Raw genomic sequence first — 71,732 nt, 5'->3', positions numbered from 1 at the left:
CTGAATTATACAGCAGCGCCATTGCCCACTACACATGATCCCTAAACATTTTAACACGTTTCCTAAAAAAAGCCCTGCCAGTAAGTGGATAGCCAGACTAGCCAATGTTATTTTCCTGATAGCAATTCTCCTGGAAAACCTTGCCTTACTTCCACTGGTAACACAACCTGCCAGTACTCTCCTTGCCCCAACACAAACCTTGACAGGTTTCGCATCCAGGCGGATTTTTCCCCATGACACTGCCTCATCAGGCCGAGCTCCTGAGTCTGAACCATCAAACTCCTGGGCCGTGTTGATATATACAGAAAAATCAGCGCCGTTTCTCTAAGGAATTGGAAAAATTGGTGACATCAGAGATAGGAACTGAAATCAGCTTACTGACAACTGAAGGTCTGCTCGGGACAGTATTCTCAGACATATGTATTTAAAACAGTGGTTCCCAAACTCCTACGGAGGAGTTTGTGAGGTAAGTGGATAAGTGGTTGCGTGGATGGGGACAGTGCTTCAGAAACCACAGCGCTGCTGCTGTTGCTGAGGGTTTTTTTTTTTACTTATCTCAGGGGCAGCACTGGCCTCCTGCAGGGTCCTGGAGGCTCATAGCCCTGTGATCTCTGCTGTAAAAATCCCTTATTTCTGATCTAAAGCTACTTCCTGTTTTTCCCGAAAACTGGACATAGCTATAGATAGGTGATAAAGGCTTTGCAAACAAGCTGCGGAGGAGATCACAGGGAGCTGTGAGCCTCCAGGATCTGCAGAAGCCAGGACTGTCCACCAGGTAAGTAATAAAGCCCCTTGACAGTGCCACAATCTCTGTAGCACTGTTGCTGTCATTGGAGCAGAGTCATACCTCTTCAGGGGGAATGCCCTGCTTCTGGCTCTCCTGGTGGGTTTGGGAATCACCGATTTAAAACATACAAAAGTTGACAGTGGAGAATCTCCTCCATTAAGAATCTCCCTCTTAGAATTTGACACCTCTCAAGTCCACCTAGCTCTCTATTGTGGCAGAAGATCTCCAGTACATCATTCCCAGTCCCAAAACTTAAGTTTGTTTTAATTGGAAACACCAGAGACTGAAGCTGTGATCTACTGTGTGCAAAGAGTATTATGGAACTATTAGCACTCCTCTAAAATATCAGGAACTGCTGAGAGTCAAACTGGAAACATCTTTGTTTGCACACTGGTATCCTTTGCACTGAGCCACTTCAGGCTAAAGATTCAGCCACCCTGTGCTTTTACAGACCAGAAAGCCACCCTAAGCAAACACAAAGACAAAGAACCGGCCAAATGGTGGTGTCATTCCTACACATACACTTTTCCAGTACAAATGTACATTTTCATCCCTATGGAAGTTCTGCTTTCTACCCTATGTACCCATATCTATTATGCAGCAACCTCTCTCACCATTAGGTTGGCATTGGCAATGTGGTGCTTGACAAGTCCTCCTCCCAAGATGATCATTCCTGTCTTCTGTGCAAAGATGGCCTGAGTATTGATGAGCCTCAGATCTACAAGGAGAATTGTGACAAAAGATGCTTAAGGCACAGCCTAGATTTCACATCTGGAGTGAACACTTTCATATGATATGCCTAGGGTTTGAGGCTTCTGCAGTACATTTTTCAATTAAAACTCAATTGCTATTAAATCAATCAATCAAACCTTTATTAGGCATAAAAATTAACACATAATATCTCTAAACAATCCAATATATAAATATATGTTAAAAAGCGAATACAGATAAAGGTTAAAACACAACAATTTACTTGCGCAGTAACTCCAGGTTGCTTAGGACCAACAGATTAGCCCTCTTCAAGTTACTCAGGTGTAAAAATTTCGCAACTGGAAGGGTCATGAGTTCAGAATCTCCCGCCAACAGAAATTGTAGACAAACTTAGAAAGACCTTTTTTAGTTCTTAATAATGGGAGAAGGTACTGGTCTCTGGGCACTTGATTGCTAACACAGTGCAAAACAATGTGTAAAAGAGAGTCTACCTCTCTAAGGCCACAGTTACAGACTCGTTCTTCCTTCGGGGCATTTCAAAACCTGCCAAGTAGGTCTTTAGAAGGCAACACATTGCAGCGAGCTAATGTAAAAGCCTTCCTTGCGAAGGGGCACTCCAAAGAAGGTCAGATACTTTGATTGTTGACCAAATGTATTATTTAGGTGGAAATTCAGGGGCGAACATTTTTTTTGTGCTGCACCCAAAATCTCTTGCCTTTCTATATCAGTTACTCTTGTTATCAGGAGCCTAACAGAAACCTCAGGTGTAGCAGCTCCTTGTAGATCTGCCTCGAGGCCCATTTGTCTGATTTTCTTATAGACTCAATTGCTATTATTGGCACCAAAAGAACAGTCTTTTTTTTTTTTTGAAAAAAAAGAACTGTGACAAGGTAACCGACAAACCACTGAAGTGTTTGCTGACTTAAAAACTATTTTGCAGAACTCAACTCACCTTCCACAATGTCCAGCACAAGACCGGGCTTCTTATAAGAGTGGAAGAAGATCATGTCACCCAGGGAGCCATCAGTCAGCGCTGGGCTCAGGACAGGAATGTTGTTCTGCAGAGGAACAGGAAAAACACGACTACTGAAATGCTAAAATTCAGTTAACACATACAAAAAGGAAGCAGTGTGGGGAAGGGCAAGGTAAGGTATATATTTCAAGCCTATTTTGTTCGGAAAACAAAATTTCTGTTTCTTCAGCCTACCTTTTGTGCCCAGTAATAGACTGATTCAGGATTGTTGATTTCCTTGCCAAGCCGAGCAATGAGCTTTGATGGAGTCCACTTCACACCCTGAAAAGCAGGAAAGCCAGTAGCATTGTTAGATTATGCCATGCCCTCCTCCAACTTGTACTGCAGCTAGAGCCTCAGGATAGCCTGCGTAAACTTTTAAAGCCATAACTATTCACCTTTAAGCAAATAAATTATGCACTATATGCTGGGAAGAGACAAATACAAACAATGAAATGGACTTGTTTTAGCTCTTCCACTCAGAGCTAGATCTTATATGACTTGGCTCAAATTCTCCCTCTGTCATTCTTACATGCCATATCGCTATCTGTTCCAAATCCAAAGGCTCACAGGTCTTAGATGTTTTGCAGTTGCCGTGCAGAAAATTATTAGCACCCTAATACCCCCCTGAAAATATTTCTAGTTCATTTCCTTCCCTAACATTCCAGTTCTCACCTCTGTGTCCTGCTCTGTCACCATCTGATCCAGGATTGGCATCAGCCAGTCCTCAAACTTGCAGTAATTGTCATTGGGCACGAGCAGATTCCCAATCCTGGAGGAGAGGAGGACATGGCTGAGGAACACCACCAGGCTAGAGACTTTATCCTACTGCCCTCTGCTGACCCCCCGCAGTGTGAGACATACATCTAATTACCCTCTCATAGCATAGTGCAAGACATGGTGAAACATGAACAGTAGATAATTTGTGGAAAATACCTCTCTCAGACCACACAAGACCTTCAATTCTCAGCTTGGGCCAACTACTACCCATCCCCTCAATTTATACCTGTTTATTCCATTTTGCCGTAGCTTCTTCCCACACAAACTGAAGTCTCCAATATAGGTGGGTGCCAAGCATTTTATCAGATCCTCCTCCACACCACCAGCAGTAGTAACCAACACGTCCACCTGCGCAAGTCAAAGGAATGCAGACCATGGAGCAATGTAGGACTAATTACAATTAGCATTATTAGGCTGGAATTCTGTAAAATGTTGACCTAAGCAGTTCCTAACTCCTGTGAGGCTGTGATGATAACCAATAGCTCTTTCCTACAGTTGATCCAACAGAAAAAAACAGGTTCTTTTAAAATTCTTTCCAACTCTTTAAAGCAAAACAGCACAACGGTCACCCAAACTAGCATACCAGAGGGAAACAAAACAGTGTCGTAATGTACCGAGTAACCTTCTTTCCTACAAAATACCTTTCTTTCCCACATACTTCCTTGATGTTAAAGAAGGAATGGGGTAAAGCGGGCCAGAACGTACCATGTTGTGCTGCACCAAATAGCGGATGGTCTCACGGACACCTGAGCTGATGAGATTGGATGTGAAGCCTAAAAAGATTGTACAGCCTGTTAGGTGACGAGAACAGGGATTCAGGTCAGCATGATTATCTTCTTCCTCATTCAGTGGTGTCAATTTTGCTTCTATCTGCAGTGGAAAGAACAACTGGGATCAGCCTTCAGCTTGGGGCTTCAACCCCACGATGAACTTCAACCCGTATGGTTCCGTTTCGTTCCCCCCCCCCCACCAGGAATGGCTCCGAAGTGAGGGGCCGCTCACCCACCCCCTGCCAGACTGACTGCTCTGAAAGGTTGGAGGTTCGAATTCCTCTGAGACCACAAAAGAAAAATTTCAAGGGAGGGCACCAGGAGGCAGGTCTCTTGTTATCTGGTGTGCTCCCTGGGGCATTTGGTGGGCCGCTATGAGATACAGGAAGCTGGACTAGATGGGCCTATAGCCTGATCTGGTGGGCTATTCTTATGTTCTTGTTTATTTATTTTTCACATTTTTATACCGCCCTTCCTCCAAAGAGCTCAGGGCGGTTTACACAGCTGCTCCTCCCCTTTCTTGTCCTCACAACAACCCTGTGAGGTAGGTGAGGCTGAGAGAAAGTGACTGGCCCAAGGTCACCCAGGAAGCTTTGTGGCTGAGGGGGGATTTGAACCTGGATCATCCAGGTCTAAGTCCACCTCCCAAACCACTACACCACCCTGGCTCTGGATCATCCAGGTCTAAGTCCACCTCCCAAACCACTACACTACTCTGGCTTATGAACGTCAACCTGTACGGCTCTGTTTTGCCGGCCGCCAGGAATGGCTCCGAAGGGAGGGGCCACTCACCCCCCCCGCCAGACTGACTGCTCCACCCCCTCCAGCTACACCCCCACCAACACAAGAACATCTGTCTCAGCATGCGCCTGACAGCATCTCATGTATGGGGGTGGTGGCAAGCGCTGACCATACACATGCATGGAGCCCAGGGCCACTGTGGATACCGTTTTCAAGGCTGCCCCTCCAAGAGAGGAGGCGGCTGCCCCCAAGAGTCTCCCTACTCCCCCCAGGCTCCCCAACCCCCCCACCATCACCCCCAGAAACACGCAGAGCAGTCACCATGCGGTTGACTTCGTTGACAGCCTGGCCGAAGCTGGTGGCCTGGAAGCCGGTGGTGAGGCAGGCCTGCAGCAGGGCCCGGTAGTCCAGCCCGCGGTCGAAGTCGTAGCCCCGCACGGTCAGACTCCCTTCGGGGACGCCCTCGCTGGGCTTCAGGACGGCGGCTAGAGCCTCCGCGGGCAGGGCGCTCGCCGGCTGCTCCATCGGGGGGCGCGGCCTGCGGGGGAGGGAGAGAGTCAGCGGCCTCTAGAGCTCGCCGCCCAGGCAGGAAGGCACTGCACAGCCGCCTCCACCCAAGCGAGCCCCCGCCGTAACCAGCGGCACCCGAGACACCCCCTTACCTAGCCGGCTGCGACAACAAGCACGCCCTTCCCAACGCTTCCGGCGACAAGCCCCACCTCCCCCACAGATCGCGTTCCTTCCGGCTCCTCTGCGTGCGAAAGCAAAGGGGCGGAGTTCGAGCGACAAGCGGGCCCGCGCGCTCCCGAAGGCCGTAGTCTCGCGAGGCTGGCCGCAGCTTTTAAGCGCGCTGGGTGCTGGCGGCTGTTATTGGGCAGAGAGCTGGGGGTTTTGTGGCCACGTGCATTCTAGGCTGATAGATATGCGAGGGACTATACTATGTGCTGAGTTGAGAGCCCAACCCGATGCATGTCCATTCAGAAGTAATTCCCATTATAGGCAATGGGGCTTACTCCCAGGAAAGTGTGGATGGGCTTGGACTCTGAGCCACTGTCATCGCTTTTTGATAGGAAGCTCAAGAACTGGGGTGTGTAGCAAAAGAACGGAAACATGGGTGGGCTTAGGCTGCTTGAGGGCCACGCAGAAGTCCCTTCTGGTTTGTTAGGTCAGTGGTTCCACGCCTGGGGTGCGTGTACCCCCCCCCAGGGGTAATTGCCAGGACCTTTAGGAGTACTTGAAAAAGAACTGAACAGTGGCACAGAAAGACAGATCTGTATTAGATGACCTTGCAGGGCTGGCAAGGTGTGAAGGAAGGTGGCTTGCTGGCTGTAGAAGCCACAGCAACTGCTAGTTTCTGGTCATCAGTTTCTGTATGATCAGATACAGATCAGTAGTTGAAAGTGTATAAGTTTGAAATAATAGTGGCTACGTTAATTGCACACACTTTGCTAGCATGAGGAGTACAATTTATGGAAATGGGCTGCCAAGGGGGTACGCAAGTGAAAGATTCATATATATCTCCAAATGAGCTAGATAGCTGGTCAGATAGAAACAGACTAAACTCTCCCATAGAAGCTGGTCAGATAGAAACAGACTAATCTCTCTCTCTCTCTCTCTCTCTCTCTCTCTCTCTCTCCAGTGTTGGTCTGTTGCTGCAAAAGTCATCATGATGTTTGTAGTTCCTTAATGATTAGCTTAAAATTATTTCAGCATAAGCTTTTGTGACCTGCAATCCAATTCATCAAACGCCTGCAATGAAATCTTATTATTAACAGTATTTAAATCTTAGGTAGACAGGCTTGGTGAATTCTGAATGTGCTCATCTTTTAGTATTCACATTTTAAAAGATAGTATGTATTGAGAAGGAGCCCACCAATATTTTCTAGTATTTGTGCTGAATATGTGAATGGGACATTCTGTATTATAGCTCTGCAACCAGCTTAGTTATGCTGATTTAGCAGTAATCTGTATCCAATAATTGTTCAGTGGGGGGGGGCGAGAGCAAAAGGAACCTTTGAACCCTCCCACCTGCTACATTTCTCCAGCATGTCATATTTTGGATTTTGGAGTTCTTTTTTACACTGAAGTCAGGGTAGTTGAAGTCCATTGTTTGGGTGTGGCTGTGATCTAGAGAGCATATAGTACTTGATGTGAGTTAGCTCCTCATCCTGCCCACAGCATGGCATTAGCTTCACCAATGTTTTGCCTTTGTGTTGACTGACGGTGCTGTCCTATGCATGTCTACTCTGGAGGAAGCCCTGCTGAGTTTAATGGAACTTACAAGCAAAAGCTATAAAAAAATTGTGGCCTGAGTTAGACCAGAGTAACTTGACTCCAGTGTAATTCTCCCTGCAGTCTCCTTGCAGGGAAAAAATGTGGGAAGAAAGGATTACATCTTACCTCTGTGCTGGGGCACTCTGCCAGCTAAGTCCCTCTCAAGTACACAGCTGCAGGAACATGGGGGGCGGGGTCCTACAGTTGTCTGACTGGCTCCTGCAACCCCAATCCTCCCTCGGGTGGCAGTTAGGGGCACAGAATGGCATGCGTGTGCTTCCAAGGCAGCCAGAATGGCCACTGCTGCCTGGAGCTGAAGGAGACTTCAGGAGCAAAAAAAGGCAGCCAAAATGGCAGCCGCAGCCTGCTGCCTAGAGCTGAAGGAGACTTCAGGAGCAAAAAAGGCAGCTGAAATGGGTGCTGCAACTTGCTGCCTGGCACTGGAGGAGACCTCCATGAGCAAAAAACAAGGCTGTGCAGGAAGGAGTGCAGCAGTCCCTGCTAGGGACTAGGCTATCCCTTGGGGAGGTTGGGTGCCCCCTTCAAGGAAAAAGAGATGCTGGCCTGCAGAGCATGCCAGCAAAGAGGAAACCCGACCTGCTTCTCTAGAGATAGAGGTCAGTCTGGGAAGCAAGGGGGAGCCCCTCCACTCAGGAAGCTTTGCCTGACCTGCCTATCCTGAGAGGAGAAGCTACCCACCTTTGGAAGACTTACCCCGCTATGTAGAACCCACCAGAGAAACTCCAATTATCACAAGTTGTTTCAATGTTATGGGAATTACCCCAAATCTTTTATTGCTCTAGACCAGGGGTGCTCACACTTTTTTGACTTGAGAGCTACTTTGAAACCTAGCAAGGTCTGGAGATCTACCAGAGTTTTTTTACACTGTTCACGCCATCATAACATTTAACATTTATGTGTACAATGTATGTTGGTGTACCTTGCGTAACCACATGAGCCAATATTGCACAACACAACATAATTAACTATAAACATTTTTTGTAATTACTTGAGTTTACTTTGATGACTTGCACTGAAGTGAATCAGCCAAGGATGCATAGTCCGGACAGTAGCTGCTGACAGCCAGCCTCAAGCACACTTCCAAATGTTCATCAGTCATGGTGGAACGGTACTTGGACTTAATGATCTTCATGTAGGAAAAGGCTGACTCACATAAATAAGTGGAGCCCTTCCTGCCTCAGGTGCTCTTATATCCCTGAGGGCCCTATTGCCTTCAAGTGGCTGCAGCTGTGCAGCACGCTCTGCTGGATGCCCAGGCCCTACCCTTAAAGGGGCCACTGTTGACACCAAATCTACATCCTCACCAGATCTTCCTCGATTCCAATGCAAGTGGGGGGGGGGAGCAGATCTCTATACAGACCAGTGCAAAAACAGGGGAAAGGTGTGGGGGAGGGAAGATCTCTATATAGACATCATAGCAAGACCAGTGCAAAACCCCTTGCACACAGAACCAACAGATGGAAGTTGGGGGGGGGGCAGATCTCCATACATACCAGTGCAAAAAGAGGGGAAAGGTAAGTCAGCCCCAGTAGAGTTAACGGGGCTCACTCACAGGGATGCGTGGACAGGCGCTCACTCCCAGGGAGCATCACTCCCAGGGCGGGGCTAACTCCCAGGGATGTGTGGACAGGAGCTCACTCCCAGGGATGCGTCACTCCCAGGGCGGGGCTCACTCCCAGGGATGCATGGACGGGAGAGAAGCCTGTGATCGGCTCATTTTGCCGCGTGATCGACCGGTGGATCTCGATCGATGTATTGAGCACCCCTGCTCTAGACTTTTAAAACATGAGAGAGAGGATTCAGCCCTATGTGTTGTGTGCTGTACTTTACTTTTTTATTCTTATTCATTTAGAAGATTTTTATATTGCAGTTCTCTAGGCTAAAAGACTGGTGCTCGAGGCTGTTAATAACAAGGTTAAACATTCATAAAAACAATACTTAAAATCCCAGTGGCAAAAAATAGCAGATTGGTGTACAAGACCATCAGGCAAATAGCAGATAAAAAGTCCAGCAGGACTGAAACCCTGAAACAGCTCTTAAGGCAGCAGCTCATATGTGCGGGGAAACTGCTGGCACCCATCATTAGGCAAAGCAGCGGGGTGGGTTAGGAACTTCCTGGGGTTCAAGAGTCTCAACCATCTTAGGCTGTGAGTAGAGGCCGTTCTGGCCATGTGTCCCAGTTACCATAACAAGGGAGCTCCCAGTAGTCTTTGGTTTGGCTTTGAGGTCAGTCTGCTGTAAGAATATAAAATATTTTATTATAAATATGTTATACTGCTTTAGTGTTTCACGTTCCCGGTCGCAAAAAACCATCGCAGTTTGAATTTAAACCATCAAACAATCTAATAAATCTTGGTTACCTCTCTAATTTGTCTCCAATACAAAGTCTTCATCTACCAGTATCTCAAAGCTTGGATTCTAGACCTCTTTCACATAAATGGAGAGATTGGTCCTCGTGCCCCACACTATAGCCTGTTTCACCCTTGATAATCTTTCTCATAATGACTGAGAAAGTTCACTTTAAACAGAATAAGTTCCACTGAGTTGTTTACTCTCTTTACTTGTTTTTCTCTACTACTTTGGAATGCTATAGCTAATAGAACTAACATATAGTTGTACAGTCAACCAGGGTATCCTTCAATAATCTGTGACAGTGGCTTGAATATTGACACATTTCCTCTTATTTGATGTCTTTTTTCAGGGCCTTTGGTAGATTCCTTGTAACTTATTTGCAACATCATATTCTCCCAGTGCTGGCTGACAACTCCGGCCAAACCATTTTCTTAGTTTCTTCCAGGTTGATTTTACAGAGAGACATTCACTTACAAAATATTCTGTTGTCTCTCTATAAGCTTACTCTGTTCTAGCCATTTGGTGGCAAATCTAACACACAGAAGTCCATTTGCCGCCAACCACAGTCTTGTGACTTAAGACTTCATATACTTGATGGTGTAAATGCCATTTTAAGTCCCATAAGTAAAAAGGTACCCCATTATCCTTTGAATGTTCTATTGGGAGTACTGGTTGTTGTGTTTACTCAAGGTGGGTTTTTGGTTTGTTTTTGCCAAGCTTGGCATGAAGTAACTGTATGGTCTGGGCATACAGACCGTATGTATGAGCTGGGGCTGTCAGTTCAAACTGCTTGGTCGAGGGTGCTGCTGCCAGTGAGGATGGAGGCTGAGGGCTATGCTCCAGAATGCAAAAAGGAGCCTAAGCAGCCTCAGATGTGACCAGTGGAAGAGGTTAAACCACCTGGCTTCCTCCTGCTGCCTTCTCCTCCCAGGGATCACAGGCAGCTGCCCTCACAGGGTGGATGCCTACCCTTTTACCGAGCTCCTCATTGGCTGCTGGAGAATCTTTATATACAAGCACCTTTGGTCTCCACCCTGCCCCTTCCTGCCATTGCCCTCGTGTAAGTGTTGTTCCCTTCACAGGCCCTAATCCTGAAGGGAGCTTCCTCTCCCTGCCTGGTTGTACTGGCAGGTCACTGAAGCTGCATGGCCACTGGCCCATTATCTGGTGGGAGTGGGTCTGTCTGTGACCCAAGTCCCTTGCAGCAAGACTGGGGGTGCTTGTTGTGTTGGGCACTGTTAGTGTTAGCCAGCTAGACATGCCTCAGTAGGACCAGCAGTAGTTGTGTTGCTATTCCAGAGAGGGTGGGGCACTGTGCCCGAGCCAGTTGGCAACAGGCCAGTCAAGTCTTGGAAAGTCGGGGACTCTGTAGGGTGGCCCCGCCCTGAGCAGTATCATTTTTCTAATATATTGTTGAGAAAAGATTAAAAACTCAAATACCAAATACCTCCTTCAGTAAGCAGTAAAAGATTTTCCTGCCAAAACCTATTTACCTGACCTATAGAAAACCTTGGAGCCTATAGTTGTCACAAACATTTTATTTCAGAGTGTTAAAAACATTTTTACTTCAGAAATATAGTTAAAACCCATTCAGAGAGGCATAAGAAAATAAGGCAAAGGAGGTAAACATCTGAGAAGGGGGTAAAATCAGTTACTTGGCCTGAATGAAAACTGTCAGGTTGGGTGAAATGGCTGCCAGAAGGTTCTGCAGCGGGGCTTTAAAAGGAGTCTGCTTCCTTTATTAGGGGTTGGCAGCAGGAGCAATTTGTCAGAGCAATCTGTGAGGGTCAGCCAGAGACACCAAGAGAGAACTTTCTACTGACCTGTGGTCATCGTGTTCTGGCATTAGTAAGGGCTTGGATATAAGATGCTTATTTGAGTGACCAGAAGGGGTGTTTATTCTGTGATTAGACTAAAATCTACCTTTTGAGTGCTAAGTCCTCTCCTCAGGTTTCCTGTGTTTATGTACTTCAACACATCTCCTCAGACATTCATTCCTGTGTTTATGTACTTCAATAAATGTTTGCATATTTCCATAGATTTCCATAGCTGCCTACTGCCTTCATTATCTCCCAATGTCCCAAAACTTTAGGTGAAACAAAATTTTTGCAATATCTGTCTAACTAATATATGATTGTACACTTGCTTTTTTGTTACTTTTACAGTGGCCCGTTCCTCTTTCAACATAGATTCTGCATTCCATTTCTTAACATATCTATAAACTTAGTACAGATTGTCCAGTCCTGTGCACTTCATTGTCTGGGGTACATTGTACAAAAAGCTCTCTGTTTCCCACCAGCGCTTCGTCAACGTTTTTCTCTTCCACTCTGAAGCAAATGCTACTAACAAAAACTTAAGGTTTATCGCACTGTTATTTTAAAATTCTAACTGGGTCCATCTCCTGAAGTTAATTGATATAAAGTTAACTAAGAATAATGGTTCTTCAGCTGATAGTTCCAATCCACCAGTTGCAGATCTCTTGACTAAGGTATGCAACTTGTCCCTCAAAACGGCCACAGTGCCAGAAGATTGGAGGATAGCAAATGTCACGCCTATTTTTAAAAAGGGAAAGAGGGGGGACCCGGGAAACTATAGGCCGGTCAGCCTAACATCCATACCGGGTAAGATGGTGGAATGCCTCATCAAAGATAGGATCTCAAAACACATAGACGAACAGGCCTTGCTGGGGGAGAGTCAGCATGGCTTCTGTAAGGGTAAGTCTTGCCTCACAAACCTTATAGAATTCTTTGAAAAGGTCAACAGGCATGTGGATGCGGGAGAACCCGTGGACATTATATATCTGGACTTTCAGAAGGCGTTTGACACGGTCCCTCACCAAAGGCTACTGAAAAAACTCCACAGTCAGGGAATTAGAGGACAGGTCCTCTCGTGGATTGAGAACTGGTTGGAGGCCAGGAAGCAGAGAGTGGGTGTCAATGGGCAATTTTCACAGTGGAGAGAGGTGAAAAGCGGTGTGCCCCAAGGATCTGTCCTGGGACCGGTGCTTTTCAACCTCTTCATAAATGACCTGGAGACAGGGTTGAGCAGTGAAGTGGCTAAGTTTGCAGACGACACCAAACTTTTCCGAGTGGATTGAGAACTGGTTGGAGGCCAGGAAGCAGAGAGTGGGTGTCAATGGGCAATTTTCACAATGGAGAGAGGTGAAAAGCGGTGTGCCCCAAGGATCTGTCCTGGGACTGGTGCTTTTCAACCTCTTCATAAATGACCTGGAGACAGGGTTGAGCGGTGAAGTGGCTAAGTTTGCAGACGACACCAAACTTTTCCGAGTGGTAAAGACCAGAAGTGATTGTGAGGAGCTCCAGAAGGATCTCTCCAGACTGGCAGAATGGGCAGCAAAATGGCAGATGCGCTTCAATGTCAGTAAGTGTAAAGTCATGCACATTGGGGCAAAAAATCAAAACTTTAGATATAGGCTGATGGGTTCTGAGCTGTCTGTGACAGATCAGGAGAGAGATCTTGGGGTGGTGGTGGACAGGTCGATGAAAGTGTCGACCCAATGTGCGGTGGCAGTGAAGAAGGCCAATTCTATGCTTGGGATCATTAGGAAGGGTATTGAGAACAAAACGGTTAGTATTATAATGCCGTTGTACAAATCTATGGTAAGGCCACACCTGGAGTATTGTGTCCAGTTCTGGTCGCCGCATCTCAAAAAAGACATAGTGGAAATGGAAAAGGTGCAAAAGAGAGCGACTAAGATGATTACGGGGCTGGGGCACCTTCCTTATGAGGAAAGGCTACGGCGTTTGGGCCTCTTCAGCCTAGAAAAGAGACACTTGAGGGGGAACATGATTGAGACATACAAAATTATGCCGGGGATGGACAGAGTGGATGGGGAGATGCTCTTTACACTCTCACATAATACCAGAACCAGGGGACATCCACTAAAATTGAGTGTTGGGCGGGTTAGGACAGACAAAAGAAAATATTTCTTTACTCAGCGCGTAGTCAGTCTGTGGAACTCCTTGCCACAGGATGTGGTGCTGGCGTCTAGCCTAGACGCCTTTAAAAGGGGATTGGACGAGTTTCTGGAGGAAAAATCCATTATGGGGTACAAGCCATGATGTGTATGCGCAACCTCCTGATTTTAGGAATGGGTTAAGTCAGAATGCCAGATGTAGGGGAGAGCACCAGGATGAGGTCTCTTGTTATCTGGTGTGCTCCCTGGGGCATTTGGTGGGCCGCTGTGAGATACAGGAAGCTGGACTAGATGGGCCTATGGCCTGATCCAGTGGGGCTGTTCTTATGTTCTTATGTTCTTATCTTCAATGGGTCAACATGTGGTGGCGCTTGCAAGTGGAAAACAGATTGTACCCCACCTGAAGGTAAAGATCACTATTTCCACTTCATCCACTGTGGTGGCAGATAAATGGCAGTTACATTGGTTGCTACAGGGAGATGATATGTTTTTACATAAACTGCCTTTTGATAAACAGAGTCTGTGTTTTCATACTGTTTTTTCTTTCACTTTTTCTATCCAGTTTTTCCAAGTGACATCTGACCTGTTTAATTTTACTGAAAAAATAAACCCCCTTGATGTTTGATTTTTTCAGCTTGTCTGTGGACAAATTGCTTCTTGTGTTGGAATTACTTAGTCTTATGACTATCATCCCAATGGCTGATTAGCCATTCATCTCAATTAGTAAGATACCTTCAGGATAGCCTGCAAACTGGGCAAGAGTCCCTTTTTCAAGTGGTACTCATATTTAGCAGGGGGAGAGTAACTGTCCCTTTTCCTTTGTCAATGTAGGTACATGTTGTTGGCAACCTTCAGTCTCAAGAGACTATGGTATCGCGCTCTGAAAGGTGGTTCTGGAACATCGTCTAGTGTGGCTGAAAAGGCCAATTCGGGAGTGACAATCCCTTCCACAACGGGAGCAAGTGCAGTCTGACCCTGGTCTGTCTCCCTGGCTATGGGCCTTCCTTCTTTGCCTCTTAGCCTCAGACTGTTGGCCAAGTGTCTCTTCAAACTGGGAAAGGCCATGTTGCACAGCCTGCCTCCAAGCGGGCCGCTCAGAGGCCAGGGTTTCCCACTTGTTGAGGTCCACTCCTGAGGCCTTCAGATCCCTCTTGCAGATGTCCTTGTATCGCAGCTGTGGTCTACCTGTAGGGCGCTTTCCTTGCACGAGTTCTCCATAGAGGAGATCCTTTGGGATCCGACCATCATCCATTCTCACGACATGACTGAGCCAACGCAGGCGTCTCTGTTGCAGCAGTACATACATGCTAGGGATTCCAGCACGTTCCAGGACTGTGTTGTTTGGAACTTTGTCCTGCCAGGTGATGCCGAGAATGCGTCAGAGGCAGCGCATGTGGAAAGCGCTCAGTTTCCTCTCCTGTTGTGAGCGAAGAGTCCATGACTCGCTGCAGTACAGAAGTGTACTCAGGACGCAAGCTCTGTAGACCTGGATCTTGGTATGTTCCGTCAGCTTCTTGTTGAACCAGACTCTCTTTGTGAGTCTGGAAAACGTTGTTTTAGAAGTACTGGGTTTTATGTTATTACAGTGAATTAGTTTTAAATAGAAGTAACTTGGGCATAAAAGTTGTTGGTATGTTATACAACAACCTTTTTGAAGAAAGAGCGTGCAATTTGGGGTGGAGGAATCGGGTTCATTCTGTATTGTCTGCTGTAGTGTCAGGAGACAGTGGAGAACAACATTGATGTTGCTCACTTAGGAAGCAAGAAAGGGATGAGAGAAACAGAGAGACATTCTGGGAAAGGATAACTTTGCATGTGGGAATGGCAGTTGGAATCCTCAGAAAATACAGTTAATAAGACACCTGGAAAAGAATATGGGGGAAGACATTTGCTCTAAGGGAAAAGAATGCTGAGCAGATGCTTGGGAATGGCTGAGATATATGAGAAACATTTCCTGAAGACCATCTGGAAAGTCCCACTGAGAAGCAAACCTCCTGTAGAACATACGCTAATATTTACCTCCCTGTTGTAAAGTTTATAGTAAAATTCTTTAGAAGAATTCCTACTGTGTCAGTGTTGTTTGATGGGGACCAGAGGGTAACTTGGCAAGTCCAATTTCTATAGAAAGTGGTCATGGTAATGTTACCAGTGAAATGGGGTTTCAGGATCCTTTTCACATCACACCTCAGCACAGTATTGTCGCACCACTACCCTGAAGGGCAGTGCCAGCTGGTAGACAGGGGTGGGTCTGTCCAGTGCCGCTGAGACCGAATAAGCAAGACACTGAAAGATGGAAGGCTATGAAGTCTCTATTATTTTAGCAAGGCATGCCTGTGCAGCCTCTCGGAGGCTCAGCTCAAATTCAGAAGCACCCCTTTAGTGGGGTGTGACACTTTTATACATTTCAACTGCAATTCAAACAAAGAGCTTCCAAAAACCTTTGGTACTTTTCCCCTTCATCTCTCTCATCTTCCTCCCTCCTCCCTTCTGTCTGTCATATCTTCTCGCGGCCTCCTCATATTCTAAAGGGAAGTAGACTTGGGTCACTTTGACCAGTCCAAGGATGCTACTTATCTAATTTTAACATGTGTGCTGCCTCTTAACATATGCACTGTCTCTTAAGGTTCATCCATAATGGATGTCTGGCATGCGGTTAGCTTGCTAGACACTTTGTCAGCTTGTCAGCAGAAGCCTTTCCAGCTGATAGGACTTAATACGTCAGCAAAAGCAGTTAGTTTCAAGCGTTCCCCTAAATTCATGCTTTCCCTGTTCCCTTTCTTTTCTTCCCCCTCTCCGTTATACTGTATTGATAACTTCTACAGGTTTGGCTGTATTTTCCTGGGGCAGGGGGTCTGAGACAGGTATGCAGGCCTCAGTTTCCCCCAATTGAGAGTGAATCCCGATGATTTTAAATCTCTGGGACCATACTGTCATCCTTATAGTTGCTGCATAGCTATATATCACTCTGATAAATGAGAGTTTACTTTGCTCAAGCGATTGATTTGAGAAACATACATAGAAACTTGCGTTGACTTAGGCTTTAAGCTGTGCAAAAGTGATGAGCAGGCAGGTAGGCATTGGATGCAACAACAGCATCCTACAATTACAGCCAAAATAGCGGCTTCTGCTAAGATCCCTTTAAGCCACCTTCCTCATCCGGGGAGCCAATCCCACCAGGTGTACCCTTGTCTATGAGGTGTACTCCTCTTATTGGACTATCAGGTTCTCTAAGTGTCTGATATTGTCCTCTGCTTTCACTGAGAAGTTTGAGGAGTACACACAACACTGGGTACCAAATAGGGCACAAACTCCTCCTTTTGAAGCCAGGATCAGGTCCAGAGCAATGCGGTTTTGGGCCGATACCTGGCGGACCTGTACAATTTCTTCTTGGAGCAATTTGATAGTTTTCAGTGTTTGGTTAAAGATCTGTGTAGTTGCATTTTGCATTGCACGGATATCTCTTGCATTGAGGCTTGTCCCAAGCCAAGTCAAGAATACCTCTGCAGCTGACAAGAGGATATTACCAACATCGCTCCAAGTGACTGTTCTTTTGAATCTGAATTTTCCTGGTTGCTTGGTTTGTTCAGATATTGCCATTGACACATAGCAGAGGCAACATGCTATATGCATTGTTGCTATGCATCACTCCCTTGCATTGGAATTTGTTTCCAAAATCTGGTCCCACCTGGTCCTGGGGGTGTATGTGGCCTCCCATTGATGGTATTATCCAAATCTAACATGTGAGTGAAAAGGTAGGTATTTGTCATCTGCAGACGCGTGTGGCCTCTGGGAACTAAGTGCCAGGTAAGGCACAAGAGTTTAGCATCTGGGCGAGGAGAAGGCAAGGAGACCTCTGAGTTTTGGAGAAGGAGAGGAGGAGGAGCAGGAGGAGGAGGTAAGTGTACTCATTCTAACGCTTTGTCTTTCTAACTCCCTGTCTTCTAACCTTAACCTTACCTTTAAAGCAACCTTAAATCAAAATTGAAAGTTAGCACCTAAGGGAGGTACATAGGGCTACTCTGAGCAGGAGCAGAGTCCTACTCGTGAGTAAGAGCAGCGTCCTACTCGTGAGTAAGTGGCCAAGGGTCAGGCATTTAAATCAAAATTGAAAGTTAGCTGCACCTAAGGTAGCACTTAATCGAAGGAAGGGAGGAGGATAAAGTGAAAAGCAGGTTTTCTACTTGTTTAAATTAAACCTATACTTAACCCAGGTTAAACCTAATCTAAGTTAGAACATAACCTAAACAGGTCAGTAAATTGGGACACAGGATCTAGAGAGCAATAAATAATTAAACAAACCCAAATAAAAACTAGCTTGAGGTTACAAAAACAGTCCAGCCTAAGAGAACAGAACTAGGAGGGAAAGGACCTAGGAAGGGCCAATTCCCAACCCATTAAGAGCCCCATTAGGCTAATCCAAGCAGTCCATTCAGGAGCCTGCAGAGTAGGTCACACCCATCAGCAGCCATTTGCCTTCCTGAGCTTTTGTAAACTCACCTGGGAAGGCCAGCCCCCTTTCAATCAGGAAGGAAGGAGGGGGGAGGAGCCAGCCAGGAGTATAAAGCTAGGCAGGCCATCGCGTGAGGCTCTCTGCAGACGCGAGTGGCCTCTGGGAACCAAGTGCCTCTGGGAACTAAGTGCCAGGTAAGGCACAAGAGTTTAGCATCTGGGCGAGTTCAGCAGCAGGGCGAGGAGGCCAGGGCCCCATACACTGCCCTTCCTCTTCCCTAGAGAAAAGGGCTGCTATCCAGTGTACGGTTTTTAAAAGGACCCCTAAATAAAACAACAACAACAACAACAAAAAAGCTATGCAGTCAGACAGCCAGCAGCAGAGTGGGGGCTATCCAGTGTTCTGCATCGAGTGCCACATGTATGATTATATGCCTCTGGGGCATAAGTCATGGGTGTGTCCTAGGTGCAAGGAGCTCCAGGCTCTCAGGGAACGCGTCCGCTCCCTTGAAGCCTTGGTGGCCGACCTGGAGAAGCGCAGGCAGCCAGAGGAGGACCGTGGGGAGACTTCTGGGGACGATCAGGCTTCGTCCCAACCTCAGGCGTGCAGCTCCTCGGCTGCCCGGGTGGGAAGTCTCGGGACTGGAGGACGTCATCCTGGAGAGGAGGGAAACAATCCCCTAGGGGGGATCCCTTCTCCAGGGGATGGGCCCGTATCCGAGCGCACTCGGGATACTCCTCGGCGGGAGGGGGGTCGGGGGCTTCTTGTAGTGGGGGATTCGATTATTAGAAACATAGAGAGGGGGGTTTGCGACGGATGTGAGGACCGCATGGTGACTTGCCTGCCTGGTGCGAAGGTTGCGGACATCACTTCTCGTCTAGACAGACTAGTAGACAGTGCTGGGGGAGAGGTAGCGGCTGTGGTGCATGTCGGCACCAACGACGTGGGCAAGTGTAGCTGGGAGGTCCTGGAGGCCAAATTTAGGCTTTTAGGCAGGAAGCTGAAAGCCAGGACCTCAAAGGTAGCGTTCTCTGAAGTGCTACCTGTTCCACGCGCAGGGCCAGCTAGGCAGGCGGAGATCAGGGGTCTCAATGCGTGGATGAGACGGTGGTGTAGGGAGGAGGGGTTTAGATTCGTTAGGCACTGGGGAACGTTTTGGGACAAGCGGGGCCTGTACAAGAGGGACGGGCTCCATTTGAACCAGAATGGAACCAGACTGCTGGCGCATAACATTAAAAAGGTGGCAGAGCAGCTTTTAAACTGATCCCTGGGGGAAGGCCGACAGGAGGCGAGGGGCATCCGGTTCGGGACTCCTCATCCCTATGGGATGAGGATGGGGAGGTTAGAGAACAACAAGACAAAGGCAGGGTAGGAGAAGAAATTGGGAAAGGTAGGGTGATGGGATGTGATAGACAGTTTGGCACAATGAGAGGATGCGGGGACAAAGGAGCGAATAAGCAGCCCATCCTGGGGCATTCCGTGTATAAATGCTTTTATGCGAATGCCCGAAGTCTACGAGCAAAGGTGGGAGAACTGGAATGTCTGGTGACAAGGGAAAATATTGACATAGTGGGCATAACGGAAACCTGGTGGAATGCGGAGAATCAGTGGGATACCGCAATCCCGGGCTATAAACTCTACAGGAGGGACAGGCAGGGGCGTGTTGGAGGTGGGGTGGCCCTTTATGTTAAGGAAGGGATAGAATCCAGCAAAGTAGAGATTGAAGGTGGGTCCGACTCCACCGTAGAATCTCTGTGGGTTAAATTACCAGGCTTGAGCAGCGATGTAATACTGGGGGTGTGCTATCGTCCTCCAGACCAGAAATCTGATGGGGACCTTGAAATGAGGAAACAGATCAGGAAGGTGACAAGGAAGGACAGGGTTGTAATCATGGGGGACTTCAATTATCCTCATATTGACTGGGTCAATTTGTGTTCTGGTCACGATAAGGAAACCGGATTTCTTGACGTGCTAAATGACTGTGGCTTAGATCAGCTAGTCACGGAGCCCACCAGAGGACAGGTGACTCTGGATTTAATTTTGTGCGGTACGCAGGACCTGGTTAGAGATGTAAACGTTACTGAGCCATTGGGGAACAGTGATCATGCTGCGATCCGTTTTGACGTGCACGTTGGGGGAAGAATACCAGGCAAATCTCTAACAAAAACCCTTGACTTCCGACGGGCGGACTTCCCTCAAATGAGGAGGCTGGTTAGAAGGAGGTTGAAAGGGAGGGTAAAAAGAGTCCAGTCTCTCCAGAGTGCATGGAGGCTGCTTAAAACAACAGTAATAGAGGCCCAGCAGAGGTGTATACCGCAAAGAAAGAAGGGTTCCACTAAATCCAGGAGAGTGCCCGCATGGCTAACCAGCCAAGTTAGAGAGGCTGTGAAGGGCAAGGAAGCTTCCTTCCGTAAATGGAAGTCTTGCCCTAATGAAGAGAATAAAAAGGAACATAAACTGTGGCAAAAGAAATGTAAGAAGGTGATAGGGGAGGCCAAGCGAGACTATGAGGAACGCATGGCCGGCAACATTAAGGGGAATAATAAAAGCTTCTTCAAATATGTTAGAAGCAGGAAACCCGCCAGAGAAGCGGTTGGCCCTCTGGATGGTGAGGGAGGGAAAGGGGAGATAAAAGGAGACTTAGAGATGGCAGAGAAATTAAATGAGTTCTTTGCATCTGTCTTCACGGCAGAAGACCTCGGGCAGATACCGCTGCCCGAACGGCCCCTCCTAACCGAGGAGTTAAGTCAGATAGAGGTTAAAAGAGAAGATGTTTCAGACCTCATTGATAAATTAAAGATCAATAAGTCACCGGGCCCTGATGGCATCCACCCAAGGGTTATTAAGGAATTGAAGAATGAAGTTGCAGATCTCTTGACTAAGGTATGCAACTTGTCCCTCAAAACGGCCACAGTGCCAGAAGATTGGAGGATAGCAAATGTCACGCCTATTTTTAAAAAGGGAAAGAGGGGGGACCCGGGAAACTATAGGCCGGTCAGCCTAACATCTATACCGGGTAAGATGGTGGAATGCCTCATCAAAGATAGGATCTCAAAACACATAGACGAACAGGCCTTGCTGAGGGAGAGTCAGCATGGCTTCTGTAAGGGTAAGTCTTGCCTCACAAACCTTATAGAATTCTTTGAAAAGGTCAACAGGCATGTGGATGCGGGAGAACCCGTGGACATTATATATCTGGACTTTCAGAAGGCGTTTGACACGGTCCCTCACCAAAGGCTACTGAAAAAACTCCACAGTCAGGGAATTAGAGGACAGGTCCTCTCCTGGATTGAGAACTGGTTGGAGGCCAGGAAGCAGAGAGTGGGTGTCAATGGGCAATTTTCACAATGGAGAGAGGTGAAAAGCGGTGTGCCCCAAGGATCTGTCCTGGGACCGGTACTTTTCAACCTCTTCATAAATGACCTGGAGACAGGGTTGAGCAGTGAAGTGGCTAAGTTTGCAGATGACACCAAACTTTTCCGAGTGGTAAAGACCAGAAGTGATTGTGAGGAGCTCCAGAAGGATCTCTCCAGACTGGCAGAATGGGCAGCAAAATGGCAGATGCGCTTCAATGTCAGTAAGTGTAAAGTCATGCACATTGGGGCAAAAAATCAAAACTTCACATATAGGCTGATGGGTTCTGAGCTGTCTGTGACAGATCAGGAGAGAGATCTTGGGGTGGTGGTGGACAGGTCGATGAAAGTGTCGACCCAATGTGCGGTGGCAGTGAAGAAGGCCAATTCTATGCTTGGGATCATTAGGAAGGGTATTGAGAACAAAACGGTTAGTATTATAATGCCGTTGTACAAATCTATGGTAAGGCCACACCTGATGTATTGTGTCCAGTTCTGGTCGCCGCATCTCAAAAAAGACATAGTGGAAATGGAAAAGGTGCAAAAGAGAGTGACTAAGATGATTACGGGGCTGGGGCACCTTCCTTATGAGGAAAGGCTACGGCGTTTGGGCCTCTTCAGCCTAGAAAAGAGACGCCTGAGGGGGGACATGATTGAGACATACAAAATTATGCAGGGGATGGACAGAGTGGATAGGGAGATGCTCTTTACACTCTCACATAATACCAGAACCAGGGGACATCCACTAAAATTGAGTGTTGGGCGGGTTAGGACAGACAAAAGAAAATATTTCTTTACTCAGCGCGTGGTCGGTCTGTGGAACTCCTTGCCACAGGATGTGGTGCTGGCGTCTAGCCTAGACGCCTTTAAAAGGGGATTGGACGAGTTTCTGGAGGAAAAATCCATTATGGGGGTACAAGCCATGATGTGTATGCGCAACCTCCTGATTTTAGGAATGGGTTAAGTCAGAATGCCAGATGTAGGGGAGAGCACCAGGATGAGGTCTCTTGTTATCTGGTGTGCTCCCTGGGGCATTTGGTGGGCCGCTGTGAGATACAGGAAGCTGGACTAGATGGGCCTATGGCCTGATCCAGTGGGGCTGTTTTTATGTTCTTATGTTCTTATGACCAATTGTAAACTGTTTTCCATATTCCTGTATCATTCCAAGACTGCCACAGGGTAGCAAGGTTGAGTTGTGGTTGTTTAATCTCCCCCAATCTGATGATTTGTTGGGACATATTTTTAGGTTTAAAGTGCCAAAACTGAGGGGAGCTGTGATTTGTTATCATTCTAATGTATCGTGGAATTGAATGTAGGAGATATGTAATCCACCCAGTCATCAGATACTAAGTACTTTAAGTCCAGGGGTATAGTAATAATAATAATAATAATAATAATAATAATAATAATAATAATACAGGTATTTATATACTGCCTTTCTTGGTCTTTATTCAAGACTTTACAAGTCAACCGCTTATTTTACAAGTCAAAAGCTTATTCAACCGCTTTATTCAAGGCAGTTTACATAGGCAGGCTGATTAAATCCCTGTAGGGATTTTTAGAGTTGAAAGAAGGTTCTATCTTTCAAGAACCACAACAGTCCAGATGTTTCACTCTGATCTGGTTTCCCATTCTGGCCTCCATTCTCCCACGCTCAGAGCAGATGGAATAGCTCGGCTTCAGCTTGTCAGCTGCTTCAAGGTCGCACGGAGCCAGTGGCCTCAAACTGGCGACCTTGTGGATGTTATCTTCAGGCAAATGGAGGCTCTACCCTCTAGATCAGACCTCCTGCCCACTGTCCCTGCCCACCTGCCCACTCCTGCCACTGCCCAAAATCTGTCACTCAAAGTCACTCTGTCACTCAACAATTCTATTGGGGACATCCAAGTAGCACTTTGGATCAAAGACAAAATTCTTCACTATATTTATAACTAGTTTAACAGTTTAATTTTAAAACATCCCGAACCAGAAAGAAAACAGGAAAAGGTACAACTGCTGTATCCATGAAGCATTGCAAACTCTCACATGATCCTACTACTGCCTGAACATACATGAAAGCAAGTGTATATGATTGAAATGACCACATGCTTCAGAAGTAAGCTAAATAACGCTTCCAGATAAAATTACTCACTTTTGGGACTGCTTAGCCTCATAATTCTTTCAGTTCAAGTTCAGTTCCATCTTTGTACACTTTACTGTGTAATGATGAGTGCGGTCAAAATAATTAATTACTTGCACTTCATAATACAGGACACTTCCAGGCCATCGGCCCATTACTACTTCTTCATCTGCAAATTTCCTGCTTGGCATTTTTCAATCTGGCCGCGGCCGCCCCGGTCTTTCCTTTCTTGCCTGTTGACCTTCTGTAATGTCCATGGCGGGAGGAGGCCCCTGCCCTGGGTCGATTCTGAGCGCGAGGGGCTTACCCGGTCTAGGCGTGGTGGTCGGCGATGAACAAACGAGCGGGAAACAGGTATGGCAGCTTTACATAGACGGTTTATTTGAGTCAGCCTCTTTACATTCATGGGGGCTCGTTACTTCACGACCCCCTTCCGTCTAGGCTGACTGATGGTGCTGCCGTTGGCGCAGCTCCGGCACCGGTCCTTCGGGTTCTTTGGAGCTGGTGGTCCAGGCCTCTCTGCCCGGGCCCCTCGGCCCTGTGCCCGCTTTCTGGAAGATCCTGCCCCGGCTGGCTGGGGTCAGGCTGGTTGGCCTTGGGAGGGCCCACGGTCCCTGGGTGTTGGCTCCCTTCTCTGTTGGTTCTCCTGGGCTGTAGTTGGCGCTGAGCGCCTGTCTCAACCACCAAGGCTCTCCAGGGTATGCCCTCTGGGTCTGGACAGGCCCTCGGTCAGGGAGGTCTCTGTCCCAGCCTCCTCCCTCTAGAGCTGACCGCAGCCCCCTCCCTATGGAGGCCTCTCTCCTTTCTCTGTGGCCTGGCTTGTCTTCTCCCACCGGCTTCCCTCTGGTCTTCCACCCCTCTGGAGAGGAGCAACCTCCCTCTTCCCTCTCCAGCTCCCTTATGAGGCTTACCTCAGGTCTGCCTAACCCCACCCTTCTGGCCCATGTGTCTTCCTGCTCACAGCTGTTCCCTGTCCCTACTTCTGTGTAGGTGTCCTGCATGGGCCTCCAGTCCTGCTGACACTCGGTGCTTACTCCTGAGTAGGCCTTGACTCCTGAGGACACCCTCTGTCCACCTGGGCCGGGCCCAGGTGACAGACCCCCCTCCCGCCAAGACCAGGGCCACGGAGTCAACGGGTCCAGGGTGTCCTGTTGGGAGAGAAAGTCAGCGTTAGCGTACGCCCCTACCTTTCGGTACTGCACCTTGAAGGCATACGGTTGCAGGGACATGTACCACCGTGTCAAACGGGGGTTTGTGTCCTTCATCCTGTGCAGCCAGATCAGCGGGGCATGGTCTGTGACCAAGGTGAAAGGAGCACCCAACGTGTAATACCTGAGGGATTGGAGGGCCCACTTGATAGCCAGGGCCTCCCTCTCTATCACCGAATAGCGGCGTTCAGAGGGGGTGAGTTTCCTGCTCAGATACATTACAGGACGATCGTAAGGGGGATCCCCTTGAGCCAGCACTGCGCCCAGCCCAACCCCCGAGGCATCCGTCTGCACTATGAAAGGACGGCTGAAGTCAGGTTCTTGCAGCACCGGCTCGGAACATAACGCCGCCTTGATGTCCTGGAAGGCCTTTTTGCAGGACTCAGTCCATTCTATCCGCCTTCCGGGCTTCCCTCTCAGCAGGTCTGTGAGGGGGGCGGCCTTTGAGTCATAATTAGGGATGAACGTCCAGTAATACCCCGACAGCCCAAGGAAGCGCTGTACTTCCGGGCGATTTCAGGGCCTTGCCTGACCCCGCAGCACGTACACTTTGTCCATTACGGGCCGTACTTGGCCCCCCCCACTACATGTCCCAAGTATTGGGTCTGTTTTAGGCCAATGGTGCACTTGGCGGGGTTCGCCGTCAGCCCCGCTTGTCTCAGCGCTTCCAATACGGCCTCAAGTTCCCGCAGGTGCTGCTCCCAGCTTGGGCTGAAGATGATAATGTCATCAATGTACGCCGCCGCGTAGGCGTGGTGGTCTTGCAGCACCTGGTCTATCAGCCGCTGGAACGTGGCCGCGGCCCCGTGCAGCCCAAAGGGCATGCGTGTAAACTGAAACAGCCCTTGGGGGGTGGCAAATGCCGTCTTTTCCCGAGAGGAAGGAGTCAAGGGGATTTGCCAGTATCCCTTGGTTAGGTCAAGTGTGGAAAGATACTGGGCACCCCCTAACCGTTCTAACATCCCTGGGATGGCAGGCATGGGGTAGGCATCAAACCTTGACATCTCATTGACCTGACGAAAGTCAATACAGACCCGTGTCGAGCCGTCTGGCTTGGGTACCATGACAGGGTGGCTGCGCCAGGGGCTCCATATCACCCCCAGGTGCCTCATCGCCTCTACTTCCTGGCGGAGGGTCTCCTCCAGATGTTTAGGCCACCTCCGGGAGGGTGCCCTTGCCACCCGCCCTTCCTCGGCAGCGATATGGTGCGATGCCAGGTGAGTATGCCCAGGGGTGGTTGAAAACACATCCTGAAACCGAGTCTCAAGTTCTCTTACCTGGTTGACTTGGCTGGTGGACAGATCTCCTCCCAGCTTCATGTGGCGGACACTTCCGGCTTCTGCTCCAGAGGGCCCGAACTCTTCCTCCTCGCCAAGGAGGCATTCCTGCTCCCGCCAGGCCTTCAATAAGTTTATGTGATAGACCTGTAAAGCTGGGTGGTGGTCTGGCCTACGCAGCTCATAATCGACCGGGCCCACCTGACGTACCACTTCATATGGCCCTTGCCACTGGGCCAACAGTTTGGAGTCCAAGGTGGGCAGCAGTAGCAGTACCCGATTCCCAGGATGAAAGACCCGGGGCCTGACCCGGCGGTCATATTGGCCCTTTTGGACGAGTTATGCCTCTCTCATATGCAGCCCTGCCCAGTCAGCCAGACGGGCCAGCCGTTCCCTTAGCTCTGCCACATACTGTATATAGGACTTGGGTTGCCCTCGTAGTTGCTCCCAGTCCTCTCGTACTAGGTCCAGCACGCCTTTGGGCTTGCGCCCAAACAACAAATGGGGAGAACCCCGTCGAAGCCTGTGGCACCTCCCGGACCGCGAATAACAAGGGGTCTAACAACTGGGCCCAACTGCCGAGCTGCTCGTGGACAAACCTGCGTAACATCCCCTTTAAGGTGCGGTTGAACCGCTCTACCAGCCCGTTTGTCTGGGGGTGATACACTGAGGTCCTCAAGGGCCTCACTCGGAGGAGGTCCCAGAGTTCTTTGAACACCCGGCTCATAAAATTGGTTCCCTGATCTGTTACCACCTCCTCTGGCAACCCTACCCGCGAGAAGACTCGCAAGAGCTCTCGGGCCACGGTTGGGGCCCCCGTCTTCCGTAAGGGAATGGCTTCCGGATACCGGGTGGCATAGTCCACTATTACGAGAATGTGGGTAAAGCCGTCCTTGGCAGCTGGGAGCGGTCCCACCAGGTCAATCCCTACCCTCTTAAAGGGGACCCCTACCACGGGCAATGGGATCAAACCCCCACCGGGTGGTCCCTGAGATTGTACGTGCTGACATTCTGGGCAACTGGCACAGTACCGCTGTACCTGGCCATGGATGCCCGGCCAATAGAACCGCTGTGTTAACCTTTGCAGAGTGTTTCCTGCAGCCAGATGACCTACAGTGGGGATGCTGTGCGCTATTTGGAGCGCATAGGCCCTCAGGGATTGTGGCACTACAAGTTGGTCCACCTCCCGGTTGGACTGGGGTTCACGACCCACCCTATACAGAATATCCCCCTTGAAAATGAATTTGATGCCCCCATCTCCCGGGGGAGGGTTGGCTGCCTGGGCTAGCGCCGGCCCTAGCATGGGGTCCTCCCTCTGTAGTTCCCGTAAGTCCCTGCCAGGGTGCAAGGGTCCTCCGCCGCCCCGGCTGCGCTGTCCCGTACTTCCCTAGTGCCCCTTCCTGGGCCTCTCCTTGTGTTAACAATGACTGGTAGCGAGGCCAGTCACGTCCTATCACCGCCCCATAGTTGAGCTGGGGCACGACCCCAACCGGGAGAAACTGGCACTTCCCCCCGACCCAGATCTCAGCCCACCTCAGGCCATAGGGTCGGACATCCCCGTGTATGCACCAGACGAACAGGGTGTCCTTCAGGGGTTGGCCCTGGGCTTGCTGGACTAGGGTTCGGGTGCAACCCGGGTCCACCAAAGCCCACACGGGTTGTCCGTCCACCCAGGCCTTCACCAGTGGGCGTGATTCCTCCCAGGTCCCCCTTACCTGGGCAGTGGCCCATGTGTCTGCCTGCGAACAGTCCATCACTGGGCAGTCCCTCCTTATGTGACCCGGCTGTCCGCAGGTGAAACAGATGACTGGGTTGGCCTGGGGTTGTACGTGGGGTGCTGCGCCTTCGGACCCTCTTTCCGGTCGGGACCCGGTGTACGGAGCTCGTGTTAGTGGGAGAGGGGGTGGCCCTCCGGGGTGGCGTGTCCGTCGCTCATCACGGTTTCCGCCTCGGGCCGCAGATGCTGGGATAGGTGTTCTCCCACTGTAAGGCTTTGGGCTGGTTCTGGGTTGTAAGCCCTGTACTCCGCTGGCGAAGCTGGTAGTAGTCGCGGCGTCGTATATTTCCATCAACGTGATCGCCCTTTCTAAGGTGGTGGGCTGGTTGCAGAGCACCCAGTTCCGGGCGGCTTGCGGCAGGATCGAGAGGAAATGCTCGATCATCCCGAGCTCCGCTACCTCTTGGGCTGACCGTACAGCTGGCTTGAGCCACCACAAGCCGTTGCTCCGGATGCGATTCCCCGCCAGACGTACACTGCCCCCCCCTGCGGCAGGTCGACCTCACATAGCCGTCTCCTGTATGTCTCTTCAGTGACATTCAGGGTCCCGAGCATGGTGGCTTTGACGGTGGCATAGGTGGAGGCCTCCTTGGGAGTGAGAGTGTCCACGGCCTCCTGGGCAACCCCCGTAAGGCAAGGGGTCAAGATGGCCGCCCATTGTGCGGGGGGCCAGGCTGCTGCTGTCGCAATCTGCTCGAACGTGTTTAAATAGGCCTCGGGGTCGTCCTCGGGTCCCATCTTCATTAGACGGATGGGAGGGGTACAGTCAGGCCCCCCAGCGTGAACGATAGGCGTTGCGGGGGTTGCCAGGCTTTGCAGCAGAGTCCGTTGTTGGTCCGCTAGGGTGGCCAGCAACCACTGCTGCCCCTCTGCCAGGCTCTGCTGTTGGGCCATCCACCACCGCATCCACTCCGGTGGTCCCGCCCCGTCAGGTTCCCAAGGGCCTGTGGGGGCACTGCCCACATTCTCCACCATTGTAATGTCCATGGCGGGAGGAGGCCCCTGCCCTGGGTCGATTCCGAGCACGAGGGGCTTACCCGGTCTAGGCGTGGTGGTCGGCGATGAACAAACAAGCGGGAAACAGGTATGGCAGCTTTACATAGACGGTTTATTTGAGTCAGCCTCTTTACATTCATGGGGGCTCGTTACTTCACGACCCCCTTCCGTCTAGGCTGACTGATGGCACTGCCGTTGGCGCAGCTCCGGCCCCGGTCCTTCAGGTTCTTTGGAGCTGGTGGTCCAGGCCTCTCTGCCCGGGCCCCTCGGCCCTGTGCCCGCGTTCTGGAAGATCCTGCCCCGGCTGGCTGGGGTCAGGCTGGTTGGCCTTGGGAGGGCCCACGGTCCCTGGGTGTTGGCTCCCTTCTCTGTTGGTTCTCCTGGGCTGTAGTTGGCGCTGAGCGCCTGTCTCAACCACCAAGGCTCTCCAGGGTATGCCCTCTGGGTCTGGACAGGCCCTCGGTCAGGGAGGTCTCTGTCCCAGCCTCCTCCCTCTAGAGCTGACCGCAGCCCCCTCCCTATGGAGGCCTTTCTCCTTTCTCTGTGGCCTGGCTTGTCTTCTCCCACCGGCTTCCCTCTGGTCTTCCACCCCTCTGGAGAGGAGCAACCTCCCTCTTCCCTCTCCAGCTCCCTTATGAGGCTTACCTCAGGTCTGCCTAGTCCCACCCTTCTGGCCCATGTGTCTTCCTGCTCACAGCTGTTCCCTGTCCCTACTTCTGTGTAGGTGTCCTGCATGGGCCTCCAGTCCTGCTGACACTCGGGGCTTACTCCCGAGTAGGCCTTAACTCCCGAGGAGACCCCTGTGTCCAGGGAACTCCTGGCCACCTGGGCCGGGCCCAGGTGACACCTTCACAGACATGAAAGTCAAGGCAGTGGAGTGAAAGCCATAGCTGCAGGTCACGCAGGCTCTGGTGGGTCTCCTGCCGGCCAGAGTTCATTGGAGATGTGGGGCTCCCCACAGGCAGCTCTTCACACCCCAAAACACACTACTTACTTTGGCTGGCTGCTGAAAGGGAAGCTAAACTGTAACTTTCCCTCCCTAACATTCAAATGGAAAAAACAGAAACCCTGCCTTTCTCTGCTGGAGAAAAACACTAAACAACTGCCTGATGGAACTGAAACTAAACACTTCTCCTAATGTCTTTCTTCTCCAAACTTGCTAAGACTTGCAAACACAGATTTCCAAGGTACCCTGTCAAATGCTTTCTAAGCATGAAAGAAAGAACAGCGGTCTGGTCTGTCCTATTAGATTCCAAATCATTTAATTCCACCATTAACCTCAGATTATCTGCACTTGGTTGACTGTGAATAAATCCCAACTAGTCTGGATGGACAAGTGTTCTTGTAACCTTCAGTAGTTGAGTGGCCAATATTGTAGACTATATTTTGGCATTAACATTCATTAAAGATATAGGTCAGTAGTTATCAGAATATGAGTGATCTTTGTCAGGTTTTGGAATCATTGTGATACATGCTTCAGATAAAATGGCAGAATTCTTATATCAAAAATCTTGTTGTAAAATGTGTATAATTGAGGGACTAAAATGTTGGAGATTTTACACCATTCAACTGTGAACCCATCTGGGTCTGGTGTTTTGCCATTACTGAGCTTAAAAATAGCAGCCTTCATTTCCTCTAAAGCAGTGTTTCTCAAACTGTGAGTCATGACCCACTTGGTGTGTCGCCACCCAATGTCAGAAGAGTCATGGGAAGCTGAGCGCCGCCATTTTGAAAACTGGCAAATGAGCTGGGTGGCACCACATTGAAAGCTGGAACAGCCATTTTCATAGCTTCCTGTACTCCAGTGTTTCTCAGTGTGGGTCAGGAGCCAATTGTAGGTGGTTCTTTTAGTACAGACACAGCCCCTAAACCTTCTGTACCCCCTTGGCTGGTGCTGCTGCACTATTGAAAGCTCTTCGTGATCCACGTGCAGCAGCCTGTATTAAAGGGGGCTCAGGCATTTTGGTGCCAAAAAAAGTGTTCCTCCAGGCTTGTCACCTTAATGTGCTGTCTGTGTGGTTTGGGTTAAGTAATGTACACTTTCCTCTTCACTTCCAGCTCTTGCCTGAGCACCTGAAGGAGCTCTGAAGCCCCTAAATGGGGCTTTGCACATCCTCACTGCTGCCACTCCCCTCTTCTCCTCCTCTTCTCCCTCTGTGGTCAAGGTAAAGTAAGCTACTCGGCTAGCAGCTCTGCATGTTTCCTGCCTGCCAGGAGTTTACATGGAAGTATGCATAGCCGAGCAGGACTCTGCTTTTTTTTTGAAGGTGCTTCTTGCAACTTGCTTGGCACAGAAGAAGCAGGCTGTGTTTTTAAAGGGACAGCAGCCCTTCCAGCCCATCCATGTTGCCTCTGTGTGTGTGCACATGCGTATGGAGAGGTTTTGCATTGTGTGTGTCTGTGGCTTGAGGAGCTCTGGCTGGTGGAAGAGGAAGCGAGTGGCTCTCCTTGGGTCCTCACAGCATTTGAATGGTACAGCAGAAGAAATAGTCCCTGAAGTGTTAGCGGGCCTTTGATTAACTTAAGGATGCACTTACCCTGTTCTCCAGACCCCTGACTACAAGTCATTTGTTCTCACCACAGATGCCTCTGACCGGAGCACTGGGACAGTACTCCTGCAAGAAGAGGCTGACAAGGAGCTGCAGCCTGTTGTCTACCTCAGCAAGAAGCTGACAGAGAGGAACTTCAGCTGGTGCATCTTGGAGAAGGAATGCTTTGCTGTTGTGTATTTTGTGGAGAAGCTAAGGCCCTACCTTTGGGGGCAGAGGCTCATGCTCCACACTGGCTCCAGTGGCTCCAGACCACCAAGGGCACCTACTGTAAGCTCACCAGATGGAATCTTGCTGTCCAAGACTATGACTATAACACTTGTCACATTGCTGGAAAGGACAACGTCTTTGCAAATGCCCTTTCCCATGAGGACTTCCCAGCCTGAAGACTTGGTCCTGAATCTTTGCTCCAAACATGGTTGTTTCCCCAATAGGACTAACTTCTTAAGTTATCCTTTGTTATGTAGATTCCATCTTCAAAAGCCAGTTTAGGTGCTGTCTCCCTCAAATGAAATCTAGCAGGGTAATGTGATGAAATAGTTGTACAGCTGCATTTCAGCTGTATGTCATTGTGGAGGATTTTCCGTTCAAATTCTGGGGTGCTTCATGTTACAAGGTGGTAACCAATCACAGAGCCAGTGGGTGGTGCGAAAGAAGCATCACCCACCAAGCTTCCACCAGGAGGACACACACACATGTAGTCTCTCTCTCTCTCTCTCTCTCTCTCTCCTGTGTGCTTCTGACTGGGCAAGACAGGGTGAGCCCACTCTCTGGGTATCAGTGGAAGGCTGCTGGGGAGAGTCCCAGGGCCATAGAAAAGGGACCAAGTATCAGCCAGTAGTGTCAGGTTCTGTTAATGTTGGTCTGTCCTACCCCCCCCCCCCCAGACATTTGGAGCTCTTGTCCCCTCAGCTCAGACTAAGCTGAGTGGGGATCCTGGCTCTTATCCTAGTCCAGACGTGAGGCTTCTCTGCAAAGCCAGCACCATTCAGAGGGCGTTTATCTGCGAGAAACCAAGCCTGTTTACATTGTGTGTTTCTCATCCGTTAATAAAACCTTTTGCTTAAAACTTCTGCCATGTTCTTGGATCAGTGGCTTTGTCAGCCACCTTGCTCTGTAAGTACTTCTTTCAGAGCAAGGGCATTTTAACAACCTTAAATAGCTTTCTTGGGGAGGGGTTTGCACAGGGAACCCCCCTGGGAACTGGATCACTTGGGCTGGTGGCAGTGGACTAGATCTACCAGGTCTTGTCCCACCAAGCTGCAGGTCCAAACTGATTGGAAGAGTGGGGGATGGGAAGGAAGTGAGCGCTTGTCACTAGGCATCACTGTCCTGGATCAGCAAGTGGTTGCTAGAAGTCCCCTGTGCATGACAGTCCTGCCCATGTCTCAAGGTGTTGTCACAACACACTTGGCCAACTGCCACTAATGGGTGAATCAGTCATAATACCTCTTCTGCTGATCTTGGTCCTTTGCAGCTTTTTAAATCATTCCATGTTGAGCTGCACCTGCCAATTTTTCCTCCTAAACAGTGGTTAAAGGTACAGGCACTCTGTCCTCCATTGTATCTGGTCACCCTGCTCAAGGTAAACGTCTGCACAGCAACAGACACCTTCCCTTGGCTGGTAGTGAGTGACGCGGCAGCAGGAGATTTTGACTGGAGAGCTGTTCCTCATTAGCAGCGCTGCTCCAAGCCAGAGGCAGTGATTGCATAGCATGCTTTGTTATAGAAAAGACGGACCAGTTAGACGGAGATGTTGTGTGAACAAACTGGGTTGAATTGCCGTCGCCTGTGAGGACTGCTAGGAAGTGAAGATCTCTTGATCCACTGTATCCTGGAGCAGGAGCTCAATGAGCCTCTGCTGAGAAGCCTCCACTGCCAGCTGCCTCGCTCTCATTGCGTCATGCATGGCCTAACGGAGGTATGTCTGGAAAGGATTGTAGATCTAGGATGCAGGCACCCTTTCTTCCCTCCTACCTACCCCAACATACTTGCAGGGGAAACTCAAGCCTGAGATCAGCCTGGCAAATAAAAAGGTGTCCGTATAAATCACAAGCATTTAGCAAACACACCATGGATGCTGGCTTGGCTTTCTGTTCATTCCACATGCTTGCTCTTCATCCCTCCACCCCTCCTTGCTCTGACCCCACAAGGAGAAATAGCAGAAGATCAAAGGTCCCCCATAAATCACCCATGACAGCAATAGCACAGAGGATGCTGCCTTTGCTATTAGAATTCTATCCTGCCTTTCCCCCAACAATGGTGTGTCCAAAGTTCCTTGCCAAGTTCTTTGGTCTTTAAAAAAAATATTGTAGTTGTGGTTGAAAACTGGTGCCTTGCTGTATTGAGAATAGTGAAATTTATTCCTCCTCTTGTTATTCAGTTTCATTGCAATCAAGGGGGCACATATTCAGTTGTACCAAGATTAATTTGCTTCCACCACCTGTTTCATTTTCATCATAACAGATGCAGTCAACCCAATCACCACCAAGGTCAGTCTCTGTGGATTGCTACACTAATCTGCTATAGCTTGTATCATTTTTTTGAGCAAATAATACTACCATGGCACACCACCTCTATATCTTGAGCAGAAACATGCGACTTGATTTAACATTGGGATGGTTCCGTGGATAAATGAGAAAGTCATGAATATCGACACTTAAAGTAATGCTGGCAAAAGGCAGTCTGCCCGTACAGGATGCAACAAGACTTTTTTTTCCTGTTATGACAGACTCTAGTCCTAAGCCAATTTGTTTTAGTGGTGATATAAAACAAGTGTGTGCCATGTCCCCATATTGTTTAAGGAAAGTCTGGCTGTGTTTTGCTGCTAAAGGGACCCTTGAGGGCATTTGACAGATGATGAATTTATAATTGAAAACATTAAAAAAAAAAGATAAGTTCTTTATTATTTAACTTTCAAGCTTTGATCTAATTCCATAATCAGCTGGTGGGGGAATAACTGCTTTCATCTTATGGCTCTCTTAACATTATACAGGTGATGTCGCAAAGGACTTAATTCACACATTGATTTCTTTCTTTCTGAGAACACATGTGACACATTACAAAATTGTCTGTTTTCTCACCCTGAATTGATGATTTCATGAAACAACTTTGGCTTATTCTTTTAGTAGTTTGAGGAGAGTCAGGTTTAGACTTATTTCTGCAGAAAGGAAGTGACACAAGGAATTGCATGGTAAATGAATGTGTTGCTAGAATATTATGACTGGTATATTGCAGAGCTCTGTGGTCCGATATGTCTGTGTCTAGCATAGAGTTTCAGTGTTCATTGATGGCTTTGCTGAAAATCTGCTATCAATTTTGGTTTATATAAAGTTTCTATAAATTTTGGAGTGAAGGACATGCACAATCCCGCCTGTAACTTATTAAGAAACAGTAGGGAACGATGCTCTTCAGTCATTGTAGAAAATGTGACATAGTGGTTAGATGAGGATAGATCCTGTAATGATGGGCACATTACAGTGCAGTTGTAAATTCCCAGGTACATACTCACTGCTCATGCTAGACTTCCATTCTAGTCAATTATGGAGTTCAGATGTGTGTTTCTCATTTCAGGATGGGTGTACAAAAGGCTTCCAAAATTGGTAACTAACTATATGCCTTGCTTTTTAGCCAGAACAGTCTCCCAGAGCAACTTACTCTGACAAAAATGACTAAGGGCCCAATCCTATTCAATTTTCCAGCACCGGTGCAGCCACAATGCAGCCCCAAGGGAACAAATGTTACCATACCTTAAGGAGACCTCTGTGACTGCTGCTTCACCACAAGATGCAGCGCATGCCCCATTGGCACAGCTGCACTGGCACTGGAAAATTGGATAGGATTGGGCCCTAAGTGGGCTAAAAGCAATTGCAGTCCTCTGCCTGAAGCCATGTTAGTAACTAGCTGGTGCAGTTTGGAGTGTGAGAAAGTTCCTCATTAATGCATATCAAAGAGGACGTGCATCTGGAGATAGTGGGAGTGGCTGTACCAACCTCTGCAGTTAGCAAGCTTCACACACAGTTAATTGACTGAAGGACACTTTGATTGCTAGATGCACTACAGCTGTGGGCTTCAGGATGGAAGGGGGGAAGCCACCATGAGTGGACAGCTCGGGAGCACCTAGCCTTCTGGAAGGTTTGGCGGGTCCGACTTCTGATTGGTTAGCAGGTCAGAGTTAGGAATAAGAGTCATCCTGTTGGAGTGTCTTTCTCTCTTTCTACCTTCATCTCAGCCTGGGCAATGCTGACCATGGCAGCCTTGGCTATTGGACTAAGATCTATAGATGTAAGTTATACTTTGGTGAGTGTTAATGCTTAGGAGTTATCTTTTTATTATTTTTAAGTTGTGTGGTGTTATACTTTATATGCTCTTTAAATTCTACAACTTTGAAGTGCCTGTCCTTTTGTCTGTATAACCTATCTAAATTGCAAAGTAAATCTTATCTGTTTACAACTGTGTTTCATTGGGTGTAGAGGAGACCTGGTTGCAACTGAAGCCAAGTTGTGGCTCTTGGTCTCTATCTTCCAAGGATGCCCAGTTCAAGCCAGTTACTTATTCCCTAGGCATAAGCCAGAGCTGAACTCAGGCTGGGAGAGGAATTGTGCTTGGTGTTGTAATTTGAAATATAGAAAAGTAAACAGAAGCTAGTCTGGGATTAGTGGCGGATTAATGGTTTTATAGCCCAGCTAAGTTCCAGTTGACTGTCACACTTACTATTTAAATAAATAAATAAATAAATAAAAGATTCACTATATTAGTTATGGTGCCTTGTGGGAGTCTAGCTGCAAATGTACTTGGGGCCTGACTGATGTTAAAGATGTTCCCCAGCAGCAGCTCTGCAGGATCTTCCAGTCCCAGGCAGGAGAGAATGTGGTCCAGGATTCTAGGCTGGCTCATTTATGTACTCTCACTGCATTGTTTGTATACTGTTGAAAAATCATAATCTACAATAAGTCTACAATGGTTCAGTTACACGCACCTGAATATTTATATACATAAATCGTTAGGAACTGCAGCATCAAGGAATAGAAATGTGAAGTGTAATGTTGGTACCATTATAGATTCTCCCCAAAATGAGAAATGACTGAACTTTATAGTAATACCTCCCACAGAGGTATTTGAAAACAGTGTTATTTACTTTACTCAGAAGTAAGCCCATTGTGTTCAGTAAAACAGCCCAATCCGATCCCTTGCGAGCTTCACCAGTGCAGAGGCAGGAGGGAGGCCCAGGTGAAAACCTATACCCCCAGCACCACCATATCACAAGCGAAGACACAACGCTAGAGTTGCTGGCCAGCGCAGACAGGACGCCAAGCAACGGCACAGAGGCAGCTCCCCAGCCACACCTATGCCGCGCCTGTGCAGAAACGACTGGCCAGCAGTTGTGGAGTGTCTGTGTAGTGTCGGCCAGGCACACCAGACCCTGTGTTGCCTGGTGCCTGAGGAGCTCCTGTGCAGTGCTGGTCAGGCAAGCCAGACAGCAGTCCCGTAAAGGGCCATGCACACATGAGGGATATGCCAGGGATACCATGCTGTGCAGACCCAAAGGGACAGTTGCCCCTGGACCCAGCCACTGAATGGGCTGCCAGAGCACAACCCTCCACACACATGCCACCCTCATGCCCACATGTACACAAGATGCCAGTCCATGTACACCTGCAGACACAGACAGAGCAGGGAACCTGGGAGATCTGGCCCACACCGAGGCCCATGGGCAGCTGAGGGTTGTCTGCCACATTGGGCACAGCAGCAGCTGCCAGGGCACCTGGCCACCCGGTCATGGGACCCTGTGTATTCACTGTATGCTGTAGGGATAGTGGCTGGCTGGGGTGAATGGCCGCCCAGGTCCTGCTGCAGGCCAGGACCCCTGCTTGCCACAGCCAGCCATGCTGCCACTGTGCCTGCAGCAGGCCTTGCCACCCCCATGTCATGGTGAGGCTGCACATGGGATTCATGGGGGAAGCAGGAGAGGTAAGGAGGAAGGGGAGGGAAGGGGAGAGAGGCAAGGGACACAGCCCTAGTAGGGTACCTGGTGGCAACAATGGCCACGGACACCTGGCTGGTGGGTTCCTCTCTCTCCAGCAGCCTGCCTCTGGGCACTATGCTCCAAGCCCTCTGGTGGCTCTGGGGTTAGAGGCACTTGCTAGCATCGGCCAGCCCTGCCCTGGAGCTGGCACTGGTTCCCACTCCTCGGCAGTCATGTTCCATGGCCTGGGCCTGGTGCTCCAGGCCCTTGATGACAAAGGCAAGCTGCTGCTTGATGTGGGCATGGCCCACCCTTTCCCTGGATAGCTTGCCCTGTGTCCACTGCATCCACTGCCTACTGCCACCAGTGGCCCTGCTCCACTGGTGGGCCCATATGCCTGCCAGGTCCTCTGAGGGAGGAGCATTTGGTGTATGCTGAGGCTTTGGCAACTGCCCACAAAGATATAAAGGTACCAGGAAGCCTCAATAAGTTTGTGGCAGGGTGCCTGGCTGAGTTGAAGGGATAAAGGTACTACAGATCAAGGGATGGGGCTGAGAACAGCAGAGATGGCCTTTTTGACTCTTCAGACTGGCAGACTGGGAAGCCTGTGTTTGTGGCCAATCTGAATTAGGAAGTTGACTGGAAGAAGCTGAAGGAGGTGTTCATCATGGCCAGTGTGGCTGTTCATGCAGATATTCTCAAAGACAAAGATGGCAAAAGTTGAGGAACTGGCACTGTGACTTTTGAGCAAGTGATTGAAACTGTTAAGGGCATCTCCCTGTTCAGAGGGCAGTTGCTCTTTGATAGACTGAAGATAGACTTGTGGACATGGATGAATGAGCCTTACCAAAAGGAAACTGCTTCCTTCCAGGTTGGCCCCAGTAGCTTGTTCATGGACTTGGGGGCATCGGTATGGGGCTGGGATCAGGAGGGATACCTATTGATGCAAACCACTTGAACGGGGCCTGGGATAGGCAACCTGGGACCTGGAGGAATGGGCATAAAAGGCTTGGGCTTTAGGATGAACAAAATGAGAGGATTGGAAGCTCCTTTCTATGACGTGGAGTGTTTGGGCTGTTTCCCTTCTGGAATGGGGCTTGGCAGGATGAATGAAACGGACCATGCAATTGGAGGTGGATTTGAGAGAAACTTCCCCAGAAATGAAATGGGAATGCCTTGTGGTTTTGGAGATGCCCTGGTGAGGGGAATAGGTGCTAGTGGATGAATCAGCATTCCTGCAGTTGATGGGATGGCCCCTGGATTTGACTGCATGACTGCATGACTGTTGGGACTGATCGGGCTGGTACTGGATCGCATGGGATCCAGTGTGGATAGCACTGACCAAAAGACGCCCACTGGTATAGACCACATTGCATCCAGCATGGGCCTGAGGGGCTCTGGGATAGACCGATGGGTACAAGTATAGAGAAGCTGGTCACTGGGCTTGGATTTGGCATTGACCACATTTATTTATTAATTTAAATGATTTTTATAGTGCTTTTCTAAAACCCAAAGCGGTTTTAGATGGGGCACATAGGCTCAATGGCTTTATCATATGCCATGCAGTGTTGCCACTTGGCACCAAAGTTTTCTATCCTTCCAGGCTTTGAAATCTGGCTTTGCACTTTTGTGTATGTAGGTCCTGTTTGGAATTTTCCCCCCAAAATGAGTCAGTCTCATCATAGTTAAAAACTTGTTTTGGGTGGTAGCCCCCTCTCCTCAATCAGCCTCTTAAAAGCTGTACAAAACAGTGCAGCAGTTTCCTCATCCGCAGAGGCAGCCTCTTTGGTAGAGTCTGATGTTTTTCAAATTGTACCTGTTCTGCAATCTGTGCAGCCATCCCCTGCTCACTGTGAATGGCTTGGTGTCTTCTTCAGGGATTCTATTTTGAAGTCGTTGTAGAGGCTCAAGGCCTTTTGCTGCAACAAACGACCATCCACCAGGCACACGTCTTTGGTTCATGTCCGTGATCCGCAAATTTAAAGCTTTCTCTGTCTTCACTAAAGCTTTGTCACACACTGTTGATGTCACCTTTGCAGTTTGTGGTGCCACAGCAGAACTAGCCCTGATTTTTTTTTTTTCCATTCTTAACCACCTCCTGAATTGAATTCCTTAGATCTTCACAACCTCAACATATGATTTCCTTTCTTTTTGTATCATGCCAAGAATTTGCACCTTCTTGCTTATGGGAAACACTTCATGGCTGCTCTTAGGCTGCTTTTATCTGCAGATTCAGGTATCTGTGGGAGTTTTTGGAACGGAACCCCCGTGGATATGGGGGCACGCCCTTATTATGGAGCAGACTGCCAAAACTAGCAATAAAGTACCTCACTTTAATTTGAAGACAGTGGTGTTCTAAGAAATGACCTTCTGCGTTTGTGGAGGGTAAAACATTTCCTTATTCAAGAGGAGGCTCTGTGTCTGTGGCTGCTCTCTTGACGCTAATGTTTCATGCCCTCCTACGTTTCACATACAGAAGTAGGGACACAATTGTGTACATAATGCATCCCTATTCTCATAACAAGGATCACTGCCTAAGCGTTTCTCCCCATTCCCACGCTATTACACACTGTCGAAGGCTCTTCTTTGACTGCCCTCTGCTATATTAATTTACCCTGTACTGCCTTCTGAAGCAGATGTGTCAACAAATGGACCATAACAGTTTTGTTTTTCCCCCTATGCTTAAGGAAGTTTCACATAATTTTAAAGCTCAGAATGGACTTGTCTGTTTTTACCAAATAACAATTCTATATGTGAATTGGCAATTGCAATTATATATGGAGGGAAGCTAGTGAACTGTACTGCATGTGTGTAAATACATTGCAATGGCATTCCTACCATCTTCCCTGAAGTCCAAATAGAGACTGTGATTTTCATGGGATAGGTATTGGAAAACAGAGACTATCAGTGTTAGCAGGGATAACCAGAGCATATATGAGATTGGTTGCAATAGTTTTTTCTTCTGACAAGCTCGTTATTAATGAATCTCCTAACACTGCTCAACCTCTTTATTCTTGTGGAAATGTGACCTCACAATATATTTCCAGCAACCAGAAGCTGCTGTTTTGTTTTTTGTTAGCCTGTTCTATTTTGCTACTCAGATAGAGGATGGGTTATATAGAAATGGCATAGGAGCAAACTAGGAAATAGCAAAGAGACTGTCTAATAATGCCTTTATGGCCCAATCCTATCTTCAGGATGCAGCGGTGTACGTCCATTGATGCTGGCACAATAATAGCCCTGCTGGCATTGACGGACATGCCTTGGATGATGGCATCACTGTTGGAGCAATGCTGTGGCTTTGTAAACGGGACACTGGGCTAACCCACCCAGTTCATGACCCACTTTTTGGTGGTTTGCCAAACTAACAGGGCAGATTAGGCTATGTGTATCAAGGGTTAAACAAGCTGCTATTGGGGGGGGAGCATTGCTGCCCAATTACCATTATAGCTGTACTTCTTTGGATTTATAAACCAGATAGCGGGTTCTACGGCCCCTAAAATGTTTGAGAACCACTGCTGTAGAAGAAGGAAAACTGGATCTCAACCTCTCAAAAGTAGGAGTTGAGCTTTCAGGAAGAGATCAGGTGTCCACTTCTCACAACTTATGCCAACCCACAGGATCAAAGGCTTGAGGTCAAGTATACAAATCTTTTGAGTATGTCTATTAAGTAACTGTCAGTTAGTTGTATCGCAGGCATATTGATTTGGCATTTGAATTTATCTGGAATTTACGTGGTTGGATTAGGTCATTTTCCAACGGTATGAATTAATGGAGATCTTCACAAGCACTTGATCTCACAAATCTTATTCCTTTTTGTGGTCTGCAATATGTTCTGATGAGATATAGGCATGACTGTATTACATTTGATTTTTTCCTTTCTTTCCCTAAGTCGTTGCAAATGCTAACCATTTCACAGTGTAGGGCATCTGTCTTATATGTATAATCCCCTCCTGATACGGTGTCAAATTTAAAGCATCAAAGCGATAATTAATCAAGATGATGACAGGGTAAGCTTACGCGCTCCACACCATTATCAAATATGAGGAATGCATTTTGTATGCAGAGGATTCAAGGTATTTAACTGATAAAACTTGTTTTTCTGAAAACGCTGCAATCAGAGCTATAAAAAGGTAGTGACAGGCTGTTCGGTTTTTCTGTCATATATATAATTTGAACATTGCTGGGCAGGTCATATTTAGAGTGATGAAAACAGTGTTCCTTTTCTGGTGATTGCTAACTGGAGGGGATGCAGAGGATTTTAAACAGGGCTAATGGGTATAGTTGGGGGGGGGGATGTGGCAGGTTGCCAGTGCTCCATGAAGTGTGCTTCTCCTTTCACCTGCCACGATGAAGGTGTTAGGTATCTGTCTAGCCTGTCCTGTAGTTTAGGCAGAGTGGGTTTGAGGTTTCCTCTGCTCCTCCCGTTTGCTTCTGTGACAGGCATTTTTGGCCCGTGGTGCAAATGGTGAGCTTGATCTTGGTTATAGCAATCCTCATGCTGACTTGAACCTGGCTTGTCTGTTGGGCGCCAGCATTCTCATTTGCCTGAATGCAGCTGGACCCCCGTTGTGGCTTGTTCCCAAATGTGGCTTGCAACAGGAACGCCAAAACAATTAAAGAAAAAAAAATAACCAAACAGGCTTAAAAACTCAATTAAATCTAAGTCATGCTCATCATGGAACACAAACAAAATGAAGAGGGACAGGAGGTGGATCAAAACAGGCAAATCAATTAAATGCTTGTCCCCAGTCTTAATTCTAACTGCTGGTGCTGGTGCTGCCGCTGGACGTTTGGGAAGGAGCTCCATCAGTTCTCAGTTATGCAATAGTGGCTTTTTTAACAGTGGAGGTCCAGGCAAAGATGGACTGGTGCTAAGTGAATGCTATTAATAGAGAATGGGTGAGCCTAGGAATACAAGGAATTTTCCCCTCTAGGGTCCAATTAGGTCAAGTACCTCCTTTCTTAAAGTGGCTACATTCTCCCCCCCCATTTGCACTCAGCATAGAAAAATGTAACTGCGGTTCTGATTTAACCCCCATATGCTTTCAACTCCAGATCGCAGGTTGAAAAGGAAAATCTGCATGGTTTTTGTTTTCCTTATTGCATCTTGAATGGGCGTTATCGCTGCCGTGCAAGTCAATTTATGTCTGAAGCGTCCAGCCACACAAATCAAGCTTAAGCAGGCCTTCTGCCTTGGCTGTCGTTCTACTCCAGTACATTCCAAGTGATTAACACCACCTGTGGCATCCCTAATTCACAGCAGCAGACAATTATTGCCCTTGGATACCCATTTCTCGTAATTATTCCCAAGACAGACTATTAGATATGGGTTGTGAGCATCTCAGCTGTAAACCGTTTTTTTTTGTTGTAATTTTATTTTAATTCTGATATTACCGCTGAGAGGCATACTCTGGCAAAGAGAGAGAGAGAGAGAGAGAATGTTACCCTAATGCTGTATTTGTAGTGAGCTCAAAAAATAAAAATAAAAATTCATGTTGCTGGAGAGGCAGCAAGATTCATTATCTAAATGCATGCTCAAAGCAGATTTTTACATATTTGCCGTAACGAGATTATTATTTTTTGTAACAGCGGAAACAGAAAAGCATGCTAATAACATGACGCTGGAGGCCCTTTGAAACTAATTGTTCTTCTCTTTAAAAGCCTGTCTGCCGTCCTCAGAATTGTGCTGTGTGTTGTATATAATAACATAATCTCTTCTGAATATATAGAGGGGAGGGCATTCTTGGTACCATTAGGCTTAATCGTGGTCCCCAAGCTGGTGAGGACTCAACTGCTGATGATTTCTCATTTCACGGATACAGCCCTCTCTATATTTTCCAAGTGCTTTGCTATTGTTTTGTTGACATTCACAACTTCCCCACCAACCCTTCCAAAAGGTGGGCAGCAGTTGTTCCCCTTGATCACAGATGGGACGTCAGCTGTGAAGCTTGCCTCGTCTTACAATCACATTGACAACTCGGATGCATCCATAAACCTGAGATTCCTGAGGTATGGCCTGGTGATGTCACAAGACTGCCAACCCTTAAAGAATGGAGGGGGGAATCTGAACTGGGGCACAGTAAAGGAGAAGAACTTGATAATAAACAGGTAGATTTAGTAATGGTCTGAAAAATAACCTGAAACTAATCTTTGCTGTCCATCTACCTGAGGAAAAAGCAAAAAATGCTGGCAAAACTGGGTCTTCTTTTGAAAACTGGTCACTATGAATAACAAATCCATGGCATTTGAGGTTACAGGTGAGGCCTCAGTATCTGTGGGGGATCTATTCCTTGACTCCCACTGATATTGAATTTCACAGATACTCAAATCCACAATCTTCACCCCATTAGCCCTTCCGAAGGGGACTGGAGCTGTGCTCTGGTCCCTTCCGGAGGGCTTTCTGCCTGCTGCCTCTCTGTGCTTCAGAATATCCCAGAAAGGCAAAAATGCCACTTCCGATTTCCTGTGTTGAGCCAGCTCTGTGGATATATAATCGGTGGGTAAATAGGCTCCACCTGTACTCCTGTTTCAGAGTCTAGTTCTTCTGCTCTCTGAACCACAAGTTTACATTGCCCTAACTGGAAATATTTTCACTTCATATTATTTGTCCCATGCATGAAATATCTTGTGCTAGACACTGTCGACAGACAGGCTTGATTTCCCACAAAAGAATAACTAATACAGGTCAGGGAGTTATTTTTCTTTTTGTCACGTTGTCCCTCAGATGAGGCTGCTGGTAATAGGCTGACACTGCCCTCCTCCTGGAAACAGGGGCAGCAAGAATGGTCAGATAAAATTTCAGCGTACATGCATAGGATATGGCATCTATTTAGACTGGGTCCTTTGGGGCAGGGAGCCATTTTGTTCATTGATTTTCTCTGTAAAGCACTTTGTGAGTTTTTTGTTGAAAAGCGGGATATAAATAATTAAATGATTCTGTTTTTAATCCTAAAGATGTGCATTCTTTGTCTCAACTGAAAAGACCCCCCAAGGCAGCTCATAACTGGTATTGTATAAAATACAATGAGCATTTAAAACAGTACAAATGACAAATAGAATAAAAAAGAGCAGAAAGATGATAAAACATACACAACACAGCTACAATAGTGACAATAATTGCTCGGGGGAGTGATTATCTGCTTTTTCATTTGTTTAGCAGTCTGCAGTGCACTGCAATCCATGAGGCAGTTGTCTCTAATAGTTACGGTTGCGTGAAATCCCTTCTCAGACAACTGAGCCATTAGACTGTAACTTGAGAAGAGTGTCAAAATATATTTCATGTTTCAGTTCTATGGATGTGACTTCAAGGAGTTTGAGAAGCACCCTTTCACCACCCATCCGCCTATGCTGTAACCAGGGCCCCAGGGATCCTGCCACACCTCTGGGTGCAGCAAGGACCACATACCATCCTCCCAGGTGGGTGGGGGTGGTGGGGACTCATAGTGACACGTGGCCTGCCTCCACAACCTCTGCTGTGCTGCCTGCAAGCCAGGAGCCACCCTGCTGCTGCAGCAGCCTCCCTCCCCATGCCTCCACAGAGCGGGAGGTGGTACTGGACTGGTGCTTCTGTCACCTCAGATGCCTCCTTCACCTCCCCCCTCCGTGCAAGAGGTGGGGGACTTTGCTGGTGCCACCTCTGACTCCATACACCTCTCCCACTTCCTACACAGAGATGGGGAGTGTGCTGGGACAACCTCAGCATCCTACTTGTCCCCCAGCTCCTCCACAGAAGAGGGGACTGCTACAGAGCTGGTGCTGCCTTCTCCTTCTCCAGCTCCTCCATGGAACTGGAGGAGTCAGCCCAGAATAAGGGTGTAGGTGTCTGCTGGCCACACTGTGATGGCCTTGGTGAGGGTGCACTGCCACCCTGCAGCAATCTGTGTGTCTGCCTGTGCCATGGCTCCTGGGCCCCTTGTGAGTCCTGTGGCCTCAGCGGGGCACTCCCCCTCTACCATGTCATGTTGTCCAGCCATGGGGCACCCCCTTCCCTTACCAGTATGCCATCGCCACATCCACTGCATGCATTTGAACAGTGTGGGTGATCTCCTACTGGAATGGTTGTGGTGGGCCCAATAGGCTAACTCCATGAAGAACTCAGTCTTCAGGTCTTTCCTCTAGCCCCAGAGCTGATCTATGGTTCTGTTGGCCTCATGGAGGCCCATACTATGGGCCACCTCCTGCTAGGCTGCCCTTTTTGGGGCCTGTTGTGCGGGCCGTGAGGGTGGGGAGGTAAGGGCTCCATTCCACTGCCCTCACAAGTGCCCCAGAAACCTGTGGGATCGATCCACAATGGTGCATCAGCCTCGCCATCATTTTTTGCCTTGTGATGGCAATCTGCGTCCTTGGGGCAACGTTGGCATGCCTGGGCCCCAATCTGGTGACATGGGTGGTGACATGGACTTCACCATGGCATGCGTAAATCCCCCCCCCATGTATGACTGCCATGTATGCTGTGGATGAGACCAGTTCTTCAGGCATGAGTGGTCATCCCTGGTGGGTGGGGTGGGTCCCTCTGGGCCCTGGGGAATCTGTTTCTGTTGCAGGACTGAGTGCTGTGTCAAGGTCATTTATTTCGCAGAGGGGTTGCATGCTTGTGTGCACTGGTGCTTGTGCAGCTGGAGTGGCCATGGTGTGCTTGTGGCCAGTGGAACCTGTGGAGGCTGCATCTGGATATGTCCCGCTGGCCTTTCGGGTCATGGAGGGGGGGGGTCCAAGCCCATCTGTGTTACTGTGTTGGTCAGGTACCCGCACTGTAGCACTTGTCTATCTTAACACCTTGTAGTGTCACACAGTGTAGAGGTAACTTTTGCAATTCGAAGTGCCACAGCAAATGTAGACCCAGTTTTTTTTTTTTCATTCTTCACTACCTCACAAATGGGAGATTCTTTCTTACCATACATCTTAGCAACTTCAGCATACAATTTTTTTCCCCTTGTTGTATCAACAAGTCATATTGAGAATTAGCACATTTTCACTTAGGGATAGCACTTCATAGCTTCTCTGAGGCTTTGAAGAACTGCCAGCATCACTATATTTCTGCTTTGGCAAACATTTCAGTTTAAGCAAAATTAAGGGTTATTTTCAACACATTTTCAACAACATGGCAATGAGTAAGGAGAACAAGAACACTAGAGACTAACTTGATGTGAACAAAGTGGGCCAGCATGGGTGCAGGGGACAAACAGTCATGATCACAATGGGGTGGGTAGGTTTCTCAGAATGGTGCACACTTTAAAATTTATTTACAATTTAATATTTTTGGGCCCAACTGCAGATAACTGAAACAGTGGAAACTAAGGGCACAATCCAAACCTGCGCTGCAGCAGGCAAGCCAGGAGGCATGCACTGCATCCAACACAAGTTCGTTGGCTGCAGCGGCTCAGCCAGAGCCAGAAGCAAGGGGAAGCTCTTCCCCTTACCCCTGGGTAAGGGCTGTTGGCCCCAATGGGTCTCCTCGGAACTGCGCCACCTCTGGAGGTGGCGCAAGTCCGAGGAGAGCGAAGCAACTTGAAGCCGCTCTGTTTTCCCTGGGGATGGGGGTTGGGCTCTGGCAGAACAGCTAACTCCGAGCCCCGCCCCCGGCTCCCCAGGGCCGCCCATTGCTCGCCCTCCTCCCACCCAGAAACACCCCCATCCCGCCTCCTCCCTGCCCCATCATTCCTACTGTTGCCACTTGTGTCGGCGCGGGTGCACTGACACAAACGGCGATGAGGAAGCCGTCGCGGGGGTTTCTGTTCCCCTCCGCGCTTTGGTGCATCTACATGTGCCGACGCGGCTTCCTCCCAGGGAGGCGCAAACGTGCTTTATGGCACGTTTGCGACCCTCCCAGGGAACTTATGCCGGCCTATGTGCCGGTTAGGATTGCGCCCTTAATCTGCAAATAAAGGTGTTCTACTGTACACAGTTTCCTAGAAGTAAGCCCCATTTCACCCAACAGAACTAGGACTGCTGCTAGTTTCTGAGAGCTGACAGGATTAAACTTATGTGGGCCAATTCGGCTGCAGGTGTGGCTAAATCATAATTATTACGAGTTCACTGGGTGGCCTTTAAGGCTTCTAATTTGTCACTACAAGACACTTGCACAAATTTAGAATGTACTAATTTCTTCGTTGCTGAACACTTAAGGGGAAGGTCTGCCATGTTTTTAAATTGTTGGTGTTTTATGCTACACTGTTATCATAGTGTAAAGCCATGGAGAAGGATGACATGAATTTTGAAATAAAGAATAACTGCAATTGTACCTTCAATTGTTTGGTTCACCCGTTTGATTCACTGTGGGAGAATGCACGACTGTTTTACCAAAGCAATATAAGATTCTCTTAGCAAAAATATCGTGTCTGGTAATAAAAGAAATATTATTTTCAGCGTCTTCCTCTTTTTGTTTAAAGGAGAGAATGTGCATTTTTGAAAAACAGTGACAGTGATGTAGTATGGTGAAGTTATAGCCCATGCCTCCACAATGTGCAGTCTATCATGTGTCATGATCTTGAATATCCTCTGCGGGTGGAACTTCAAAACCCTGCAATTTTGCAGAAGAAAACTTTTTCCTTCCCAAAAGTACCATAATTCCAAAGCATAATGAGGAAATCACTCGAACCTAAATTTCTAACACACAATGTCTTGGCTTCTTGGACTTACTGAGCATGTGGAAGATAGCCATTAGAGGAAGAAGCCTAGCAAGACCACAAGCATACAGGGAATGACTGAAAACATCATTTTAAATACTGCAAGTCCCCAAGGGACTGCGATTCAAGATGGCTTCTGGCTAACAGCTCTTTTGTTGGAGTGCTCCTAAAACGGGTCAGGGAACTTTTTTACCTCTTACCCCCCAAAAAATTTATAAACGCAGACGTTACCCCCTTGATTTGAAAGTAAGGAAATCATACATCCAATAACATTTTGAATTCAAATACTGTATTTAAAATTACTTTGAAAGCTTCAACTTACTTGAAAACTTCAGGTTTTGGAGAAATGATGTTGCTTCATCTTGGATACGAGATCATCAATATTGGGACATTTTGATGTCAGAGCAATATGGATACAGTCTTCCGGGTCCAATCGATTTCTTGTCTTTGTTTTTATGTTCGTAAGAGTGGAAAATCCTTGTTCGCAAAGGTAGGTTGTTGCAAAAGGCAGCAACTTTTTGAATGCTTCCTCATGTGCAATTTTGAAGGCCTTTGCAGGTGTTGACATCCAAAAATGTGAAAGATCTGCTTTGTTTTCAAATGCAATCTGTGCTTCATTACTGCATCGAAGCTCAAGAAGTGACTCTGCCAACCCTTGAGGCTCTTCTGGTACAGCACAAATTTCACATTTAAAGGGGTCTACAATCCAACTGACAGCATGTGAATCAAGATCTGGAAAGTAATCAGAGAACCGCTCTTTGAGTTTAGTAAGATGCCTTATAACTGTATCCTTGATGTCTTCAAAAGTAATATTTTCACAATCTTCCAAGAACAAAGCTAACGTTGAAAAGGTAGCTATCTTTTTCTGTTCAACTTTTTGCCTCCAATATGAAAGCTTTGATCCAAATGCAGAAATCTTTTCTCTGGCTGAAATTATATTTATGTTTTTTCCTTGCAATTCTTTGTTCAATACATTAACATGCTCAAACATATCTGCTAAATATGCAAGATGTGCAACCCACAAGGGGTTTGTAAACTTCTCTGCAAGAACATGCTTTTGCTCAACCATAAAACTTTCAAGTTCAGTTTTGAGAGCCCACACTCGGTTCAGAACATTTCCACGTGAGAGCCACCTCACTTCAGTATGATAAAGTAGGTCTGTATATTCAGCATCACCAGCTTTACATAATTCACGAAATAATTGCGTGTTTAGTGCATGTCCTTTGACAACATTGACAATCTTCATAACATCATGCATGACGGCCTCTAATGTAGGTTCCAAATGTTTCACAAGCAGAGCCTGGCGATGGATAATACAGTGGTTTACTTCAACTTTTGGGTTTCTCTCTCTCACAAAAGCCACAAAACCATTAACATGACCCAACATAGCTGGAGCTCCATCAACAGACACAGCAAGGCAGTCTTCCCACTTTAAATTGACGTCATTAAAGTATTCATTAACTTTATTGAAGATATCAATTCCACGAGATCGCAAGTCAAGAGGAGAACAAAACAACAATTCCTCTTCAATTAAATGTAAACCTTTGTAGCGGACATATACCATCAGCTGAGAATTACTACTAACATCCGTAGTCTCATCTAGCTGAATAGCAAAGTATTTACTCTCTTTTACTGAGGAAATAACTTGTTGCCTCACATTTTTTGCTAAAATAGAAACTTTCTTTAACAACTCTTGCAGACAAGGGCACACAATTTAGTTTCTTGGCTTCATTCTGACCACACATAATCTCTGCCATTTTCAAAGCTGCTGGTTTAACCAAATCCTCACCAATAGTATAAGGTTTTTTGTTTCGGGCAATCAACCAGGCCACTTCAAAGCTAGCCTTGGATGCTGAACATTGACTGAATGTACCTCTAAAGCTGCTGTCCAATCTTTGTCTTTTGACAGACATTTCCAAATTGACAAAATATTCCCGTGGTTTTGAAGCCAGATGTGGGTGCAAATTATCCAAGTGTTTCTTCAATTGACTCTTTTTCAAAGATTCTGCAGTCAGTACTTTCAAACAAACAACACACTGTGGTTTCATTATTCCTTTGTCGTCAATTTGGGTAAACCCATAATCAAGGAATTCTTCCTGGTATATTCTTTTTCTAATTGATGTCATCTGAAGGGTGAAAAAGACAATGATTGGAAAAGTTGTAACCCTGACTGACAGGCTGTGTACCGAATTAGCAGGATGCACCAAATTTAATAAAGATGTGCATTATTTTTACTGGAACACATTGCACACCAGCCATGGGGTGGTATATAGTGAGTAGTTAGGTGTCCAACGTGCCTAGCAAGTTGCATTATATTTTTGCTATCTCACAGAGGATTTTATCATCATCATTATCAATGGCTGGCAGAGTGGTGTTGGCAATGATGTGCTTGCTAGAGACAGCCAAGGCAGAGTTGGGGGGCTTTTTTGTAGGTGGTGCGCAAACCAGGCTTAAGGTCATGTAGTTAGAGCTAGAGTGGGTAGCCATTGCTCATACCTTGACAGGACAGAACGGTGGAGACTTGGCAGACAGAAGATGGACCCACAATAGCAGTGCAGCGGCAGTACAGGAGATGGACTCTCAGTAGCAGTGCAGCGGCAGTACAGGAGATGGACCCTGATGGGGGGTGCAAGACACAGAAATTTGGCATTTGTTAAAGCTGTGTTAAGCACCAGGTCATACACTTCACCCTCAGGTCCAGCACCCCACTTTGGACTGCACATGATGACAATGACCACCAGGCCCCCCGACCCCTCTCCTCCAAACAGCACACCCCCTAGCAAACTTTTCAACTTGCCCCCCCCGGAGGACAGTATCTTCGCAAGTCTTTTGCATACAACAGAATCCCCCATACAGAGGTGTAGCTGCCCCAGTATAGGTAGCCAGTAGCCAAGTGATGCCTCAGTATAGGTAGTCAGTAGCCAGATGACCCCCCAGTATAGGTAGTCAGTAGCCAGATGACCCCCCAGTATAGGTAGTTAGTAGCCCGGTGATCCCCCCAGTATAGGTAGTCAGTAGCCAGATGACCCCCCAGTATAGGTAGTTAGTAGCCCGGTGATCCCCCCAGTATAGGTAGCCCAACGATGCCCCCAATAAAAATAAATAAACAATACTCACCTTACCTCGATCCCACGTCGGTCGGCGCGGCTTTTCTTCTTCCTCCCGCTCTGTCCGCTCGGCGGGAGACACTGACGGCCCGGCGCTGTGTGATGACATCATCACTACAGCGCCGGGCAGCTCCAGTCTCCCGCACAGAGCGGAGAGAGTGGGCGGCTGCGATACACGCAGGCTGTGGATACAGCCTGAGTGTATCGCCTGCTCCCTTCCGCTCACCGCATCTGAAGGTGAGCGGAAGGGAGCAGGGCAGCGGGCGGTGTGCACACAGCGCACCAGCCCGCTGCCGGCCCCCTGGAGCGGGTGGAGAGCGGGTGCGCTGACTCCCTCCGCTACCTCCCCGCCCGGCGCCCGCACACAGTTAGGTAAGGCAACCTTACCTATCGCTTCTTCGTCTGACACTCCTCGCAGGCAGACTGAAGATGGCGGCTCTGGATCAGGTGGTACCCGCTCTCTCTACAGCGCTTGCGCCATACACGTAAACGCTGGAGCAGTCCACTGAGAGAGCGGGGGGGGGGAGCAGAGCAGAGAAGGAGGGTGCGGTGACACTGACACACACTGACACTGGCCGTCCGTGCTATAATGGACCGTAATAACTGCTGCTATGCCGATAGTTCCGCCATTGGCCAGCGCAACCTCCTCATTACCCCCAGATTTTCACTTTTACCCCATTTGGGGTAATTTACCCCTGTTCCCCGACCACTGTCCTAAAACAACATCTGTGTGCCAGTTTTTGGTCCACTTTCTCAGCATACCTAATTTTCTTTTATTGACAAGGATCCCTCTTGTGGCTCTGCTATTTTTTACTTGATTTTATAATTGACAAGCTGTGAATTGCTTTGGATTGGATTCTGACTGCTGGGGAATTCAACAGATAAAGAATCATGGGGAGGAAAAAGAAACGCCAAAGAGTTTCCCCGGGTCGGGGCTCTCCAACGAAAGCTGCCAAGCAACTCTGCTTAGAGGATTTATCAGGCTGGACTGAGACAGCAATTGAGACTTGCATCCCTGCTTCTACAAACAAATTCTCTGTATTGGAATCATCACCTTCTGCTGTTGGAAAGGAAAATGGGGAGTGCTGTGAGAATGCCTCTGAACCTGTTTATGAAAGATCTCTGCAAGCCGGGAGACACAACACAGCTTCTGCACCCTCCTCTCCAACAAAGGAAAATACTATTCTTACCGACTGCCTCCTGGAAGATAACAATGACGCGGACAAACTTCAGAACTCTAAGGAGGGTATGTTTCCACCTAACAGTCCCTTGTTGCCTCTTATGGCGGAGCAGTGTGTGATATCAGGGAGGACCGCCTTGATTTTCTTTCAAGAAATAAAATGTATAGCCTCCCGGGTTGGCACCCTCCAGGAGTCAGTTAACTCCCTCTGAGAATTGTTTTGTAAACATTTCGTTGACCTCCAGCTACCGCAACAGCAGACACATGGGAGGCATAAAAGCTTCACTCCTAAACCTGAGAGGCATAAAAGGCAACAAAGCTTAACTCCCAAGCCTAAGAGTGGGGGAAGAAAAAGGGAGAACATGGAGAAGACAGAGAATCCAACTGTATCTCAGCATCTTCTAGTGAAACAGGTGACCCTTGAACTCAAAAAGAATGTGTATAATGTTGGTAAATGGCTAAATAAATTTAAAATTGTGGATTCGCTGGCTAGATTACTTAGATCGGAACCCAGATGTATTGATTTAAAATATTACCAGAGATTGGCTGCCCCTCCAGATAGAACAAAATTGAGGCTGGAATTTGCAAGCCCGACCATCCCCCTGATGCTTTTCAGAATGCAGGGTTTTCTGAACTCCTATGAAATAAGAGCAATGAGAGTTTTTACAGATATAAGCCGGCCACCAATGCTGCCTTCTAAACACTTATCTGCAGCTCTTCCAGCTGTTATCATTCCAAGGTCAAGGTTTGAGAGGCTTGGCATGGAGCCTACGACTGCTGCTGCTAATGACCCGCTGGAGAGCTATGCAGTTAACTCTCAAAATACTTTGAAAAATCTGCCCTGGACTTGTGCTGCTAATGATTCACAGAGGAGCAGTGCTAAAAATCCACAAGATATTTTGGAAAACCCTCTGAATACAGCCATAAATGAATTGGAAGAGATGACAGCCTCCCTCGAGGAATCCTTGGCAAGGCTAACGCCCAGAACGCCTAGGGTGCTTCCCACAGTGGCAGTAGAGGCTATGGTCCATTCAAGTCAGGTTTGCCATGTGGAGGACATGGATACAGCTCCCCCTTCTGAGAGAGAATTGGCAGAGCTGGATGACTCTCAGGACTTGGTACTTCTACTAGCCTCTACACAAGAAAGTGGAGGAGAAACAGCTGAACAAACATCCCCTCCTGCTGAACTCTTTGGGGAGCCAATAAATACTGCTGGTAAGGCACCCAACATAGAACAACCAACAGCTTATTTACAGTCATCTGGCGTTAGCGCTGCTCTCCAGAAATCCAGCATGGTCAATGGAAGTAATATGAGACTGGAAACTATACGCACCCAAGACAATACTGGGGAAGAAGACCTAGATTTTAGAGAACTTTTGTTCCAACTGGAGGCTGAGGAGGGATCTCTTTCCTCAGAGGTTTTGGAGGCCTTTAAAAATTTGTCTGCTGGAGAGCAAGCCAAAGTTATTGATAATTTGGATAAGATTAGAGTCCAACTTAAAAACTCTATGGCTGGACAGATGACCATGACCTCAACTGCTATTGGAACAAGGACTGCTCAGTCGAACTCTAACGTTCCCCACCGACCATCTGCTGTTAAACCGTCTAAAACACAGAAGCTTATTTCTTTGGGACGTGGTGAGGAAGACATTCAAGCTCTCACATTAGATTGACTTACATCTGCAACACCTGATCTCACATCAAGGACATATTTAAAACTTCTTTCTTGGAATATTGCGGGATGGCGTAGCAAGGTTAATGATGAGACTTTCCAGAGATATTTATGTGATTTTCACGTAATCCTTTTGCAGGAAACCTGGTCTCAAATTCCTTTACACCTTCAAGGTTTTAATTCCTACAACATTCCAGCTTATAGAATAAGCTCCAAGGGGCATTTGCAAGCGGGGATGACAATTTTTGTCTCTTCCCAGCTCAATTCAGAACTGGTGGTCACCAAGACAACTAGCAAATTATGTCATGCAGTCAAGCTTAACAATCTCCAGTTAATAATTGTAAATGTTTATCTTCCTCCTGGCTTGAACAACCAATTATTATCCCAGAATTGGAGCACCTTCTCTAAAATTGTCACGGAGTTAGACATGGAATTTCCTTCATGCCATTGTCTTATCGGTGGGGATTTTAACGCCAGGGTTGGAAATTCAGAGCCATTGCTCAGTACTGCCACAAACTTAGATCCTGATTCATCTCTCCTTGATTTATTTTCTTTAGAAAGATTTTCCAAAGATAATAAAACGAATGCAGCTGGCCTCTATTTGGCCAGATTCTGTGTTAATTTTAATACAATATGGCCTTGTAGATTTCCCCAATTCAGGTGAATTCACTTACGCTTCAGCCATTGGTTCCAGTGTTATAGATTATTTCTTGGTTCCACTTCACCTCAAGGTCAATGTTATTGATTTTTTGGTTGATGATCTAGGAATGAGTGACCATTTTCCTTTAATACTCAAGCTAGATTTAGGTTCTTTCCATTACTCCACCCCTGATGTAGAGCTTGAAAATGAATATGAAATTAGGCCTAAAATCATGTGGAATACTACAATTAATCAGAAAATGAGCGAACTGCTCTACACGGAACCGTACAAGAGCTATAGAATCCAACTTTTAAATGAGTCAGATCCAATAGAACTAATTAAGATATATGAGTTATTAATCTCTAGGGTTTCATCCACTTTAGTCTCCTACACTAGTATACCCTCTGCTAAAGGTGGTACAGGGGAGGGATCCCAAACAATATCCCCTTGGTTTGATAGGGATTATATGGATCTCAAAAATCAGATTAGATCCGTTTACCAGCAATACCGCTATTCAGGGGCTATTCAAATTCCCGATACATATTTCATTCTAAAGAAGCAGCTGAAACAACTGATCCAAGAAAAGCGACATAATTATGCTTCCCGCTTGTGGTATAAACTACTAGCCGCCATAGAACATAAAAATTCTAAGCAATTTTGGGGTATAATCACCAATTCTGCTCAGAAAACTGCACCTTGCTCTCATATGGGTATCTCCCCACACGAGTGGTGCCGCTTTTTCTCCACCTTATATTGCCAAGAGGGTAAAAGTGGCTTAGCATCTTTTACTTTAAATCCTTCAGCAACCACCCCATGGCCTCCTGTATCCACTGAAGAAATTATAGAGCTAGATAATGAGGTTAATGCACAATGGCAATTTAATGACAGGCCATCTTTGCACCAAACCAAGGAATTCTGGAACATCTCTAGTCCAAAGTGAATAGAAAATGGCAAGACAGGAAGGTGCCTTGTACTGAGGTAGACCATTGGGCTGTTTAGCTCAGTATGGGCAGTACTGACTGGCATGCATCAAGGGTTCAGGCAAGGAACTCTTTCTAGCCCCCTTTACCCTGGCAATGCAAGGAATTGAACATGGGCACTCCTTGATGTAACCCATATAGTCTACCGCTGAAGTATGTCCCATCTCGTAACTAGATGCCCAAGTAGCAGACTAGATCAGTCAGGTATAGTGACTTTTTTTGTGTCATATGACTTCAAACAGTATCAAGGTTTGAATCACCAGAATGCTAAACACAACGCATTCTGCTTCCCAGATGGGTCATTTGTAAAGTGTGGTGTATCATAAGGAGGCATGGGTCACAGCGATTCGTTGGACAGTTACTAATAAGAAGGACAAAATATTCTAGAGGTCAATTCACTGCACCATCAGCAGTTGTTAGAATGGCTTACGCACCCCATGCACCCCTAGAAATGTACACATTTAACCAATTTGAGTGAATTCATTTGCATTGACAGACCTGCTGTGTGTGTGTGTGCACACCACTGTGTGTGTTGCTCACACACAACACACTGTGTTGCTCAACCACTGATGTTCAATGTCTTGGCACTACTCTCTTGAGCTTTCAAGCACATCCTGCCTTTTAGTTGGTACATTTTATGTCCTATTTTCAAGGCTTGGCTGGTCCTTCCAACCAGAAGGTCCCCTCCCCAACTGGTCCTCCCCCGAAGAAGAAAGTGCTTTTCCTTAATTTAGCAGTCAGAACTTTTTGTTAACTTCTCAGCATCTTCTTGCAGCCTGACCTGACCCTTCTTGGCATGTACAATATACTGGTCTTCCACAGTGCCAGACCTGGTAATCAATTATTTTCTTCTCTGGAAAGAGTCACAATCTAAAGAAAAGGACCAAGCTTGCAAAGCCTCAGTTAACCCTATTTGGGTGGCTAGAGGCAATCCAGGCTCCCATTTCACACTCTTCGTTCTTTTGCTTCAAAAACTCATTTTTACCTTCTAACTTCTTTCCAACTGGGTTTATGAAAGACTGAAACAATGCTGTCTGTCAATCACGTCTTCCAAATGTTCAAGTGAGTCCTAATTATGAACAGTGTGTTTGAAAATAAACCTGCACAATGGAAAATTTGTCAATTCCTGAGAGAGAGAACTGGCACATTTTCAGTTTATTTGTGCTTAAATCACTAGAGTATGCAAAGATGCATGTGACTCGTAAAGAATATAAGGAGGGCCTGCTGAATCACACCGGGGGTTCAGCTAGTTTAGCATCCTGTTCCTAACAGGAAGCCATATATTTCCAGGAAGGCCACAAATAGGGCATGAAGCCTGTTGCCACTCCCTGTTGTTCGTTCTCAACATCTGGTGTCTCAGTCTTACACCATGGAGGTTCTGTTTAGTCACTATAGCTGTGAAGAGACCAATCCGCCAAGAATTTGTCTAACCCTCTTTAAAGCCATCTCCTTCTGCTAGCCATGTTAAAAGAACATTTAAGAACATTTAAGAAAAATTGAAGGGCTGGATACTATTTGGCTCACTTCTTAATGCAGAGAATGACAGGGTTAAATTTAGATCATGTTTATCTAAATATACAACCAATTTCTTTGAGCAATCATGAGCCTGTGGGCAGTAATCTTGTGTTACAGGAAATGTGTGGTTGTCACTGAAAACAGCAACTCCATGTTATGGTCTCTTCCTCCTATCCATAGTGTGACATCATAAGGCTCTGGTTTTTCCACCTTCATGGATTCATATATCTCAAAGAGGAGCATGCAGTAAGTCTTTGAAGCATGCACATAGTTCACCCAACCACACTGGCTCCCCTATTCATGTCACCTTAAGGATCAGGCCCATGACCTGATTTCATTTCACAGAAGGATCTCTTCTTGCCATTGATGTGGTGGGCAACATTTTAACGGCATGTGCCATCTTTAGGCTTTTGTATCTTGGGCATGCCACTCAAGCTATCCTTTGTCCTAACTAATTGATCTATATCCGGTTTAAATAATAACACAATTATCATCACTTAATTATCAGGTTTATTATCCTTATATCATTCTTAGAGCACCTAACGATTAACAGCGATTAACATTTGTAACTCACAATGAAAATGTAATAAAATTTTAATGCAACTTTTGAATGTTCCTACTTCTTACAATATCCTTTATGTTCGGGTTTACTTTTGAACAAGCAAGCAACATTAAATTATTCAGGTGAGCGTCAGTTGATTTTGAACTATATTTAGTTTTAATTGTATTCATTACTAAAAATGATTGTTCACAAATGTAGGTTGAGCCAAACCTACAACAGTACTGCAGTGCCAATTTGTGTAAAGTTGGAAATCAGGAACTGGAAGAAATTTCCAGAATTCATCATAATTTTGACTGGCTGAAATGGAAAAAATCTCATTATTTACCCTTCAATGCAATATTATGCCGATTGTCAATTTCTCTCTGCATGTCTGGAGAGTAGTCCAACATAAATTGAAAAGTGGTTTGCAAAATATTCAACAGATATATAAATACTGAAGTCACTTAATCTTGTTGCAAAGGAATTGTGTAAAACAGATTAAGTTTTTGTACCTTATAATTTGGGGCATTTTCAGATATTTTTGCTTGTTCTTGCATTAGAGCAAATCGAGATAATTTGTTTTGAGAAAAAATCTTTAGAAAAAAGCAAAAGTTTGGTCATGAAAGATGATCCCCCAGAGAGGCAGGTGGGGTAAAAATACTATAAACAAATAAGAAATGTGAGATCCCACAGCCAGTCTTCATTCTGGATAAGTGAGCACTCACTTGGGACTTCACCATTCTTTTAAAACATTATGTCGTGGGTTTCAGAATCTCTCCAGAGCCTTTCCCTTTGAAAGCTAATGCATGTTACAGTGAAAAATCAATTCACCCATTTCTTCCATCTTCTTCACAAATAGACTGTGAAATTCCCAATGATTGAGTGCTTGCACTTGAATTTTGTTTATGCAGCACACTACCAAATAAATAATGTATTTTTATTTACAAATTTACACACTGCTTTATCTCCCTGACAGGCATTCAAAGTGGCTAGACAAAGCAACAATAACAGAAAAAGTCCAAGTCCTTTGCGCAAAGATTCTCTTCATTTATGATGCAGCGGTACTTAAATATTTTCCTTTCCAAATAATCTTCAAGCAACTCTACACACTCCTTCTTCCCAATTATGGCTGGAGACCCATCTGTGCAAATGCTGTCTACTTCCCCCCACTCTAACTGATTGTTTTCAACAACAGTTTTCAGTTTGTTAAAAACATATTCACCTTTAGTTGTTATTAGGTGGTGCAAGAGTTCTTCAATTAAACCAAAGTTGTTGATAAAACGTACAAAAACACTTAACTGGGCAGTTAATACTTACAAGAGTGAATAGAAGACACAGTTTGAGTGTTGTCTTTAGCCATGTTGTCTATAATATGATGCATCACTGTATTCCCAGAAAGCTCAACTTCGTTGATCACTTGTAGTTTTGGATCTCGGCATGGTTAGCAGATATTTATAGGCTGGACTTGACTATTCATGATCAGCGTATGGCTTCTTTTTTCATGCCAACAAAAGGGAAATTTTGTAGGAAGCTTTCATCATTGATGTCAGTTCTTCACTCTTGTAGAAAAGCAATTGTTGGCCAGCTAGTGATTTCAGTTTTTTTTTGTTTGTTTGTTCTTAGTAAAGTCAATTTGTAATGTTGAGCTAACAGAATTAAAATCAGAGTGCCTTTGCTTGAAATGTTGCTCTAAGTTAAACTTTTTGGTTACCACAAGATGCACAAATTTCAATTTCAAAAAAACCTTTATTAGGCATAAACAAACAAACCAAAATGAAAAGACAAGCACACAAGCATAGATGAGAGAGACAATATAAGCAGACTCACAGCCCAATCCTGAGCTGCCCAAGGCGCGGGGCTGCAGCAGCACCGAATATGGCTGCCACCGCATCCTGCATACTCTGGGCAGCTGCTGGTGGCTCTTCAGGAGAAGGGGACTTTTGTCCCCTTTCCTTGGGTAAACCGAGTAGATTGGTGGAGAATCAAGTAGAGAACCAAAGATTGGCAGAGAATCAAGAGCCTCCATGGGCAGTGAGCCTGACACAGAGGCTCTGGAGCCAGTGGAGCTTCGCTCCCTTCCCCCCGCTCCCTCCCCTGCCTCCCCCCTCCCCGGAACTCCTCCCCCCTGCCCTCTACCCCCCTCCCCGGAACTCCTCCCCCCATGCCCCCACTTACCTCTCTGCTGCTTGGCATTCTTCACTTTTTGTGTGTGTGTGTTTTTTTTAGTGGTAAAGATGTTGGCTACTTTATGAACAATTTTTAAAAAGACAATCCAGCAGAATTCACATATATACCAAGTGCAATTGTATGAGGTATGTGGCTCATTGCAAAGGAGACTTGACAGAAGCTTTGCATCATTACCAGTTTTGAAGAGGGCCCAGTAGATATATGGAAATATGCGATATGGTACACGTTGACAGTATTTTTCCCATGCTAAGCCATATTTTTTCTTACACTGGTGTTCATCACGGGCTTCTCGATGAATAAGTAAAATAACAAAATATATGATAAAGAAATGTGGTAAAATGTGATTAAAACCACAAGGAAGGGACCAAGCCACAGGAAGGGACCAAGTTTGTTAATGGGCAAACATAAAGATCCCTGTCTTCTGAATTTCCCTCCACCACTCCCAACTTTTGAAAGTTTGTGGGAGATGAGAGTATTTGGTGTCTTCCTTCTTTGGTTCTCCAGGAACTGTTTAATTTACTGCCTATAGGAAAGGTCGTATATGGAACACCCCTTGTGGATGGAACTAGACTGCAATACAGGATGAATGGATTCTATGCTTTTCTCTTAACAGCAGTAGCTGTAGGAATATCTCTGTATTTGGAAATAGAGCTTTGTTATTTGTAGGACCATTTTCTGCAGTTTGCAGTTTGCGCTACCGTGTTCTCTGTGGTCTTCAGCATTTATCTTTATGCTCGTTCCCTAAAAGCACCTACACAGGAATTGTCTCTGGGGGAAAATTCTGGAAACATCATTTATGACTTCTTTATGGGGCGTGAATTAAATCCTTGCATTGGTAATTTTGACCTAAAATTCTGTGAGTTACGACCAGGGCTAATTGGCTGGGTGGTTGTTAACTTGGTAATGCTCTTGACTGAGATGAAAGTGCAACATTGGAATATGCCCTCTTTGGCCATGATTCTAGTGAATAGTGTCCAACTCCTCTATGTGGTTGATGGTCTTTGGCTTGAGGAAGCTATTTTGACAATTATGGACATCATCTATGAAGGGTTTGGATTCATGCTAGTGTTTGGAGACTTGGTGTGGTTTCCATTTCTCTATAGCTTACAAGCCTTGTATTTAGTTAATCATCCTAATGAGATTTCTTGGCCTACAGCTTCTGCAATTGTGGTTCTGAAAATGCTTGGATATTACATTTTCTGTAGCGCAGCTTTGCAGAAACATGCATTTCGCAGGAATCCAAAAGATCCAAAATTAGCTCATTTGAAGGTCATTCCCACTGCAACTGGAAAAAATCTCTTGGTCTCTGGCTGGTGGGGCTTGGTGCGTCATCCAAACTATTTAGGAGGCATTCTTCACGACTGCTGAGTGGTGGAGCTCTGGTGGCCGCCTGGTGCTAGCCCAGCTAGCCAGGCAGCATTGGGCTGGCACAGGCGCTCACCCGGTGCTAGGGCCTGCAAATGTGCCTTACGACACATTTGTGACAGTGCGTGCCGGTGAATTGGGCAGTCAGTCTCTAAGAAGTTGAATTGCAAGGGTAAATGGCAGAGTTAGTTCTGCGTCCTGTTAGAATATCAAACAGAAAATTTGCCATTTGGCTTATAACTAAAGCATCAGTAGAGACAAGAAGTGAGTGTAGGACATCAACATCCCTTACCCAGGACAGACCATCCTGCAGTGGGTTTAAAAACATACTTCTGATATCCGTATAGCAAGGCAATGCAGTTCAGTAAGATCTAAGGATTCGATTTCTCCAAGATTACAGACACAATTGGTAGATGTCTGAGGGTATCGATGAAATTGGGCATCTAATTCACGAGATGGAAACACATTGCAGTGGGCAAGTGTAAAAGCTTGACGGGCCTGTGGAAGATCCACAAATCAAACAAATTGGTTTAGCAGCATCTCATTTACTAACTATACTAAACAAAAGCTCTTCCCAATCAATGTTGAAAGCATGTATTACAATGTCTTCTTCATATTTCCTTTTCAAGATCCTTTTCAAGGTCCTGGCCCAGCTTCTTGCTCCCTGCCCACACGCCACTTGCCCTTCCTCCGCCCTGAAATACCTCTTCTCCACCCGTGCTGGCCTCCCCCCAGACCCTTGCACTGGCTGAGCTCAGCCGGAATGGACCTACCATCTCCTGCTGCTGTGGAGGCTGGATTTGGCATCCGTGGGCTGGCGCACCTCCGTGCGCCAACATGGCTTACTTCCATGGAGGAGCAAATGTGCTTTATGGCACGTTTGCGACCCTCTTGGGCTGACGTTAGGATTGTGCCTCAAGTCTCCAGAAAAAGCATCTTGATGCTAGTGCACATGCATATGCATGGGTACAAAAGGCCATTGTGCAGCTTCACATTCATCTGGTCATAACCAGCTACTGAGATTTCCTACCTGAGAAGCCAATATGGGTTACAGGATAGGCTTTTGTAGGGTAAATGAACAACAAGCACATTGGAGCCATTAGCAGTGTGTATGTGTGGGGGGTGGGGGCAGTTTGGGCAGTGGTATTTGGTGTGTAAGTGGGGATATTGCAAACACACAAGAGTGTCTCTTTTTTTCTTCTGGGAGATGTCGAAGGGTGTGGTATAGGCAACAAAGAGCTCTGGATTGGGATATAACAATTCACATTTATACAGCATGTTCTGAGTGTGCAAATTGCTTCATATGCATTACCTGGATATAGTTCTCACAACAGTCTGGTAAGGTGAGCTCCATGGTTTTATCCTTGTATTGCAGCTGGCAGCTGAGGCTGAGAGGCAAAGGCTTGCCCAAGTCCACTTGGTGAGAGTTCATGGCAAGGGCGAGATTTAGATTGGGGAAAGCCCTGACTCACAGCTCTGTGTCTGATGCCAGTTCTTGCTGAAAACAAATGTCGCAAATTGGAAGGTGCCTGTAGGGAAACTAGAAAATAGTTCAGATATTATTGAATTTGTTTCGGTTTGAAAATTTGGAAGGAATAAAGACATTGTGGTTTAAGGAAGTTAAAGTAATAGAAAGTTAAGGAGTAATTGAATGCCGTTGTAATGTTACTCATGCCCCCGGCCCTATCCCTTAAGAGTGTTTATGTTCAACATTCACTTATGTCAGTGATGCATTTTATGCAGGACTCCTGCAAGGATTTTATTCTTCTGCTACCTCCAGCCTCTGCTACCTCCAGCCTCCATCATCAGATCTGATTCATCGTGCATGCAGTGCATACATCGTGCATATCTTACGAGGCCTTATCCGCTCATTATTTGATAGTCACTATGTATTGATAGGATTTACTGCCTGATTTTAAACAGAAGTACCACCAAGTTCAATGGGGCATACTTGATAGGTATGCTCAGGATTGCTGCCTTGGCTCACATAGCTACAAAGTTAAAATTAAGGCTATAACAGAATGTGAAAATGTAGTCTTTGACAAGGTAGAAAAGTTTCCAGAGGAAATACGATAGAAGCAGAGAACTGAGGGAGCAGAAATGAGTTTTTAAAAAATCTGAATAAAAGGTAGTACCCCTCATTTGTTTCTGATGATGACTTACATTTCATTTGCAGGACCCATCAGACATTTCTCAATATTTTTCTTGATGGAAACTAGTCGTCGGAGACTCCCCTGGATGTGGTCTGTTCACCTCGCCTTGTTGCTCCTGGAGGTGAGAGAGCTGGCAAAGGGCCAACAGAAAACATAAGAATCAGGCTTAGCAAAGGATCACACTGGGTGACTGAGTGAGGTAGCATGGTTCTTTATTGGCACAATCTCCAGTTCTTTCCCTGTTCTATCACAGGGTGCTCTGTCTCTTATTAGATGGGAACAAAAGGCAGCACATGGCTGAATAGTCCCAGAAAGTAAAAACGGGGGCTTCCTCACCCAAAGGAGAGGAAAAGAAAAATGGGGCAATGCCCACTCACCGAGTCTGTTTGGCTTCTGGCAGTCCGTGACCTCATTTACTTCAATTACCATGCATTCTCCAATAAATACAGCTGACAACAGGTATGGGATTAAATGGGCCACTTTATTAAATTACAACAAGAGCAACAAGGCAAAATAGGGTAAACAATACCCATCCTAAGTGCGGGGTTCTAAGTGGGGAAACGGCCCTAGCCATCTACGTCCCCCAATCTCATAGGGCATCCACCCGACTCCAGGTGTAGCTCAATTATTATTAAGCCCGCCTTTCACCGTCGCCCGAAGAGGGTAAGCCAGCCAAACTGCTATGCCTTCAGGTCACCCCTGCAAGGCCCCAAAGTTCAGACCAGGGGCTAGCCAGCCTGCCTCCCCGAGCCGGTCCAGCATCTTGAGAGCGGTTCTGGTTCACCCCTGCCCTTGCTGGCTTAGATTGGACACCAAGAAGGTCTTCTGCCTACCCACCCAGCACTTCGACCGCCACAAGGGGAGGTCAGCCTAGCGCTTGGCCTTCCCTGCACCCAAAAAGAGTTTCAAGCCTTGTTGCAAATCTGAAAGAAAGCGCCCATAACCCTTAGGGGAAAGGTGTACTCCATCGCCACAGTAAAGAGCAGCCTCCTCAAAACCAATTCTAGGATGATGGATAGCTGCTCCACCAAGCTCCGTGACGACCCCGCCCAGGTAAGCGTTGACCCTTTTGCGTGTTACGTCGACTCTTTTCACACAACTCGCCCACCGCCAGACTCTCCTAAACAGCATGTCAGACCATAGGATAGTGATCCTGGGGAACTGACGAACTAGCAAATTAAATTCCCTGCGGGCCTGGAGCCTCAAGGACATGGACGTCCTCTGACCCAAGTCATTTTCGCCCAAGTATACCACGATTACCTGCGGCAGGGGGTTGATACCTATGCATTCCAAAAAGGCCGGGAAAAATTGACCCCAACACATATCCCTCTTGGCCAACCAGTCAACGTGAGCAACATCACCCAGCGCCAGCTGAGAGCCAAAACTGGATGACATGGCGTGCTTCCGTGCCCAAAAAACTATGGAGTGTCTGCAGATCAAGACCCTGGCTGGGCACCTCCTTTGCAGACCTGTTGGGAAAAGAAGCACATTGTGAGATAAGCTCACTGGACCGGAATGCCTCCTCCACCCTAATGCTCACCCTAATGGCCAGTCACGGTCAGTGACCTGGTCCGGCACCTACGTAAACTTACAGGACACCCTGTCCCTTAACGGCACCTACACATCACGCCAACATGGCGCTGCCCACGCCAACCAGGCGCTGCCCACAGAGCCCACACGGCTCTGACACATCGCGCCAACCTGGCACTGCACACAGAGCCCTTGCGGCACCTTAATGAACGTAGTATTTAAAGGCACCAGAGCGCCATCTGCCGATGCGCCTGATACCCTGGGGGGAGAAACCAATGCTGGCCGCAGTGGATGCCGCCCCAATCCTAAACGAATGCATCCCAAACAATTCAGGCCTCAAACCTGAGACAGCGCTCTTTTAAAAATGGCCCGAAACTGATAAAGTGAAAGGGGGGAACGATCCTCGTGACGAAATAGCGGGCCCACTCCTGCAGGAGCCATTAAGCAGTACTGTTCCATGACAGATACTGGACAAAGGCGCCGGCTCGGAGCCTCTTTCAGCTGAATCCACTGCCCATGCCCCAACTGGTCCGTTTTGGACACTCGCAAATGGAAGGATAAGCTCCCAGGCCTTAAAACACAGTCCCTCCACTGAAGAAGTAGGGGCAAACCGTAACCTAACCAACACCTCACCAGGGCGAAAGGCCCCATAGAACATTACCAGAGTCACTGCTCGAAACAGCAGCGACTCGAAGGCTGAGGAATACATGGCACTAAACTCCATGCTCAGCCCTTGCAAAATGGTGGGCGTAATAGGCAGGCGCTTGTCCGTGCCTGCAGGGAATTGCCGGCCAAAACCAGCCACCATTTTACGCACCCTAAAATCCTTGGTGGAGTCCTGAATTCCCCAGGCCTGTGACTGAAAGGAGATGGCCGCCAGATAAATGGACATAGATTTACTGGATAACCCCCTATTATGCAGTCCCAAAGTGAACTGCATAAGAGTGTGGGGCACAAATGGTCCCTGTTCTGGCACCAAAGCCAACCTACAGAAATTACCAAACTCACGGATCTTACTCAAGTAGCTGGCTCGGGTAGATGGAGCCAGCGATGCCCAGATGGCTTCTTGGGCCTCATCATACCAAGTCCCCACAGCCATTGGGGCATGGGCTCGGGATCCTGACTGGCCTCGGGGGCTAGCAGCTGAAAGCGCTCTTCCTGAAATCGAGAGAGCATCAGCTATGCTATTTTCAATCCCAGGCACATGTCTGGCTGAGAAAACAGTGTTGATAGCAAGGCACTGCTTGACAAAGACTCTAACCAGATTCATAACCCGGGGGGATTTGGAGGTCTGCATGTTAACTATGTGGACCACAGCCAGATTATCGCACCAAAAGCGAACTGAAGAGTTGGCAAAATCCCCAGCCCACAAGTGGACAGCCACAACAATCGGGAAGAGCTCCAAAAATGTCAGGTCCCTGGTGATCCCCTCCTGAACCCACACCTGTGGCCAGGGGGCTGCACACCAGCGTCCTCGGAAGAACACTCCAAATCCCAAAGCTTCCGCAGCATCAGAGTGAACCTGGAGCTCAGTTTCAATCAACTGTAAAGATCTCCAAAAGGAGATCCCGTTGAAATCTTTCAAAAACTCCAGCCGCAGCTCCAGGTCCACCCTCATACCAGATGACACCCGAAGTCTGTGGGACTGGCACCAAAGCCCTGCCATAGCATCGCATAAACGACACACAAAGGCCCTGCCAGGGGCAGTGACCTTACAGGCAAAATTAAGATGCCGCACCAGACTTTGTAATTCCCTCAATGTTAAATTGCTGGACCCTAGGGCGCTAGTCAACATCTGTGTCAATTTATCTAATTTATCCCTTGGCAGGCGACTGGTCTGTGTCACCGAGTCCAACTCAATACCTAAAAAAGTAAGCTTGCTCAGAGGGCCCTCTGTCTTCTCATGTGCCAGGGGGACCCCCAGCTGCTCACACAGCGCTGCAAAGTCACCCAGGAGTTGAGCACAGATGCCAGACCCAGATGGTCCCATAAAAAGGAAATCATCCAAGTAGTGGGCAGTGGATTGTAACCCAGTTCTGAAGCGCACAGTCCATTCCAAAAATGTACTGAACGCCTTAAAAACTGAACAGGAAATTGAACACCCCATTGGCAAAGCCCTATCCACATAATAACCCCCCTCAAACTGGAAACCCAACTGACAGAAATCCTGGGGGTGCACTGGAAGTAATCTAAAGGCAGATTGAATATCCGCCTTGGCCATCAAAGCCCCAGGGCCACACCTCCTGAGGCGGGCAACAACCCCGTCTAAAGATGTCGTACTGAGTTGGGGCGGTATCCCGTCATTTACAGAGGAACCCTCCGGAAAGGACAGATGGTGAATCAGTCTGAATTGGCCCTGGGCTTTTTTAGGCACCACACCCAGGGGGAACACCTGCAAATTCCTCAATGGAGGAACAGCAAACGGTCCAACTACTCTACCAGCCTCCACCTCCTTGGCTATTTTTTCCCGCACCACCTCCTCTATGCCAGTCACTGACCGGAGGTTGCGAGCGAACGTGGGCCTAACCGGAGGCGGGGCCTGAATCTTGAACCCAAACTGAAAACCCTCAAACAACAATCTGGCTGCAGAACGATCAGTATAAAATTGCAGCCAGTAAACCAAGGAGGAAATCTTAATTGGCGTTGGGCCCCTTGCCAACACCAGTTGAGGGTCCGCCACCAGACCTTTTCCTTTGGAAGGGGTGGAAACCCTGCCGCGGACCACTGAGCTGTGGACATTTTGCAACCGGGTGCTTAGCCCCGCACATGCCGCAGCCATGGGAAAACAAGCATCCCTGCCTACTGCATTTGCCCGTGGCATTGAACTGGAAACATGCGCGAGGGGTTTGAACCCCCAAGGAGACCAGGGCTGATCTGGGGCAGCCCAGCTAGGTGCTCAAGGATGGCCCTCCCGGTCTTCCCACACCGACTCTACATTGTGGGCAAAGTCACCCCAAGGCTCACCTTGCCCACCGCAGCTACTGTAAGCCTGTGGCCGAGGCCTTTTAACTGGATGAACCACCTCCACATCTAGGGAGTTGCTGTCCTGCGCTCTACCCTCCTCGACAGAGACGCGCTTATTATCCGGAACGTGGTCCTGCCGGGGAGGGAGAGAGGCCCCTTTACCTTTTCTGACTGACCTATGGGGTACGGGGACTGTCCCGGAGCTGGAGCCCCCATCCCACTGCCCCGCCTTTTGAAGGGCCTTTTATTTTTGTCTCGCGTCTTAGCGAGCCATGAAAGCCCGCAACTCCGCCATTTGCTCCTCATCATCCGATGAGGAGGGAGGGGAGGGGGGAGCCATACTGGAACCACCTTTTTAGTGACCTTGCCACCCGACTTCTGAACTTTCTTCCCCATGTCCACCCCCCAGTGAATGAATATCCCCAATGGGGACCCACCACCCCCTGTGTTCTAATTTTACAGTATACAATACAGTCTCCCACGGAAGGGCACGATCCCAGCAGAGACGCTGCAGCAGCACGTTTTTTTGCTCCACCGTGCTTGCCTGGTGCTTGCAGGAAGTCCACCCAACCCTGCAAAGGGAAAACCCTTGGGCTGGAATAGCTGTCAAAATGGCCACTGGACTATTTTTTAATTTTCTAAATGGCGGCGCGCCACGAGGCAGGAGCCTAAAATGGCGACCAGCCACGAGGCGCCCCCCCAATGGCCGCCGAAATGCGGCCTGAACCGAGCGCCCCAGGCAATGCAGGCAAGGGCCGCGGGGTGGCTGCCCACTACGGGCATCAGCCGCCCCTGCGGACCCTCGGGAGGCACCCGCAGCCGCCACTCGCAGGTTGTGCGAATCCGCTGCACCCTGCAGCGCGGCAGGCAGAGCGCGCAGTGGGCCACCCTCCAATGTTGCCGCTCAGGCAGAGCGTGCAACAGGCCACCCCCCGCTGATGCCGCTTGGGCAGAGCACGCAACGGGTCGCCCCTGCTGCAATCACTCATGGGGCTCAGCGCCCTCCACGCCCCTGAGCGATTGCAGAGTGCGCAGCTCACCCCCCTGGAGAGGCTACCCGCTGCTGCTGAGGACGGGAGCCTGCAAGCGCAGGTCCCCGCGCTCCAAGCCCCGTCGTGGCGCAGCCTCTCTTCCGCTCCTGGAAAAGTGACCTACTTCGCTTCCAGGAACAGAACTGAGCCAGGTCTAGCGCCTGCGCACTAGATCGAGCTCAGTTGTCCTGCCCCTTAAGTCCAGCAAGCCAATCAGCTGGCAGCAAAGCCCTGCTGCCGGCTGATAGGGGATCAAGCCTGGCAATCTTTGCTAGTGTGCCATATAGGCACGTTAGCTGCCTTTCTCCTTACCTCCTTCCTGCCCACAGGAAGGTTACTAACCCAAATGGGTATGAAAGAGGAGAGAGGCATGGAGTGCAGTTCATTTTCTGCATTTAAGGCCTTATGCTCTTATACTTCATCCACGATAAAAAAATAAAAGAGGATCAGAGATAAAGCACATTTGATTTGAACATCTTTGTTCATGCTACAGTACAGATAAGGAGAAAACTCACATTGAAACATTTTATATTGCAATGCATACAGATCATCAAGTATTAGTTTAAAAAAGGTAGATAAACTTACTATTTTTTTTTTTCCTCCAAAAGAGCTTTCCTGGCCTTTTTGTGAAAAATTTTGAATCACAGCATAAAAATTAATTACTCTGGCAATGTTTGATTCAACACTTAGCCTAGCCAAATCCACAAGATGTTTCTGAGACATTGGAGACGTTAAATAATCCGTATTTATTTATTTACTTTATTTCTACCCTACCTTTCTCCTCAAAGGGACTGACTCCACCCCACTTGGGGAGGGGGCTGAGAAGGGGGTCAGTGTTGTACCTGAAGGTCTAGGCCTGCGAGGAACTACGTGGAGATGCAACAGATTAATCCAACAGACTTTATTGGGAAACTGACATCTGTGCACAGTTCCATCTCTGGCAGCACGTGGGGAACATAGCGAACCCAAACAAAGGGAAGTGCAAAGGGATGGGCTGGTTACAGAGCTTGCTTCTTCAGTTAGCACAAAGTGCCTCAGCTGTCGCTTGTTCCTCTTTAGTCTCTTCTTTATTTGCTGGAGATTTTTAAAGGAATCTGATCCTGCTTCATGCCTGGGCTCTTTCCCAGTCTTCAAGTCCTAGATCTTTGCATTTCTAGGAATTGGCAACCAAGCATTACCAATGCTCAAAGTCTCTTCTGTTCATGTTGTTTCTATGTTTTTGGGATCTCAGTTGCCTCCCTATCAATGTGGATATGATACTCGTTGATGATGGATAGCACCTGTGTGTGCTCATCTTATGCCCTGTTTTCAATACAAGAGCAAGAGCTGATTTATCTCCTGTGCCTCTCTGTGTTCTTTTATCCTTGTACTCACACTTCTTTTGGTGGTGGCTTTGTACACTTGCCCACAGCTGCAGGGGACTCAATAAACCCCTGCCTTAGAAAGGAGGTCTCTTGTATCCTTAGCTGATTATAAAGGCTGCTGCACTTTTTGTGTAGGTTTGTAAACTGGTCTCAAGTTGGTTTTCTCTACCTAGCCAATCCATCACAGTCTTAATATATGGGAGGGAAACTTTAATTCTTGAGTCAGATTGTTCTATGGTTTGGTATCCATTGTGCTGCCAAGGATGTCTTGTTCCCCTGACTTCTTGCCTTGAGTACCCATTTGCCTGCAAAGTTTGCATTATATGGTCCAGCTCAGCCTGTAGGTGTTGTGTTTCTGAGATCCGTACAGCCCGAGTCACCAGTGTGTTGATCACTCCCCTCTTTTGCCTCAAATGGTGACTGAAGGTACTATACAAATATCTATCATTGTGGATAATGTCCCAACGTTGAGTCCTCTTTGTGGCTGACCAACGTGCCCAAAGAGGGCAGTTTTCCCTCTTTTTCTTTTTCCATCGTAAATGTTATAGCCACCTTTATATTATCAATAAGTTGCAGAAGTAAACTCAACCCAATCTCCCCCTGATCTCAAATTGCAAAGATGTCATCTACACACCTTACCCACACTGCTGGTTTGTACAATTCTGTTTTAGGGTTGTAGATTCAAACTTTTCTATATAAAAATTTACCATGGAGAAAGAAAAGGAGGGAAAACTATCCCTGTACCCCAAAATATTCCCTTCTCTTGAAATCCTCTAGGAAGTCCAACTAATCTCCATATGCATCTCTTCTCACCTTCATGTTTCTTCTCCATTTCTCCTTCTAAGGAGTTCTTACCCCTGCCCCTCCTAATTGCTCTCCTTAGGTTTCCACTCTGTGTGCATATTAGTGGTAGATCCTACCTGTCTAGAATTATGTGCAAGTGAGCTATTTTAGATAGCTCCCAATACAGACCACTGTTTGGTTTTTGAGTATGTCCATTAAACCTTAAGCTCACCTTTTCTCTTATCTCAATTGTCCTTTCACTTCCAAATTACAAAGATGTGTCATTAGTTTCAACACAGGATCCCTGCACATGATTGCTTCCCCCACGGGTATGTGGTTTGTTCAAAAAAGCCCTACCAGTAACAGCAGACATATGAATGGGGGGTGAAAGGACATGATGTCACTTACAGGTTAATGGCATCACTTCCAGTGGGTCCCGACAGATTGTCATTCTAAAAAGTGAGTCCTGGTGCTAAAACGTTTGAGCATCACTTCCCTAGGGTATCAGGCATGGGAGTGAACCAAGCATTTAAATTGTTCTGAAAATGTAAACACTTTTTAGGACTTGAAGAAACACATTTGTCTATAAATGGCATGAGCACATATGGATTTACAGATTCATGTGTGCAGATTTATAATCTTATGTGACGGGAATAAATCATGCATACAGACCATGCATCACAGTTATGACAGGGTTTACCAATGTAACATTGAACAAGGTGTATCAAAGATGAACAAATGTGAGAGGTCCAAAGACTCTCCTCACCTGGGTGATCTTTGGTGACTTTGTTTTTTAATTCCTTTTTCTCCCATAGACTCTTATGGGATATTTGGGGAGTTACTTCTTTTGTTACTTAATGACCCTTACTGGCTTATTCCAGGCCCTAATGGTGGCCGTTGTTGCTTTGCATCCTCACCTAGGATGCAACAAAGAACTTGTGACAAGCTCCAGGGCTAGTTTCTTCATTAGCATGGGTTCCTTTATTGAATTTGGCCATGAAGGTAGTGAGGCC

General features: G+C 47.4%; 1 protein-coding gene and 1 pseudogene across 1 annotated transcript in view; one reads left to right on the top strand and one right to left on the bottom strand.

Moving 5' to 3' along the window:
• Positions 1 to 5,541, bottom strand: part of DHPS (deoxyhypusine synthase) — a 7,130-nt gene extending 1,589 nt beyond the window's left edge. The window contains exons 1-9 of the mRNA XM_066620392.1: positions 5,464 to 5,541; positions 5,123 to 5,339; positions 3,996 to 4,160; positions 3,517 to 3,638; positions 3,186 to 3,282; positions 2,706 to 2,792; positions 2,451 to 2,556; positions 1,402 to 1,505; positions 199 to 324 (exon numbers count right to left, since the gene is read on the bottom strand). Of these exons, the coding sequence (XP_066476489.1) occupies positions 199 to 324; positions 1,402 to 1,505; positions 2,451 to 2,556; positions 2,706 to 2,792; positions 3,186 to 3,282; positions 3,517 to 3,638; positions 3,996 to 4,160; positions 5,123 to 5,326 (1,011 nt within the window). The 5' untranslated portion in view covers positions 5,327 to 5,339; positions 5,464 to 5,541. The remainder of the gene's footprint in view (positions 1 to 198; positions 325 to 1,401; positions 1,506 to 2,450; positions 2,557 to 2,705; positions 2,793 to 3,185; positions 3,283 to 3,516; positions 3,639 to 3,995; positions 4,161 to 5,122; positions 5,340 to 5,463) is intronic.
• Positions 5,542 to 28,630: 23,089 nt separating this feature from the next.
• LOC136645102 (delta(14)-sterol reductase LBR-like) lies at positions 28,631 to 60,897 on the top strand (annotated as a pseudogene).
• Positions 60,898 to 71,732: the final 10,835 nt, after the last annotated feature.

The sequence above is a fragment of the Tiliqua scincoides genome, chromosome 3 (genome assembly GCF_035046505.1).
Source record: "Tiliqua scincoides isolate rTilSci1 chromosome 3, rTilSci1.hap2, whole genome shotgun sequence".
Lineage (NCBI taxonomy): Eukaryota > Metazoa > Chordata > Lepidosauria > Squamata > Scincidae > Tiliqua > Tiliqua scincoides.
The sequence above is the reverse complement of the archived record's forward strand: the minus strand, read 5'-3'. Positions and strand labels throughout refer to the sequence as shown.